This window comes from Bos indicus, chromosome 23 (assembly GCF_029378745.1).
Source record: "Bos indicus isolate NIAB-ARS_2022 breed Sahiwal x Tharparkar chromosome 23, NIAB-ARS_B.indTharparkar_mat_pri_1.0, whole genome shotgun sequence".
Classification (NCBI taxonomy): Eukaryota; Metazoa; Chordata; class Mammalia; order Artiodactyla; family Bovidae; genus Bos; species Bos indicus.
In genome coordinates, this window is record NC_091782.1 from 49172687 (window position 1) to 49244775 (window position 72089).

At 41.4% G+C, this 72089-nt stretch overlaps 1 protein-coding gene across 5 annotated transcripts; it reads left to right on the forward strand.

The window, feature by feature from the left end:
* Positions 1-5791: 5791 nt before the first annotated feature.
* SLC35B3 (solute carrier family 35 member B3) lies at positions 5792-27399 on the forward strand. 5 transcript variants are annotated; one of them, XM_070778428.1, is made up of 11 exons: positions 5792-5912; positions 11194-11487; positions 14206-14327; positions 18052-18206; positions 19445-19552; positions 20821-20918; positions 23470-23562; positions 23978-24089; positions 25075-25144; positions 25919-25995; positions 26692-27399. In XM_070778428.1, exons 1-11 carry the CDS (start codon positions 5823-5825, stop codon positions 26712-26714), a joined length of 1242 nt encoding a protein of 413 aa, XP_070634529.1. In that variant the 5' UTR covers positions 5792-5822; the 3' UTR covers positions 26715-27399. The 5 variants fall into 5 exon arrangements, with proteins under 5 accessions (XP_070634529.1, XP_019841783.2, XP_070634531.1 ...); XM_070778429.1 differs by lacking the exon at positions 25919-25995 and adding an exon at positions 8375-8503 and having other exon boundaries at positions 5817-5912; XM_019986224.2 differs by lacking the exon at positions 25919-25995.
* Positions 27400-72089: the final 44690 nt, after the last annotated feature.

Consider the following 72089-nt stretch of genomic DNA (forward strand, 5'->3'; position numbering starts at 1 on the left):
TAAATGCCAGAGCGACCAGGAAGATGAATGATTCACCTTCTACCCACGACAGGTAGGAAGCGCCTTAGTAGCCCTGATGCCAAGCACACCGGGAGATAGCCCTGTTGTCATCTGACTGGTGAGCAACAGCAATTCTAGAGACCCGAGAGGCTTCATCTGAGACTTCTTACACAAAACTTCCTACTTGGTTTCCCCCACAAAGCATCACCTAAGACTACTTGTGTGTGGCCAGGTCACTTGGGAAGGTGATCCTAGTTAGAAAGAGGATAAGGAGAAACATACAGAACATGATACAAGCGTGTATTACTGAAGTTGGTGCTGTAAGCAATCGAAGCTCCATTTCCCCAGGACCTCTTGAGAAGCTCAGAGAACGGTCTTACCAACCTATCTTGCTAAAGGGGGAGAGACAAGAACCTTTATCCACTGGCTACCGTTGCCTGGTTGAAGGCAGACCCAGGAGTGTTAACTCCCCAAAGCTTCAGAGGCGTGCAGGGCATGAGCTGAGACAGCTAGCACTGGCCTCAGGGGCTGGCAAAGTCAGAAGAGCTTCAGGCAGCCTGGCCAACGCAGAGAAGCCGTCAGGGAGAAGAGTGGAAGCTTGCGTAAGACTGTTCCCCAGCGAGCCAGATGCTAGAAGGGACGCCGAGAATACGGGTCAGGACACTGAAGGCTTTTGACACACAGGACAGTCAATTTCTTAGACGTTATAACCAACTCATAGCTGCACATCTTTAATTTTGTGGGACCACAAGGGTTCTCACAGGTTAAATGGGCGGCAGCGTTCTGCAGTCGGTATTGGTTAAGTGCCTCCTCTGTAACGACTCCAGACTGCTTCTCACACAGCTCACATTTGACCTGTAAAGATACGTCACTGACTGTCTTACTCTGCCAAGACTGCCTTAACAAAATACCACAGATCGATAGCTTAGACAACAGAATTTATTTCCTCACATTTGCGGAAGCTAGAAGTTCAAGTGCTGTGTCTTCACATGGTCTTCCCTCTGTGTCTGTATCCACATTTCCTCTTTTTACGGGGTGACCAGTCAAACTGGATTAGAGTCCACCCTCTTGACTTCATTTTAACTTATTTACATCTTTAAAGACCATATCTTCAAATACAGTCCCATTCTAGGATACTAGAGGCTAGGACTTGAACACAGGAATTTTGTGGGAGATGCGACATGGCCTGTGACATTGACTTTTATATTAAAAAAGTATTTATAATATTTAATTAAAGTACTGCTCATTTGATTTAATATAAAAGCTACCCTGGATTCCTAAAGAGTAGGAATCTCTGGTAATCTGATTCTCTAATTATCAAAAAGGCAAAGTCATGCTTATCTTCATGACTAGGATTATTAAAATTACTGATGACTAGTTGCCTGGAAAATCTCATGGACGGAGGAGCCTGGTAGGCTGCAGTCCATGGAGTCGCTAAGGGTCGGACACGACTGAGCGACTTCACTTTCTCTTTTCACTTTCATGCATTGGAGAAGGAAATGGCAACCCACTCCAGTGTTCTTGCCTGGAGAATCCCAGGGACAGGGGAGCCTGGTGGGCTGCCGTCTATGGATGGGGTCGCACACAACTGAAGCAACTTAGCAGCAGCAGCAGCACACACTTACGTATTTATATAATTTACTTCTTGTTTGATTGATAGATATAAAGTGATTTAAAACCTTATGGCAAAGAATTCAATAAACATAACTTTATAATGAAGCAGCATCATAGTTGAAATTGGGACAATTTTAGAAAATGAAACTGTTTGGTTTTCTTCTTTCTTCATATATAAGAAATACCTTTGGACTTCCAGAGAGAATTACAGGGACATTTAATCCAGCTGGTTATTTTGTGCCATATTATTTTCTTTGTCTTTCAGGTACAGAAGAAATTTTTAAATGTGTGTGCATCACTGATGCTTTATTTAAACATTTAATTCTATGTTATTTTCAGTATTTTCTTTTTCATGACTTCAATTCAACTATTCTCTAAGTATATTTCCTTGTCAGTCTGGAATTGACAGTATCTGATGGATACAATCTAGGAAGGCTAGGATTTGCCAGTAAAGAGGGAAAGATAAACCGGCCCTGATGAGGCAAGGTGAATTTTCACAGATGTGCCATTAGCAGTTCCCCATTTTGGTTATGCTTTTAGAGGCTGGCACTAACAATGACTGCAGACTCACACTGCCTTGTCCAGTGTCTTTGTTTTGGTTGACTCTGTTCTGACTACCCCTCACTCCCCTTTCCCGCTTTCTAAAAATCCCCCTTTCACCCAATGGGAATCCTCCTCATCCTTTAGATTCTGCCTTCTAAAGGAAGCTTTCACAGACCACTCCAGCCAATATTTTATTTCTCCTGAATTTCCTTATTACTATCCTCACACTCGTTTGGCACTGAGTCATTCGCTCACCACGTAATTACTGAGTGCAGCCTGTGGGCTGAGCACTCAGTTCTAGATGATGGCATCAGCGCTGTGAATAAATCAGACCAAAGTCCTGCTCTCATGGGATGTTTCAGCAGAGCCAAAGAGGTGAGATCCAACCAGTCCATCCTAAAGGAAAGCAGTCCTGAATATTCATTGGAAGGACTGATGCTGAAGCTGAAACTCCAATACTTTGGCCACCTGATGTGAAGAACTGACTCATATGAAAAGACCCTGATGCTGGGAAAGACGGAAGGTGGGAGGAGAAGGGGACGAGAGAGGATGAGACAGTTGGATGGCATCACCGACTCAATGGACATGAGTTTAAGCAAACTCTGGGAACTGGTGATGGACAGGGAGGCCTGGAGTGCTGCAGTCCATGGGATCGCAGAGTCGGACACAACTGAGCGACTGAACTGAACTGAACTGAAGTGAAAGAGGTGAGGGAGATACAAATGACACACGTGTGGGGAGTCATCTCAAGTGCTATGCAGTCCCGTGAAGCTGAGTGAGGACAGTGTGTGAGTGGGTGTGGGTGTGGGTGGATGGGGCAGGTGGCGGTTAGCTCTCCTGGATGGAGCAGTCAGGGAAGAACACTCAGACCAAGGTACATTTGAGCAGCTACGTTGGAAAGTGAGGGCACTCATTCTGTGGGTAGCTGGGAGGGCAGTGGTCCGTTAAGAAGGAACAGTGAGTCCTGAGGGCTCCTGCCCAGGGTGGCTGGACAGAGTGAGATGGGCTTTAAATAGCAGCTGTGGATGTGGTTCATCCAGATCGAATTTTCTTCTTAGGAGGAACTTTTGAACTTGGAAGGTAAAGCTTTTGAATTTGAATCTGAGTAAAATGGGTTCTGAGCACAGGAATGGTATATTCTGTCACAGGTTCTAAAAGGATCATTCCACTGCTGAAGGGAACTGGGATATAGAGAAATAAAGGGGAAGCAGAAAGACAGGCTAGAAGACTACTGCAATTGTCCAGGTACAAGTAGATAGTAACTCAGGACATCTCTTGTAAATTGTTTCATGCCAACATTTACCCTTTCCTGTGTCTCTCTAACTCTTTGAGGTCAGAGAGCTTACATTTCTAATTTAAGGATTATGTGCATGACCCATGCCGTATACATGCCTAACAGCAGACTTAAATCCACATTATCCAAGTAACAGAATGGCATCATTGCAAGCCTATCATTTACTACTTCTTGAAGACATTTAAATTGTCTAAGCCACAGTCAACATTTGTAAAATTCAACCTCAGTCAGTCGGTCAGTTCAGTCGTTCAGTCGTGTCCGAACTCTTTGCGACTCCATGAATCACAGCACGCCAGGCCTCCCTGTCCATCACCAACTCCCGGAGTTCACTCAGACTCATGTCCATCAAGTCGGTGATGCCATCCAGCCATCTCACCCTCTGTCGTCCCCTTCTCCTGCCCCCAATCCCTCCCAGCATCAGAGTCTTTTCCAATGAGTCAACTCTTCACATGAGGTGGCCAAAGTATTGGAGTTTCAGCTTCAACATCAGTCCTTCCAATGAACACCAGGACTGATCTCCTTTAGGATGGACTGGTTGGATCTCCTTGCAGTCCAAGGGACTCTCAAGAGTCTTCACCAACACCACAGTTCAAAAGCATCAATTCTTCGGTGCTCAGCTTTCTTCACAGTCCAACTCTCACATCCATACATGACCACTGGAAAAACCATAGCCTTGACTAGACGGACCTTTGTTAGCAAAGTAATGTCTCTGCTTTTGAATATGCTATCTAGGTTGGTCGTAACTTTCCTTCCAAGGAGTAAGTGTCTTTTAATTTCATGGCTGCAGTCACCATCTGCAGTGATTTTGGAGCCCAAAAAACTAAAGCCTGACACTGTTTCCACTGTTTCCCCATCTATTTCCCATGAAGTGATGGGACCAGATGCCATGATCTTAGTTTTCTGAATGTTGAGCTTTAAGCCAACTTTTTTACTCTCCTCTTTCACTTTCATCAAGAGGCTTTTGAGTTCCTCTTCACTTTCTGCCGTAAGGGTGGTGTCATCTGCATATCTGAGGTTATTGATATTTCTCCCGGCAATCTTGATTCCAGCTTGTGCTTCTTCCAGCCCAGCGTTTCTCATGATGTACTCTGCATATAAATTAAATAAGCAGGGTGACAATATACAGCCTTGACGTACTCCTTTTCCTATTTGGAACCAGTCTGTTGTTCCATGTCCAGTTCTAACTGTTGCTTCCTGACCTGCATATAGGTTTCTCAAGAGGCAGGTCAGGTGGTCTGGTATTCCCATCTCTTTCAGAATTTTCCAAACTGTGGAAAATTCAACCTAACACGTATTAAATGGAAATGCCTAGCAGACCCACCACTTACAACACGAGATGCCCTCTGTCCTTCAGTATAAACCTTCACTGCCCGCCCTATACAAAATTCAAACGCTGCTCCTTGAACAATGCCTGTGAAGTTCTGAAAGCTGCACACAACTGGATTGCAACCTATATATTAACCCAATTCATTCCTTTCCTGGGTATCTAAAGCATGCTCTCAAAAATGTTCCTTCCGTACAGTAATCTGTATCATTTTAGCGTTACCCCCAAACCAATCATCACTGCACCTGCAGCCCTGCTGCTGCTGCTAAGTCGCTTCAGTCGTGTCCGACTCTGTGCGACCTCATACAGGGCAGCCCACCAAGCTCCCCCGTCCCTGGGATTCTCCAGGCAAGAACACTGGAGCGGGTTGCCATTTCCTGTAAACGTTTAGGGGCTGGCAGAGCTGTGGGATTTCCACATTCTGAGCAGTAAGTGGCACCGTCACAACAACGCTAATTTTCGCGAAAAGGACCGGGGTTGCCGTAGCCAAAAGCTGAATTATTCCGTCAGAGGCAACCCAAACATTACTTGGGTTCACCCAGAAAGCAGGTAGAACATGGAAGTAGAGAAAGGTATTGTGACTTTACCCCATCTCATTTGGATCGAGCAGAGGTAAGAGGGAACCCCTGGGGTGTCTGTATGGGGTTCAACATTCTCCAGTCGGCTTCCTTCTCAAATTCCAGGGCAAGGCCACCTGCGTGGGCGCCCACGGGGCCCAGAGTCCCCGGCCCTGCAGCCAAAGGAGCTGCACGGGCTCAGAGGCTCGAAAACTAGAAACACTAGCAGCACAGCTCGGAGGAGGAGAGCTCTCCACCCGACCGTCACTTGCCGCAGGGACGCTACATCTAACGGGCAGAGAAGCGCACTCGCAGCATCATCTCTGGACCACACCCGCGCTGGGCCAGCGAGCGCCCGGGCAGAGGGCGCATGCGCGAGACGTAGTCGCGCCCCTGCCGGCGGAGCCTCGGGGCTGGCGAGGGGGCGGGGCCTCGCGACTGCGCACGCGCAGGCGGACACATAAGCGGAAGTGGCGCGCGGACGCTGGGGATGAGAGCACCTGGAGAGGAGGCGGCGGCAGCAGCGGCGGCTGAGGCTGAGGTGGCAAGTGCCGGAGTGGGCGAGGAGGAGACGCAGGAGGTGATGGCGACGGACCTGGGGAGGGGGAGACGCTGCGTCTGGCTTGGCGGCCCCTGGGCTGGGGTCCCCTTCCAGGTGACCCAGGGCCCCCTCCTCAACCCCCGGGCCTTTCGCCGTGTTTGGGACCCAGCCATCCCCTTCCCCGCTGAGAACCGTGACACGGCCCACCTGCGTCCTCGTGAGGGAGCGGGACGAGGTCGGGAGACAGGGCGCCGGGGCCCGGCTTAACGGAAACCTGCTGGCACGGTCTCCCCTTGTGCCCTCCGGCCGGCGAGAGCTCGCTCGGGCCGGTGTGTGGCCCCGCAGGCCCGAGACCACCTCTGGGAGGGTCTGGTCTGCTAGGCTATTCCCCCGGGCCTCTGGACCCCTGTCAGCCACTTCCTGGCCTCCTACCGCGACAGCGTATAGAGTTGACAGCTACTTCCCGGTTCTGCGTTCAACTGGGCACTGTGTGGCACTCTGCTGTCCACCTGCAGTGCGAGGTGATTGTCCTCATCGGGGTGTCAAGTTCGTGTCATGACCTTCCACTCGTGGCTCTGCACACTCCTCCAGGCTTTGCAGTTTCACTCTCTCCCACCACCTTTTTGTTTTTCTGAGAAGTTGAAAGGAGGAGAAAGGGTTCGGTGTTCTTTTTTTTTTTTTTTTCAAGTATTGAGCATATGCATTTCTTCTGCAGTAAGATATCAGACGTCTAGAACTGTTTATTGGATGGACGTTTTTCTAATTGACATAGTTTGGGATTCGGAAGAGAGATACAGCTTTTGAAAATAATTTAGATAGGTGTTATTTGTACTTAGGGCTTCCGAGGTGGGTCAGCGTTAAGAATCCAGTTGCACTGCAGGTGACAAAGGGTCGATCCCTAGGTCAGGAAAATCCCCTGGAGGAGGAAAATGGCGACCCACTCCAGTATTCTTGCTTGGCGAATCCCATGGACAGAGGAACCTCTCAGGCTGCAGTCCAAGAGGACTGAGCAACTAACACTTTTATTTGTACTTAATTTCTTAATATACCTGTTCAATCCTAATTTTAGTTTTCTCCTTTGGGGAAAAAAGAGTCAGTCAGTTCAGTTGCTCAGTCGTGTCTCTTTGCGACTCCATGGACTGGAGCACACGAGGCCTCCCTGTCCATCACCAACTCCTGCAGCTTGCTCAGACTCATGTCCATCAAGTTGGTGATGCCATCCAACCATCTCATTCTCTGTCACCCCCTTCTCTTCCTGCCTTTAATCTTTCCCAGCATCAGGGTCTTTTCCAATGAGTTAGTTCTTCACATCAGGTGGCCACAGTATTGGAGCTTCAGCTTCAGCATCAGTCCTTCCAGTGAATATTCAGGACTGATTTCCTTTAGGATTGACTGGCTGGATCTCCTTGCAGTCCAAGGGACTCTCCAACACCACACTTCAAAAGCATCAATTCTTTGGCGCTCAGCTTTCTTTATAGTCCAACTCTCATATCCATACATGACTACTGGAAAAACCATAGCTTTGACTAGACGGACCTTTGTTGGCAAAGTAATGTCAACTTTACTTTGTAAAGTTATTTTGTTGGCAAAGTAATGTCTGCTTTTTAATATGCTGTCTAGGTTGGTCATAGCTTTCTTTCCAAGAAGCAAGCATCTTTTAATTTCACGGCTGCAGTCACCATCTACAATGATTTTGGAGCCCAAGAAAATAAAGCTTCTCACTGTTTCCATTGTTTCCCCATCTATTTGCCATGAAGTGATGGGACCGGATGCCATGATCTTAGTTTTTTGTATGTTGAATTTTAAGCCAACTTTTTCACTCTCCTCTCTCACTTTCATCAAGAGGCTCTTCAGTTCCTCTTCACCTTCTGCAATAAGGATGGTGTCATCTGCGTATCTGAGGTTATTGATATTTCTCCCAGCAATCTGAAAAACACTAACCTTTAAAAATCAGCACACGGTTTCTTGAACTTTGTGCAGTGAAGTGTGTTCTAAGAAATAGCACAGAATCTTGTTTTTCTCTGTTTTATAATTATACCCCACAGGTCATGATTAATATCCAGAGTCCAGTTAATCTAGCTGTAAATGGCAAGATTCTTTTAATTGTAAAGCATAGTGTGACAAAATACAAAATCGGGGTTTTCTTTTTTAGGTTATTCACATCATAGTAGCGTATTTTCTTCATAGTCTACATTTTTGTAGTGGGAGACTTTTCTTCTAAAGGTTAAGAAAGAGTAGATTAAGAAATTAAATTTTATTTCAGTAGATCATTTCAAATCAATGTTTTCACCATTCATTTATTTTTAAATTTCAATATGTGCTGGAAATGCTACTTTTTTATTCCAAATAATGATTAATATCAGTCACTAATGCCTGAAATGGAAGGAATATGACTGTCAGGATCACAGTTACTGGTGATCAGAGCTCTGTCCTCCTCCATCAGTCACATAATCTAAACCAGCGAAGTTCTGTTTAATAAAACATTGCATTCTCAATTCCAGGAAGGGAGATGAAGTTTAAAAACCTACACAAGAACAAATTATTTGAATGGTGCTCTACACCCAGGCCAAAACGTATGGAAAATAGTTGCTAACTTTTTTGTTTCTTCTACATTCAAACACAACGTTTAGGTAAGGTCTTTTAAGGCATGCTTTATAATGAAAGTCATATCTCAAGGGGATCCTGCAAGATGACTTTAAAAGTCTAAACAGAAATGACATTGATTAAGCGTGTGGGAAATAAGAACGTGTGTAAAAGAAGAAACACGGAAAGAAAATACAGTAAAAACTTTTTTAAATTACACATTTTTTCTTAAAATTACACATTTTTCTGTCTAGAAACATGGTGGGTAGCTTGTTCAACAAACATTCTTTGATGCCTGTGTATTACTGTTAGTGACAAGTTGTATTCAGAGCCTTGACCCCAAGTTTAAATTGCAGAAAGGGGCCTACTTAATCTCTAACTCAGCAGATTAAAAGGAATCTTGAAGAAGGAATTAATTATCGCCGTTTTAAACTTCCATATCGCTGGGGGGTGGTGTGTTTTGTTTTGTTTTTTCTTTTAAGATTTTCGGATAATTCACTGTCAAAATTATTACTATCCTCTTCCTTCACATAGAGTCTGTGTTTTAGTTCCCTCTGGGATTGTAACAGTCTCTTGTAGGAAAGTAATTTTTTCTTAATAAGTTCGTTCTGTTCTTTGTCATACTTCTACACTCTCTCGTCAACTTTTACATGAATTTATTTTCCAGTTTCTATTAATCCAAGGAGAAATTGACAGTCATCTGTGGAGCTTTCATGATTTTTTTTTTTTTTTTCACAAACTAACAAAAAGTTACATTTTTTCACTTTTTACAAACCCAAGAACTTTTTTATTTTTTATTTCTTTTTTCTAAACAGCTTTATTAGGGTATAATTGATACATACAAGAAATACACATGTTTAATAGTTAGAATTGGATGAGTTTGGGCATTTGCATACACCTGCGATCCCATCTCCATATGCAAGGTAATAGACATATCTGTCCCCACCAGAAGTGCCTTGTGTCCCCTGGGTGTGAGTGTGTGTTGCTATTAAGAATGCAAAGAACTAAATAGACATTTCTTCAAAGAAGACATACAGATGGCTAACAAACACATAAAAAGATGCTCAACATCACTCATTATCAGAGAAATGCAAATCAAAACCACTATGAGGTACCATTTCACACCAGTCAGAATGGCTTCGATCCAAAAGTCTACAAGCAAGAAATGCTGGAGAGGGTGTGGAGAAAAGGGAACCCTCTTACACTGTTGGTGGGAATGCAAACTAGTACAGTCACTATGGAGAACAGTGTGGAGATTCCTTAAAAAACTGGAAATAGAACTGCCTTATGATCCAGCAATCCCACTGCTGGGCATACACACTGAGGAAACCAGAAGGGAAAGAGACACGTGTACCCCAATGTTCATCACAGCACTGTTTATAATAGCCAGGACATGGAAGCAACCTAGATGTCCATCAGCAGATGAATGGATAAGAAAGCTGTGGTACATATACACAATGGAGTATTACTCAGCCATTAAAAAGAATACATTTGAATCAGTTCTAATGAGGTGGATGAAACTGGAGCCTATTATACAGAGTGAAGTAAGCCAGAAAGAAAAACACCAATACAGTATACTAACGCATATATATGGAATTTAGAAAGATGCTAACAATAATCCTGTGTACGAGACAGCAAAAGAGACACTGATGTATAGAACAGTCTTATGGACTCTGTTGCAGAGGGAGAGGGTGGGAAGATTTGGGAGAATGGCATTGAAACATGTATAATATCATGTATGAAATGAGTTGCCAGTCCAGGTTCGATGCACCATACTGGATGCTTGGGGCTAGTGCACTGGGACGACCCAGAGGGATGGTATGGGGAGGGAGGAGGGTGGAGGGTTCAGGATGGGGAACACAGGTATACCTGTGGCAGATTCATTTTGATATTTGGCAAAACTAATACAATTTGTAAAGTTTAAAAATAAAATAAAAAATAAATAAAAAAATTTTAAAAAAAAGAATGCTTTACATAAGATCTACCCACTTAACAAATGATTGAGTGCACAGCTCCACATAGTTAACCATAGGCACTGTGTTATAGGGTCTCTGCAACAGGTGATGTCTAGGACCAGAGTTATCTGGTGTAATTGAAGCTTTATACCCACTGAACAACTATACCAAAGACTTTTTAAATAACAGTAATGTTCTCCAAAGGAAGAAAACATTTCCTTTTAACTCAAGAGATGCTGTTGCTAAAGCGTAGTATCTTTTCTATAATCTCAGATAAATCTGGATTTTTACATAACTTACATAAGTTTGACTTTATTTTACAGTGTCATTAGCAAATAAATTTTACAGTTGGCTTAGCAGCTGTAGGAGTTTGGGCTGTTCTTTACTCTTTTCTACAATTAGAAATTGACTTTAATGTTGAAGACGTTCTGCATATACTGTTGTGGGCTTTAAAAATTATATCCTCACTACAAATAGAAGCATAATAAAGGCACCCTTCTTTGAAATAAATACAAGGTTAGCTTTTGATGTGTTGCTCTGGAGATAAGAATGGTGTATATTTAGTGATGTATTGGTCTTTATCAGGTGAAGGTACATTGTTTGGAGAGTAAACCTATTTTGGTCAATTGGAAGCTTGAAGAAGAGAATTAATGTATTAAAATCCAGAGAGAATGACTCTTACCTATATAAATTTCAAAATGCGATCTGAGATAGTATTTGGAGCATAGCACTTTACTTGATGGTCTAAATGTTTTGCTTGAATTGTTTGTTTCCTTCTTTAGGACTTGGCTCAGCAGGCAGAAGGAGGCCTGAACAAAGGAGAGGAAACCAACAAAGAGAACTTTGGTAGCACTGAATGCGGCAAAACAAGAACAATGGATCTCAAGTTCAACAGCTCCAGGAAATACATTTCTATCACTGTCCCATCCAAAACCCAAGCAATGTCACCACACATCAAGTCTATAGATGACATTGTCGTGCTTGGCATAAATCTCAGCAGATTCAACAAACTGACTCAGTTTTTTATATGTGTTGCTGGAGTTTTTGTATTTTACCTAATTTATGGATATTTACAGGTAAAAAATTATTTGTTATAATATGTTAATTATTTGTAATAGTTGAGCTCATTATGGGCACTACCAACAGTTTTGTTCAAGAGACTTCCCCTCATAGGATAGCAAGTTGATTCACAAATTTGAGTTTCTTAGTATACTAGTAGAAAAGGGCTACTTAAGATAAAATTGGCTGGAAACAGGGATCCAAATTTTACAGTGAAGAGTTTTACATGGGGGAAGGGAAGCCGGAGACAATTTTTAAAAACTAAAATTATGAAAAAATATGAAGTGTTTTGGAAAATGTGTAATAAGTAATTATAACCATGTGTTTTTTTAAAGAAAATGACTCAAGTATTGATTAGTATTTTGGAACACAGTTTTCACATAAAATTGAACAACAGCACAAAACCCATATTCCCATTCATTTTTAAATTCCTAGAGGTCAGTAAGAGGTCATTTTGCAAGAGTATATCTGGATGTTTAATATTTTTCCAAGGGTGTCTTTAATCCTATACTGTTTGAATCATTCTTTAAGCATCTGTTGTGTTCTCATCCTTGTTGGTTTCCTGTTGTAAACTAACTTTGTGCTTACTGCTCAGTCGTGTCCAACTCTTGCGGTCCCATAGACTGTAGCCCGCCAGGCTCCTCTGTCCATGGGATTCTCCAGGCAAGAATACTGGAGTGGGTTGCCAGTGGCTTCTCCAGGGCATCTTCCCTACCCAGGAATCGCACCCGAGTCTCCTACATTGCAGGCAGACTCTTTACTGGCTGAGCTACAAGGGAAGCCAACTTTGCCAGAATCTTATTTTTCTGTGATTTTTGCCTCAGCAAAAAATGTCTAGCATTGCCACAATTTGTCTTATATTTGTGTTGTTTTATGGGATAGTGTATACATCTGACCAGCAAAGTCCCAACCTTCAAAGACATGAGTTGGATGGGTGACAGTCCAGACTAGTGTAAACAGCAGACATATTCTCAATTATCAGTTCAGTAGTGGGTATTTTCAGCCTTTGTCAACTTACTTTTTCTTTGCAATTCCCTAACATGAGAAATCTTTATAATTCAAGAAAAGAAAAGTGATGCGTTTTCTTAAATGTAGATAATATTTCTGATATTCTTTACAATCAGTGATCTTAAAAATTATTCTTTGCTTTTCCTTTATCTTATATAAATAAAATATAAAAGTAAGTTTAAAAATAGAAAATAGAATTGTGACTATTCCTTTGCTTCTAAAAGTGCTCTATAGGATGTCTTAGTGTAAAACAACATGAATTTTAAAATCTTAATGTTTATATTGGTAACTGATTTTTCTCCTAGAAGATGATATAAAAATTCAGGTATAACAATGAAGAACAACACAAAATAGTAACTTTTATCAGATGTTGGAATTTTTTGTTGAGAAGCATTTTTTTCTCCTTTGAAATACCATTGTTACCAAATAGCTTGGGAGCAGAGTTAGCCATTGTAATGGAAAATGAATTAGAAATTTACAAATTTCGTTAAATTTTTTTCTATTTGATAAATGATCAGGGATTTTAACTAAAAACTAATATGTTCGAAGTTTCTTTTAAAATTAGATAAATTGATTAAATTGTAACATTACTTTTGTGAGAACTGACATTGCTACTAACTCTTACATAAAACTCCGTATTAAAGTAGTTTAAAGAAAATGGGGTTTTGTATTAATTTAGCAATATAGAAAATGAAATATTTACCTAGTGTCAGGATATTAATAAAGATATTTTTTATGTTTTTATAAACCAGATAACTCCTACTAAATAACTCACAGACTTATTTAAACATGAAATCTAAATTTGGCAAATTGCACAGAATCCTAAATGGACAAAATCAGTTCAGGATCTTTTTAGAGCCTATGTTTAGTTTTTCTTTGAACATGAATTTATCCATCAATTTCATGTTTTTAAATTTTATTTTAAGTATAGCTGAAATATATATTATTTATACTATATATTATGCAATTTATATAATATTTATATATGTGGTAGATGATTTATTCAGTTAAGCCAGATAACTTTATTAGACTACTTCTTAATGAGATTAAGAATGGCTTATTAACAATTAACAAATTTTTTTCATGATAATAACATTATGTTTAGGAAGAGTAACCATTCTTCTATAAGGGAAAGTTTTTTATGTAATCCATGGCGCAGGATTTCTTAAAAAAACCATTAATCAGTGAGTTGAATGACTATGTTAATACAGGAAAACAGGCTTGAGGTAGTAGACTTCTAACGAGACTTGCTTTTTTAAAAGTACATGAGTTCTTCAGTCAGCTGCCTCCCTCATTGTTTTGGGCAACTCTCTTAATTTTGATCTTTTAAAAAAAAGAGAAAAGCAGGTGATGGGGTTACTTCCTAGTTCTTCCTCCCCCTCTCCTGTTATGCTGGATGTCTGCCATCACGTCTTTTTAAAGTCCTCTGAGTTTGGAGAAGGAAATGGCAACCCACTCCAGTGTTCTTGCCTGGGGAATCTCAGGGACAGGGAAGCCTGGTGGGCTGCCGTCTCTGGGGTTGCACAGAGTCGGACACGACTGAAGTGACTTCGCAGAGCTTCTCCAATTTTACCTCTCAGAAGCCTTACATTTGGATGTTTTTTGGTTCAGTTTGCTGTTTTGAGGGGTGAAGCTTGGTTTCTATTAAAATGCTGTGCTTACATGAATTCATTGTGAGGAGATTGGTCCGCCGCTGAACTTAACAGTGTTCATGTATCTCTTGACAGGAATTAATATTTTCAGTGGAGGGTTTTAAGCCCTATGGCTGGTATCTTACTTTAGTACAGTTTGCATTTTACTCCATATTTGGCCTCATAGAACTTCAGCTAATTCAGGACAAAAGGAGGAGGTATGTGGATTGCTTGTTTTTTTTTGGCAGTTAAGTACATGACTAGTAGTTAATTTTTTTTATTATTTTGAGCTCATGAAGTATGTTATATGTGAAATATGTTTTACGTTAATAAAACATTTAATACCCAAGAATTTTCATCAGTGTTGTTAACGTATTAAAAATAATAAATTTGATATTTCCATTATATGTTGAAAAAAGTAATATCCCCTGAAGTGTAACGTTACCAAAAAATTGTTGAAGAAATTTCCTGATGGTCCGGTGGTCAGGACTCTGCACTTAACTGCAGGGGCCCTGGTGCAATCCCTGGTCAGGGAACTGAAATCCCACAAGCCACACAGTGCAGCCGAAAACAAAATGTTGTTTAGACTCAATAATAAAATAGGTTTTCTTAAAACAGAATGTATTCAGATGTACATATATGTTCTTAAAATGGAAATAGGTGTGATTATGTGAAGTGTCAGTACCTATTTTTATACTGGTTTTTTGAAATGGATAGTTAATGCTTTGTTTTGTGGGATATGTTCCACTTATCACATTTGTAATGACCAGCAGTAGGGATTATATTCATGGACATTAGAGAAATTTCATAATATTCCTTCCCATCAAAACTTAAGAGTTTATATGATAGTATCTTTTAAATTAATGACCAGTTAGGTTTGAGTAATATCTTGAAATACTTTTCCTGGCATATTGAACAATATGCAGTGAAAACCTTGTCTCTTACATCAGAAGGGGGTGGGGAATTTGAATATAACATTTTCTGGGTAAGTTTAGGTGTGGTTATCCTGTCATGTCAGACCCTAAAATGTGATTATTTCATGCATATATTGGATAGTTTAAGTGTACCAAGGAGCTAGCAGTGTTGACATTGTTTTCATTGATATACATGTTTAATCTTTAAGTAAAAATAAAAAATCCTCATAGCTACTTTTTTTTCTTAAATAAGTGTTTTTGATGTTTGTATGAAGATAACTATAGGATTTTAAATATTTAAATGAGCAACATCAGTATCATTGGTCTAATTTTACTTCTCAACCTCTATATTGCCAATAAATTATTATGGCAGCAATTTTAAAAATGTTTGATTCCAAGATCATCTTTATTATTTTCGTGCTCTGAAACTCCACAAGACTTAGCTCAGCCATAGGAGATAGAACAGAAAGTAAGTAAATGCATCTGTCAAGACTAATATACGTGGAAGCTTGATGAGTTATTATGTATTGCAAACTGCTGGACCACTGATTGCTTTAAAGTAAAAAATCACAATGCTGTATTTATTAGATGAAAAAACACGAGATGACGCATCCTCTTAAGTGGTAAATTTTAAAAAGATACAGCTCCTTCTCAGCTACCAAAAGATGGAGAGTGAGCCATCAGTCATGTTTTTCCCAGCCTTCAAATCACATGCCCATAACATATTTAAAGATAAAGTCGTTTGTGTTTGATGTAAACACAGGTGAAGAAATTAGGTAGAAGAATTTATAGGCCTATAATAAAATGTAATTATGAATTGAAAACTTTTCATTCCAAGGCACATCAAAACCCTTTTTAGAAAAAAAAAAAAAGATCTTTAAAGATGTATTACAGTGAAAACATGCCCAATCGCATATTTTTGAATTTATTTGCAAGTATATGTATCTATCTATGAATTTATTTAAGTGGCACTGCTCTTTAGACCTCTGATTAGTTGAATTCTTGGCTTAGTTTTTCTCCCTTGCTGTATTCATATGAATACCCATGAGCTTATACGAGCACAGAGTCTGGAGTTAGAAAATGTGGGTCTGAGCCCCCCTTAGTTCTGTCAGTTCCTCGGGGAGCTTCTTACATTGCTTCATGTTGAGGATGAAACACCGCGATGTGCGGTGTCGCGAGTCACAGTCTAGCATACCCTAAGTATGCGCCTTGTTATTTCAGCCAAGATGACCTTGTAGCTTTAGTGTTAGTTACTCTGTGAGTTTTCAGTAAAGGAGATCTGTCAAATTGCTTTTCAAAAGACTTTTCAAAGTTACAGCTTTCCCATCATATCTAAAGTAGTAAGTAGTTGGGGTATTCAAGTAGAAACAGCTGAGAGTCCTAGAGGCAAGATGGTGAAATCTAGCCTCATTTCACCAGTGAGAAAGCAGACCTGGAGGAGAGCTGGGATTTCCATGAGCTCATGCCCCACGCTGGAACCTTTTGAATTTAGGTTTCCTAAGTGGCAGGCTGGTTTTCCTTCTCCTTTACTGCACTGCTTTTCTAATCTTGTGATTCTTCTGACTTGAATTTTCTGGCCACTGTTTGCAATTTATGAGTGAGGAAATTTGCCCCTTCTGACTCCTGTCATCTCCTGGAGAAGTCGTGTTGTGCCTCCTTCACTGGTAACCCCCACTGAGGGTTAAACCCCACGGACAATGTAGAAACCAGCGTCTGTGTACACTGATGCATATGGGCATGCCCAGTTATTTCCTCGTGGGTTCTGAATATTGACCACTGTGTTCATAGTTAAATATAAGCAAAGGTCTCAAAATTGAATTGGAAATGATACATTTTAATTGAACTTTTCTAGTAAATTATTTTGCCTTATGCATAGCCATGTAAAAAAAAAAATGTGGAATTTTGTTGTCTTGATTTAAACATGAGCCCAAATCCCAAAATGAAAACTAGATCTAAATCTGCAACATAAATCTAAAAATGCAACATAATAGAATTATGTGAATGTACAAACTTATTATTTTAGACCATTGAGTATCTCTTCAAAGTAAGCATATGCTCCCAAGAATAGCTCAAAATTCTGAAGGTGCCATATTAAGAATCTCCTTTAGGAAGTCCAGTTAGAATCCAAAGTAGAACATCTGGGATCATGAGAGAGTCGGATTCCTCATCTGAAAGTTGGTTGTTTTAACTATTTATAGAATTAATAGCATTAGATATAAGGCATAAGACATTATGGTAATAAAAAATCATCTACGGTTTTAAACCACCGTGGACTTCCTAGAGAAATTCTGCTCTGATTATTCGAGCAGAATGGACAGATATATTTTTCCTAATGCTAGATGGAAACATCAGGAAACAGAACAGCAGTTAGGAGTTAAAAGGAGCTGAAAGTTAACTAAGGCAGCCCTGGTGGCTGAGACGGTAAAGAATCTACCTGCAGTGCAGGCGACCCAGGTGGGATCCCAGGATCGGGAAGATCCCCTGGAGAAGGAAATGGCAATCACTCCCGTATTCTTGCCTGGAGAATCCCATGGACTGAGGATCCTGGTGGGCTACAGTCGATGGGGTTGCAAAAGACTTGGATACAACTTAGTGACTGAGCAACAGCAAGGTGCTTTTTTGTCATTTTAGAAACCAATGTTTCTTAAAAATCAATTCTTATTTTCTGCATTTAGTCAAGATGGTTTTTGTATGTAACTGTAACTACTGTTAAAAAAAACCTTAAATGTAACAAACATTTATACTTTCTGTAAGAATCTAAGTAACTGTCTAATGTACTACTTTTTCACACAGTTGAGAGTCCTCACTTACAGTCCATTAAATAAGCGTAAACTGTTATTTTTACCAGCATTCTCTTATACAAGTAAGCAGTGCTATACCTTTAAGAATAGTGATATTTTACCAATATTTCTAGAAGTATTAAACAGAAATTAGAAGAGTAATTAGGAATTTACACATTGTAAGCACATTCTCTTACAGTAGTATAATTGGGTCCCAAAATGAAGATTTTGAAAATTGTCTTTTACAGAATACCAGGAAAAACCTACATGATAATAGCTTTTCTAACTGTGGGTACTATGGGGTTATCAAACACTTCCTTGGGCTACCTGAATTATCCTACCCAAGTCATCTTCAAGTGCTGCAAATTGATTCCTGTTATGCTAGGAGGAGTTTTTATTCAAGGTATAGTAATGATATGTTTTCATACTGTTTGAAGCTAACAGGATATGCTGTAACATCTAGCATTAGGAAAAACATTAAACTCCGATTCACATCTTTAATGAACATTCTAGGTATTGTAACAATTTTGAGTGATAATCTAATATAAATAAGATATTATAAAAACACTGATACTTCGCTGATATACCTCAGGATCTAAAATCTTTGGACTTGGGGAACACCAAAATAGTATTTTGTTTTATTCTTTTTGCCTGGAGTCCACTACATTGCTGAAAGGCCATACTCACATATTGAAGGCTTAGCTCAGAAGTACCCAGAAAGCTCTGTTTTCAACTCTTTGATTTTCCTACTCTCCACGGCTCCACTTGTGCAAATGGATAATTCTCATGATGAAGTAAAGCTTAAGCTGAGCAAAAGTGTTCTTTAACCCACTCTGCTGAGCCCCAACTAAGTTACAGGCCTATGAAAGCAGGAGTAAAAGAGGAAGCAGTGATAGTGACAAGCCATGGAGCAAGTTCCTATGACTGTCACAAGGAATATTCCTGTTTGGATAACACTAGATTTCTCATACAGCCCTGACTTCATTTCATGTATTATAAGCCTTCCCAAAAGAGCCTTTTAAAATGAAAATATGTATGTCAACTGTAACGTATAATTTCAGGATAATTGTTCACATAGGAAAAAATGATGATCTCAATTCCTATTAAAAATCACATTTAACTTTGTAAATGACTTAACCTGTATAAGAATATTTCATTACAACCCTTCTAAAAAGTTACACTGTGTAATTTCCTTATTTAAATGTAGATGTACTGAAATAAGTTAAACCTCACCAATTTAGAAGTTATCTGACTGTGGTATTTGCAAACTTACATATAGCCTGAATAACTACTCTGGTTGTTTTGTAAACTTATGAACTGTAAGAGACTTCGTAGGCTTATGTTATAAAATAAAAGAGGCACTAATTCCACAAACTTTTAAATGTTCTGATTTAATCACTATCATAGCAGATGAAAGGAGGATTTCGTGTCTAATTTAAAGGACATTTTGGTGCTCACAGGATAATTTAATTTTCAGAAACCCTTCTGTGACCATCCCATGCCTTGATTAAAATGTTCTTGATCATTTCTGACATTGTATATAAAAAGCAATCCCTGCTGAGCTTGTTAGACACACAGATCCAACACTGTGCTGAATGGATGATTGCATGACGAGGTTGACTTACCCTTTGTTATACACAGGAAAGCGTTATAATGTTGCAGACGTGTCTGCTGCCTTATGCATGAGCCTCGGCCTGATATGGTTTACCCTAGCGGACAGCACGGTTGCGCCAAATTTCAACCTGACAGGTAAGGAATTATTTGTCTTCTTGGATTTTGTCAGTGTTTCAGTTCAGAGTAAGAATTTTTACAGTTTCATTAGGGTCTTACATGATGGTGTGACATCTGTGGTTCTCATATCTAGCATAAAGTTTCTGGACTCTCATATAAGATGTAGTGAAAAGGTCACAACTCTGAAACATAACCATTGTCTTCAGTCCTCTTGTATTTGGGCGTGACAGGAGGCTGTTTGCCTGGTGAGAATCTCCTGTTTTCTAGTACTTGGTAGGTCAATCTTTAAAGGACTAAGTCGGAACCATACACACAAGTTACAGAACCACAGTAGTAATGGTTATTTTCTTAAGAAAGAAAAAGGAAACATGCACACTTACTTTTCACTGTTAGCTTCATTGTGTCCGCACCCACAAAAGGAAAATTGTATTTGGAGTCTGAGGGGAAAAGTGACTTTAGAGGCGTGTGCATGCTTAGTTGCTACGTCGTGTCTGACTCTTTTGCAACCCCGTGGATTATAGCCCGCCAGGCTCTTCCATCCATGCAATATCTCAGGGAAGAATACTGAAGTGGATTGCCATTTCCTCCTCCAGGAGATCTTCCCAACCCTGGGATCAAACCTGTGTCTCCTGCATTGCAGACTATACCGTCTGAGCCACCAGGGGTAGGAGTGGTTCACATAAAAAGAGATAATAGCTCGCCTCACACGAAGGTAGTGGGAGCGTAGAAGTGAGATGCTGGAGGAATGGATGTGAAAGCACCTGCCCGTGGGGTGTGGGTGATGACAACGAGGAGGAGAGGCGGTGTCAGCAGCTCTAACTTCTCACCATGTTCGTTTAGTACAGTGTCTCTTTGAGACTTGTAACCTAATCACTAAAGTTCTTAAACAGCCTGACTTCACTTCTATGTGTTATGAGCCTTTCCAAAAGAGCCTTTTAAAACAAAAATGTGTATGTCAACTACTTCACATATAAAATCCAGGATAACTGTTCAAAATAATGATCTCAAGTCCTATTAAAAATCAGTACTTTAAACATAAAACTATTATTTGATGTGATTATTAAACACAATAAGGTGATGGCATTAATGCAATTTATTAGTATTAGTTTTGTTTTCTTAAATAATATCTACATGCCTGTTACAACTGAATGTGGATAAAAGTATTCTACTGAGCAAGTGTAATTTAAGGTCCGCTGTTTTTTTAGCCCAGTTAAATTTCTGCTAAGTCTTGATTACTGTTCATGCATTTGAATGAGGAGGTTATTTTTTCTTATGCCTTCTTGAAGGTGTGGTCCTCATTTCGCTGGCCCTGTGCGCAGATGCTGTCATTGGGAATGTCCAAGAGAAAGCTATGAAGCTGCATAATGCTTCTAATTCAGAAATGGTAAATGCTCTCGTGCTTTTTCATCACATCAGACAGACTCAAAAATGATGATGTCCTTAGTTTTATGACATAATTATAGTACTGAAGACTTGCATTTTTGCATTGCATTTTTAAACTGGTTTATCATCACTATTTTCATAAAAGTAGCACACTCGTGTTATACGAAGGTAAAAAGTAAAATACCATCACCACCACTAATACCGTATGATAAGCATTTGATCATTTTTTCCTCTCTGATTCAAGGAGTTTGGGGCATGTTAAAAAATTTTCTCTATTGCATCATTTTTATTCTCTCTTTGTATCTGGTATTATCTTCCATCTAGCAGTTTGTAATTTGCATGTAGTTTAGCTTATCTTTTGCTTCATGGCTTCTGGCTGTGCATTATTATTGAAAAGGGCTTTTCCAACTCTCAAATTTTAAGAATTTTATGCCAGTTGCCTCCTAGTTTTATAATCTCCTTATTTATGAAATCTTTGATCCAGCCATAGCTTTCTAAAAATTTTCTTCCATATGACTATCCACTTGCACTAGTATCACTTATTGAATAGTTCACTTTTCCAACTTTTATTTTAAATATCTTCTTCCATCCTCTCATGTTCTGATGCAGAATTTAGAATTTTATCCTTTCCAGTTTATTTCTGCTCTGGAACTGTATGACAGAAGCTTTATCCCCAGACGTTTACCATCTGTTAGGACTAGCCACTGTCATTCCTTTTGTTTTTCAGAATTTTACTACCAGTAGTTACTCTTGGGTGTCCATATCCCCAGATAAACTAGAAATCCCGTTGGTATTGTGATTGCTATGGCATTGAATTATAAATTAATTTAGGGAGAATGGCATCTATACACTTGATTCTTTCAGTCCAAGAATGAGGTATGACTTTCCTTTTATTCAAGTGTTTCCTTTAAATGTCCCTTAGACTTTATACAATTTTCTTTGTATAAATCCAGTTATTTTTTTAACTGAAGCTATTGTTAGGTGTTTCATCTTTTTGCCCTTATTACTGCAAATATTATCTTTTCTTCCCATGTGTCTTCTAACTGGTTGGTATTTGTATGCAGTAAATACGTCATGTGTGTGTTTGCATTAGTTTTACAGCCAACCACCTTGCTAGACAGACAGAGCTCACTGCATTAAGGATATGTAGGGCTGGTTACCTTGGGAGCAGGGTGGGGCATCTCTGCAGAGTCTCTGAGAACACAGTAACCTTAATCTTGGTCAGGAGTTTTCTTGATCATCACCGCTCTTCCTAGATAAGGGAAAGAGCCGAGAATTAAGGGACTGTGGGTAACTAGAAAGTTAGTGCAGTACGGTGGTTACAACGTGCACTGTGATCCGAGGTAGCCTCGGTTTATATCCTCCTGTACTAGCTCTCCTCTTTCGGGAAGATGACTTACCATCTCTTAAGTTTTAGTTTTCCCATCCACACACTGGTAGGAAATGATGGTCAGGAGTGCCTGACTCACCTACTGGACAGCGCAAAGAACTCTACTCAGTACTATGTGGCAGCCTGGATGAGGGGGGAGTGGACACCTGTGTACGTATGGCCACGTCCCTTCACTGCTCACCTGAAGCTATTACAGTTTGTTAATCTGCTATACCCCAATGCAAAATTAAAAGGTTAAGAAAAAATATATGTATAGCCTGAAAAAAAAAGCGTGCCTGTCTCTTCAGCTGGTTGTGAGAAATAAAAAGGATTAATCTATATAGAGCATCATTAGCACAGTACCTGACACATAGCAGGTTTTGAAGTTTGACAATAATGCTGATTCTGCTTATAAGGAGTATAATAAACCAGGATAGAAAGATTGGTAGGAAAGTTGAGAAATTAATAAATATGCCATATACTGCTTATTTTCATTATATTTTAATAGTCTTTGCAAGCTTAATGTTTGGATTTTTCATATCTAAAATGTAGTTTTCAGAGTATCGTTGTCTTGTGTATGTTTTTAGGATCCCAACACTAAAATCTGGTTTGAATTCAGTAATTAAGCTAAACAAAAAATGAATAATTAGGTAGTCATATATGAAAGGATTAGAACTGCTGAGTTCTGTTATACAAGTTGCTGCTGCTGCTGCTAAGTCGCTTCAGTCGTGTCCAACTCTGTGGGACCCCATAGACGGCAGCCCACTAGGCTCCCCTGTCCCTGGGATTCTCCAGGCAAGAACACTGGAGTGGGTTGCCAATTCCTTCTCCAGTGCATGAAAGTGAAAAGTGAAAGTGAAGTCACTCAGTCGTGTCTGACTCTTAGCGACCCCATGGACTGCAGCCTACCAGGCTCCTCCGTCCATGGGATTTTCCAGGCAAGAGTACTGGAGTGGGGTGCCATTGCCTTCTCTGTTGTACAGGTTATGTTGTACCTAAAACTTATAAACAGGATCAACCATCATTTCCAGAAAATTAGGCCATGTCCAAACAATGATGTTACTGTTAAAGTGGTTTCTTCTGCAAATTTAATTGAATAGATTAATTGAGCCGCATATTGAAAACTACTCATTTCCACCTTTGGTTCAATACCACTTTTCCACTTTATTTTTCTCTTCTCTAGGTTTTGTATTCGTATTCAATCGGTTTTGTGTACATTTTATTGGGATTGACATGCACTAGTGGATTAGGCCCTGCAGTAACATTTTGTTCAAAGGTAAACACTAATCACATTTTGTAAAATAAACATCTTCCATTAAATAGTTTCCTCTGTATTTCTGATTCTCCTTGTTCAAAAAGACTGTATTTCATTTAACTTGATGACTCCTTTAATACAATATATATAGATCAGAAATTAGAAATGAAATGATTTATATTTAAATTTATTTTATCCTTGCTCTTTTCTATAAGTTAATTTTTAAACTATTCATAATGTATAAGTTGGGGATTTTTAATTTCATTATTATTTTTCCATTAAATCAGAACTAAATAAGAATCTTTGCTTGATTGCATTGTTGAATGGCTTATTATTGCTCAAGAAGTTGATTAAAATCTGTAATTTTATTTCATTTATAATACCTCAGAGTTTGTTTTGCATTTTTCGTTAGAAAAGGCTTTTTTATATGTTACAGGATCCAATTCGGACCTATGGTTATGCTTTCCTTTTTTCCCTCACTGGGTATTTTGGAATCTCTTTTGTTCTGGCTTTGATTAAAATTTTTGGTGCACTTCTTGCTGTAACAGGTAAGAATGACGTACTTAATTAGATTATGTAATAAGCATGTGACTCCAGACGTGTCCTTTTAACCGTATGCCCAGCGCCGCCCAAGCTGGCGTGGTGGCTCCAGCTCCTTGGGAATCCAGTCCCTCTGTCTCTCTGCCCACATCCTGTCTCTTTCTGTAAACTCCCTAGTGTTTACACTAGAGACAGCACTTCTGCTGACACTTGAATTGACACTTGGTTGACTAAACCCAGTTCCATGACCACAGCAACTGTAGGAGAGGCTGGGCAGGTGTCCTGGTTAAAAAATGGGATCCTTTTACTAAGGTAGAAGGAAAAATAGATTTGGGGAGTCAGGCTCTGACATGTGTTTCCAAAATAGTTCTGGTATTCATTCATTCATGCTTTGAACGTAGAGTCTGGGAATGGAGGACCAGTAAGAGAGAGAGCTGAGCAGCACACGGTCCAGGGGAGGAAGGTGTCCTGGAGCCGCATGCGGAGTTCCTGTCCCCCCCGGGTGGGACCGGGGAGGAGGGTTTCTGGCCATAACTCCTGAAGGACAGTGAACAGAGGACAGGAAAGATGTTCATGGTTTTATCCAGCTGTGCCCACCGTTAGAGTGTTAGGATGACCTATAGATTGTCGCTTTCAAAGAATATCCCCCATTCTACCTAATCCTATCTTCCTTGGAAAAATGTTTCTTGCTAGACTAAGAATGTCTCTCTAAAAGATGGTGAAGCTCCATAGCAACATGGCCTCCATCAAGTACTTACTACAGTTGTACTGTAAAATTTAGCCTTATTATTTAATGTCTGTAACCCTGCTCAATTGTGAACTCCACGGTTGCAGGAGCAGTGACTTTCTGTTGTTGTTTTTTTAATTTGTTTCCTTGACACCTCATGTAGATCTTGGTGCACAGTAGGCTCTGTAAAGATTTGTCAAATATATGATTTCCAAAGTATTACCAATAGTAGGCACATTCTAAAACCTACCTTTTTCTCCCTACAGTGACAACAGGGAGAAAAGCAATGACCATTGTTCTTTCATTTATATTCTTTGCCAAACCATTCACATTCCAGTAAGTACTTGTCAATTCAACAAGTCTCTCTACCTTTGGGTACTTTCACATTTCTTCTTAAACAGCCTTAATTTCTTTATAAAGAAACCTTTTCATCTTGACCCACATTTATGGATGTGTCTTCTCCTGTTTCAGAAATGTATGTAATTATTTTGAAGAAATCATTTTGTACACTTAAATTGCCTAACCAGTCCCAATGCACTTGTGACCCTGTTTCTCATATAAATGAATGTGAATGATGTGGTGAGATTAAGGGATTCCCCTTGCCCTGGTACAGATATATAAATTATAAATATCTACATAGATGGTTCTTAAGGTTATTTGCTGCCTTTTCCTACAAAGGATTTGAGGTAGAGAAATATTCTGTAAATTGTGCCCTAATGGTTTTATCAATTTCTGGCTTCTGGTAGAAACACTGTTTTCTTTACTGTCTATTATGTATTTGAAATTAGCATCATTTAAACTTATACTGGTTGGTAATTGAGAAGATTCAGACTTAGACATGGTCATTGTACAGTCATCCCTCAGAATCCACAGAGTACCAGTCCAGGACACGATAGACTGAAATCCAAGGATGCTGGAGTCCCTTTCAGTCAGCCCTTTGCATCCAGATTCCACATATGCACACAGAGGACCGACTGTGTATTTATTTTTTAAAAAACCACGTATAAGTGGACCTGTGCTTTTCAAACCTCAAAGTGTCAGGTGTACAAGCGTAAAGGTAACCACACGATAAATCATCATCCCTGTACAGTCGGTCTTCTGTATCCACAGGTATCTGCATCTGCAGGCTCAACCAACGGCAGGGCAAAAATATTCAAGAAAAGAGAAAGTCCAGAACGTTGAAAAAGGTGCAGTTTGAACTTGCATGGCAGATTCATCGTGTCAGGTCTTACAATAATTTAGAGATGATTTACAGTACACACCAGGCTGTGCACATATGCAAATACTTTGCCATTTTATATAAACGACCTTAGCCTCCACAGATTTTAGTGTCCTCTGGGTAGAGGGGTGAGTCTGGAACCAGCGCCCAGCTGACGGCAGGGGCGGCTGTGGGGCTGGTTCTCTGTCAGCGCCTCTCCTTCTGCGTGGGGCAGGCGCTCACTGTGCTGCCCACGCCCGTTCCGCTTTCTCAGGATGCGCCCCTGTCTGTCTGGGTATATTCTACCCGCTCTGGGGTAACTAGTTGGGCCGCTGTGTCAAATTCCCTGACAGATGTATGTATCCAGTGCTTTAAACATACTTATGAGACTTCTGGTAGATGTTGGACTTTGAATTTACTATTATCCTCAAAATTCAAGTGCACTATATTTAAAATTCTGTAAAATACTTTTCTGACATACATACTAAACATTAAAAATACAGAATTCCATCTACTATGACCTAAATATTATTTGTAAAATAAAACAAATACTATTTTAGTGCTATTTTAGATTAGGTATCCAGTAGCAAAATATTGAAGAATTTTTGTGAAATCCATCAAACTCTATGGTTAATGATAAATTGTTACTCTGACAATCTTTTTTTTCCTTATTTTTTTCTCTTAGGTATGTGTGGTCTGGTTTCCTAGTTGTCCTTGGTATATTTCTCAATGTTTACAGCAAAAATATGGATAAAATGAGACTGCCATCAGCATATGATCTGATAAACAGAGTGATGGACCTAAGGAAGTCAAGGACGTTGGCACAAACTGTATAGGCAGTGGCTCGTTTTGTAAAATTCTATTTGTAAAATAGAATTAATTCATCAATCACTTAACTTTCCAAAGGGACTTATAAAAACCAAAGGCTCTGAAGGCATGCTGTCCATTTGTGGATGGATCACGTGTGAAGTCGGCCTTTGTTCAGAACCCTGTTTGTCTAACCTCCAGAGCAATCGAGGGCCTCGCCCGGCACGCCCGGTACGTCAGCATGAAGGACCCTGAATGCTTGCGGTCTGTTGAGAACTTCGCTGGAGATGGACCATGGGGTAGGACTGAGTGTATCGTTAAGACATATCAGAGAGATTGATATGTAAAAACAGACTGCTGTCCTCTTTCCATTCCATTGTGGTGGTCTTATTTAAACTGAATCTCTGTTGTAAGAGTGAACTGATGATTTAAAGTCCAGAGAGAATAACTTCATTATAAATAAAAATTATTCTGTGATTTTTTTTTTTTTTAAAGAATGTGTTTGATGAAGTTTTTTTATAAAGAGGGGAAATAAAGGTTGGATTTTGTTATGAAGAGGGAAAGTAAAGTATACTTAAACTTTAAATCTTAGGCTTTTCTCTGATCATTTAAAAGTATACATAAAATGTGCTTTAATTTTTCTGTGGAATATACGGGATAGAGGAAGAAGAGTTGTCATCCTGCGTCCTATAAGTATATATATCACAAGACACATTTCCTACTACTCATCAGAGGTGCTAGGAAACGTCATGATCTGAATTTTTAAGTTGAAGGGAAAATGTTGTTTAGTCTCTGAAGTCACGTCCAACTCTTTTGCAACCCTGTGGAGTGTAGCCTCCCAGCTTCACTGTCCATGAGACTCTCCAGGCAAGGGTACTGGAGTGGTTGCCATTTCCTGCTCCAGGGGATCTTCCTGACCCAGGGTTCAAACCTATGTCTCCTGCATTGGCAGGTTTCTTTACCACTGAGCCACCAGGGAATCCCGAAGGGAAAATAATTGTTTTTTTAAATAATAATAAAATTATCATAGTTTCTCTTAAAGTGAAATTTAATTTGGCAGCTTGAAGATGAAATGAGATAAATTTAAGAGCACAAGTAAATTTAGCAGATTTGCACAGTATGTTGCATGCAGTTTTGAGTCTTAAGTTCAGAAAGATTTGGGCCCTGATTTTTTAGCACTTGAGTTTTGGAATTGCTTTAACTGTATTAAATCCTATTAATCTTCATTTTCACTGTAAGTAATACTGGCTAAAACAGCTTTATATCCACGCTCTTAGTAATATCATTTACATTTTGTGAGTATAGTATACTTGGAATATTTAATTTCATTTTTAAAATTACATCATATTCTGATGGTGACCTTAACCTGTTATGTGCATACATGGGTACAACAGAACCCATGATAATTAAGGATCTAGCCCAAGAAATTCTGCCTGATTTTCATGTTCAGTTGCTCAGTCGCATTTGACTCTTTGTGACCCCGTGGACTGCAACACGCCAGGCTTCCCTCAGTTCAGTTCAGTCGCTCAATCATGTTCAACTCTGCGACCCCATGGACTGGAGCATGCCAGGCTTCCCTGTCCACCACCAACTCCTGGAGCTTGCTCAAACTCATGTCCGTCAAGTCGGTGATGCCATCCAGCCGTCTCATCCTCTGTCATCCCCTTCTCCTCCTGCCTTCAATCTTTCCCGGCATCAAGGTCTTTTCCAATGAGTTGGCTTATGTATCATATGTTAAATAAAATAATGTGGGTCTCTTTTTCCCCAAATGGTAATCATTTTGAAACTTTTCATATTTTAAAGGGAAAAGTTAATTTGTTGTTTTTTATACTACTGCCTTAAATTCTAAGACAATAAGGATTTGTGCTTTAAAAAAAAAACAAAACATTTTTCTAAATCCTTGATGAAATACTAGTTTTAACTTATCCATCCTTTTATCCCCATACTTCTCTAATTTTTTTTTACTGTCTGCCTGTTACAAACTCCCCATCCCACCCACCCTACCCCCAATTTTAAACAGTAAAGCATTTTATTTAAAAGTCAGTTTGTCAGGCTAACTCTATTCCCATCTTTTTTGACCTGCCATCAGAAGGACTTAAACTTTATCTCACTTACTTGTATCCATGGAATAGTAGTAGTGTAAAATACTAATTTCTATAGGAAAGGAAATCAACATTTGAATGTGTACTTTGTGCCAGACTTAAAACATGATCTTTCAGATATATAGCCTCACTACCAAAAATTAACAATAAGGGAATTTAAAAAATTAACTACGGGAATTCCCTGGCGGTCCAGTCGTGGTGCTTCCAGGGTGGGGGCTGGCCATGCTGGAAAGACTAACCATGTGACTACAGTTCGGGGTTTTGAGCCTCAGGACATCAGCTCAATTTTGTGGAAAGTAAGAGGTTTGGAGATTGAGTTCAATTGTATGGTCAGTGATTCAACAAATCGTGGCTATGTAATGAGACCCAGTAGAACCCCTAGACACTGAGGCTCGGGATTGCTTCCTGGTTGGAGGTACCCATGGATGTGCCAGGAGGGTGATGCTCCTGTAGACACTGAAGCTTAGTGTTTGTAATCCTGCCAGACCTCACTCCACGGGTCTCTCTTGTCTGTTCCTGATTTTGTGCCCTTTATGATTAAGTGGTGCTAGTGGTAAAGAATCCGCCTGCCTGTGCAAGAGACATAAGAGACTCAGATTCAATCCTTGGGTTGGGAAGATTGCCCTGGAAGAGTGCCTGGCTGCTCACTCCAGTATTCTTACCTGGAGTATCCCATGGACAGAGGAGCCTGGCGGGCTACAAGCCTTGGGGTCACGAAGGGTCGGACACGACTGAGCGCAGAACAGCACACACGTGATAAAATGCAGTGGAATTACGGTGCTTCCCGGAATCTGTGAGTTGTTCTAGCAAAGTGTGGAACCTGAGGGGGAAGTGGGGACACCCCACATTTATTACCGCTTGGTGGCCTGGGGTCCTCAGGGCTTGCAGCTGGTTCTGAAACAAGGGCAGTCTTGAGGGGACCGTGGCCCTAACCTGTGACACTTACCCTGCTGCAGATAGATAGGACTACCCTGCAGGTTTCAGGCTTAACAGATGTTTTAAAATAACTTCTGGCATTCGCTGGACTGTTATCTAAGTCTCTTAATTTCCTACAGTGATTTTGTGTGTGTCTTTTTTTTTTCCCACTGGAGGATAATCACTTTAAAATAATGTGTTAGTTTCTACCATACGTCAAGATGAATCAGCTTTAAGTATACATATGTCTGCTCCCTCTTGGTTGCCACAGAGAACCAGGTTTGAACTCCCTCCTGTAGTGATTTTTATCTTTAACCCATTTTATATTCTAGATTTTCCTTGGTCAAAGAACACAGAATTCTAGTAAAATTTGACTTAGATTATGAACCAACAGTATGACTTGGCATGATGAAAATATTTATGCATCCTCGCGTCACAACTGCTCTTTAAATGACATGGTTTTCAAATTATCAGGTGAAGCAGAGTGATGCTCAAAACTTGTGTGCTTCCTTCCTAACTAATTAAATAACAGTCTGCTTCCCTTATTCATTTGAGCAAAACTGTCTCATTTGTACACATTCTGCTTTTCTCGTATGCCCATGGGATGTCCTTGTATCAATACTTGTCCATTGAACCAACCGTCCTAACCTTTGTAACAAATGCTGTAACATCACTGACTTGACTGCTCTATTTTTTTTTTTTTTTTTTTGGCCACACCTCAGAGTGATCTTAGGGATCTTAGTTCCCTGACCAGGGATTGAACCTGTGCCCCCTGTAGTGGAAGCACGGAGTCATAACCACTGGAAACCACCAAGGAAATCCCTTGGCTGCTCTATTTTTATTTTAACAGCATTCGTTCATTCACTCTCACGGAACCAAATGTGAGCCAAGCATTATATTAGATGCTGAGCATGCACACACAAAAAATAGCTCAGTTGGTAAACAATTTGCCTGCAATGCAGGAGACCCCGGTTCGATTCCTGGGTCAGGAAGATCCGCTGGAGAAGGGATAGGCTAGCCACTCCAGTATTCTGGCCTGGAGAATTCTGTGGACTGTTTAGTCCATGGGGTTGCAAAGAGTCGTACATGATTGAGCAACTTTCACTTTCACTTTTTTCATGCACAAAAAGAATCAAATACAGCCCTCATTTTTTTAGGAAAACACTGTGTATTTTATTTTGGGGTGTAGCCGACTAACAATGTTGTGATAGTCTCAGGTGAACAGCAGAGGGACTCGGTCATACTTGTGAAAGTGACAAAGTGAAGGTGTTAGTCGCTTGGTGGTGTCCGACCCCGTGGACTGCAGCTCATCAGGCTCCTTTGTCTATGGAATTCTCCAGGCAAAATGCTGGAATGGGTAACCATTTCCTTCTCCAGGGTTTCTTCCCAACCCAGGGACTGAACCTGGGTCTCCTGCATTGCCGGTGGATGCTTTACCATCTGAGCCACCAGGGAAGCCCCAGCCACACATATATACATGTATCCATTCTCCGCCAGACTCCCCTCCCATCCAGACTGCCACATAACATTGAGCTGAGTTCCATGTGCTACACAGTAGATCTTGTTGGTTATCCGTTTTAAATACAGCAGAGTGAACGTGTCCATCCCAAACTCCCCTTCCCCTCATCCTTCTGCCCACTGCAACCTTAAGCTCATTCTCTAAATCTGAGTCTCTTTCTGTTTTGGAAGTTCATTTGTATCATTTCTTTTTAGATTCCACACATAAAGAACCTCTTAAGGTACACCCATTCTAGAGAAGATTTGCTGTAATGTCTACATAAAAATATATAAACTTATGTTGATTTCCTTCCAGAAAGATCTTGCTAGCCTTGAATGATAATTGATAATTCCCCACAATGGTAGTTCTTATAAAACTTGAGTATGCAGATGAATCACCTGAGCATCTTCTTTGAAAACAGGATTTTAATTCAGTAAGATTAGCTTGGGGCCTGAAATTTTACCAACGCGGCGTTGGTTATGCTGGTCCTTGGACCACACGCCAGTGTGGAGGTCGTAGCTACAGACTCGGGATGTCTTCAATATCAGGACATCTGGAATTACTTGAATACTTTTCACCCGATAGACTTCTGCTTGCTTTTCAGACTCACTGTTCTCTGTGGCCTGAGCCTGTTTAACTTGTCTGGGTCTCTTTGTTCAAACCGAATGGAAATCTTACCATGTTGCAAAGTCACTGCTGTTATAAGTGAAAAGAATTCTTTAATCATGGCAGGTGTATGAAAGATTTAATATTCATTACTTTTTCCATAAACATTGCTTTTTTTAAATCTTCACAAAAGTTAAGATAAACCCATAATTTCCTACCAGTCATGGTCTGTTGTTTTAATTTCATGGCATGTAGTTAGAATACTCTTTATGCTATTTTGCAGTGACATTATGAAGAAAACATTCACTGCAATGATTTACCACTGCTTCAGAATGAACTGTATATTACAGAGGGCTCAGGAAGTAGGGCTTAACACTATGGGATTCTTCAGAGACTTTAATCACAAAACGTGTTTTATTAAATGCCTTAATCCTATGATACCCCCCAAAATTTCTAAAACATAATTAATTAGACCGTTTTAATCAGTTTGACATGATTGATAAGATTTAAATAGATGAAATAAGTAAAACGTGGATAATTATTCACGGTAGAGAATGACAGAATGAGACCTCGCGGTCTGAAGGTCTATGGATTTCCTTCAGGTCTCACTGCCCTCTCTTTTTCTTTTCCCCTCCTAATGCCAGTTACAGTGAAAGGAATGAACGACCAAGTGTGTAGAAGATGTGTTAGTCCCTCAGTCGTGCCCAACTCTGCAACTCCATGGACTGTAGCCCGTCAGGCTCCTCTGTCCACAGAATTCTCCAGGCAAGAATGCTGGAGTGGGTAGCCATTTCTTTCTCCAGGGGATCTTCCTGACCCAGGGACTGAACCCAGGTCTCCTGCATTGCAGGCAGACTTTACCATCTGAGCCACCAAGTGTATATTGGGTTTCATCTCTGACTCAACAGAGTATGACCATTTGGGGACTGATTTTTTTGGTACCTTCTGAAAATGTCCATTACTATCAATACATATCCTAACTGTTAAGAATATATTTTGTACATATATTCAGAAAAGATTCATAAAGGTAAGTAATCATTTTTCTCTAGTTTCTAACTATATTCTAATTGATAGAATGTTTCTCTGCAATCTCTCTGCTAAGCAGCACAAAATGATAAAATCTCAGGACTGTCTTGATGTTGACACCTGTCAGTAAATAAGTCAAATGAAATGTCTTCTCTTAAGAAGACTTGATCGAGGAATTCCGTGGTAGTCCAGTGGTTAGGACCCTGTGCTCCCAAAGCAGCGGTTGTGGAGAAGATCCCGCACGCCACACAGCACAGCCGAAAGAAACACACAAGGTTGGACCTACCAGTACCTTAAGCAAGCTAAAGATGCATGCCGAAAGAGTCCTTCTTTGCTTAATGACAGTAGCAACTGATTAAATGGATGTGACTTAAACACACATGCCTACCTACATACATCTATTTCTTAAATCCTTCTTCAAAGACACTATATTTGACTGTAGGGATGAATTCACTCATTAGATACGTTTTCATCACATTCTTCATTAAGCGTTTTCCATTTAGAAGACAGATCTAAAACACTAGCCTTATCATTCTTCAGTTTGCAGTTTAAGTACCAAATCCTGCCAGGGTTGCATTCATTAAAATAAAACAGTCTTGGAAATTAAGCGCTAATTTCCCCCTCAAATGGCCTTGTCTGTTTTTTCCCTTCCTTCCTTCTTTCTTTCTAATTACCACTCTAATGAAGTGGCCAGTGTTATGGTAAGAAGTGATTTCAAGGCAGCAGCTTCTTATCATGAATCATGCATTTTACCCACCACCCTCGTCCCATGGGAGTCGGCCCTGGTTATTTAAAATGCACGCACAAACTCCATCTCGCTGAGTCTATAATAGTTTTAAAATAGCAAATCATCCTTTCAGCACAAAGAGTAGGCTTTCAAGCATTTCACTAAAGCAAAGAAGAAGAAAGCCATTATATATTCACCATAAGATCTTTTCTGATCACTCTATTACCCTCAGAAATATACTTTCAAAATCTTAAAACACTCTTAAAACAGTTATAGTACCGACACATCTGATAAGAATGAGTAGGCTCAAGATTGAGGTGATATATATATAATTATGGCTGATTTGTATTGCTGTATGGCAGAAAGCATCACAACATTGTAAAGCAGTTTTCCTCCAATTAAAAAATACATTTTAAAAAAGGAGCTATGATGACAGGAAGCAAAAAACTGGAAAGCACTCTCAAAGCATTTATTTTCTTAAGGTTTCAGCTGGCTAAACTCTTCCAAACCATGGGTCACACAATTCACTCTGCTTCTAACGTCAACTCCTCTTTTTGTTTACCATTAAAAGAAAAAAGTCGGCCAAAACATCTTGCTTTCATCCATTAAACAGAAATTTCTCTTTTAACTTTGGTCTTATCCCATGTGGACTCCTTATCTTTCTGTGATGGAACATTATTTTTCATCAAATGTTGAGAATGTGGTCAAGGGACACTACAGCTGGTCGCAACTTGGTTCTAGACAACCAAGTGACCCTCTTTGGCCTTTCTGGGTGTGTCTAGACCCTCATTTATTCTCAAGGACCTTTTTCCCACCTATGGCTTGGGTTGACCCACGATGTATTCACGGTACATTATGGGAGTAGGAATTCAACCTGGTTCTTGCAAAAAAATTCTACAGCTGACAAAAAATTCAAAACTAGAGACACAGACATAAAGAACAAACATATGAACCCAAGGTGGGAAAGGGAAGGTGGGATAAGTTAGGGGACTGGGATCAACGTATATACACTAATTTGTAACAAAAGAGATAAGCAAAGAGAATAAAAAGAATTGCAGGAGATAAAGGAGACAGTGGTTCAGTCCCTGGGTGGAGAAGATCCCCTGGAGGAGGGCATGGCAACCCACTCCAGTGTTCTTGCCTGGAGAATCGAACACAACTGAATCAACTTAGCACACATGCACATCTGAAACTTACAGTTGCTGCTAGGATTCAATTGGTGTTCGGTAGGAACAACAGATCCATTTAGAAGAATTGACATCTTAGCCATATTAAATTTTCCAGCCTATAAATATTGTATTTATTTTCATATATTTAGATCTTTGATTTCTTTTGTGAGTATTTGATAACTTTCAGAATATATATATCTTGCACTTGTCAGTAGATTTATACCCAAGTATTTAATGTTTTGGGTGCTCTTATGAACTACACTTTTTAAAATTTCAGTTTCCAATTGTTCCATGCTGATATCTAGAAATATAATTGATTTTTTTCTGTATTGATTGGTGTTTTATTTTCAATGGCAAGCTTCTCCCTAGACATTATATGTATTCTAGAACAATGATCCTAAAAGCTGGCTGAGCCTTAGAATCACCTACAGAGCTATAAATACACAGATTTCCAGATCACATGTCCCTTACGTTCTTACTCTATAGTTTTGGGACAGACCTAGGAATTAATGTTTGCAAAGTGTTCCCAGGTAATTCTAACCTTGGAGAGGTTTAGGAATCAATCATAAAGCATTTATGGATGTAAATGATTTCATAGATAAGACAGACGTGGTAAGAACATCATTCATTTCCCATACTGACACTAACTTACACTCATTGGGCATCTTCTGTTGGATTTCCAACTGATAGATTTGCAATGATATGTCTTTTCTGAAACCTAACCGCTTCTTTTTAACCGATGGTATATGTTTGTTGGAAATTGTACCAAATTTACTACCTGCGTTTGTGTGTGTGTTTGTGCTCAGTCGTTCTGACTCTGCGACCTCATGGACTGTAGCCCACCATGCTTCTCTGTCCGTGGGATTTTACAGGCAAGAATACTGGAGTGGGTTCTCCAGGGGATCTTCCCCAGGGGTGGAACCCACGTCTTCTGCATCTCCTGCAATGGCAGGCTGATTCTTTACCACCTGAGCCACCTGGAAAGCACTAATTGGGCTTAGAAGCTCCTTAAAATCCAGTGTATGGCCATGCTTGGCCAGATTAGCACAGTATTTAAACAACTTATATACAATTGCTTAGGGGAGGAGCAAACAAGGGGACACTGGCTGAAAAAATAATAAAAATGTGGTTAGTTCTAGATTGGTTCGCCAAGATAAAGTTTGATGATAGAGGGATTGGTGAGTACAAGTGCTAAAAAGTCATCTTTAAATAGTCTGTCGAGAGTGTGGGGGTGGATTTATTACCAGGGCATTGGGATATCTCTTAGAAGAACCCGAGAGCAGGAAATGCAAACTGGCCTCCCACTGGACGGGAGAAGGATAAAGGAAGTCACCAGGATCCCAGGCAGTTCCTCCGTCCCTTCTGCCCACATGGCTGTTTCCGGCTTCTCTGTGTGTGTGTGTGGTTTTCTTCCTGCGGAGCAGCTTTCTCAGGCCCTCCCAAGAAATCCCTCAAGGAGATCAGGCACTACATCCGCACGACACCAGAGCTCAAATCAATGCCAGACTAAGCAGTTCTCAGGTCAGATTAGGAGACGGGCTCTAATCAGTCGATGTGACCATCTCTTAATATTGACTGATGGTGCCTATGGGACATGATCCTTTGAGAAAAAATTGAGTAAGGCATGCAATTTGATTGACATCTGCCATATTTGGATGTCATGCATGTCCTAAAAAGTACAAATTTTAGCCATATACTGTGTCATTCTGTGATGACACATGTCCCATAGAAGTGTACCTATTTTGAATTCTCTAATAAATGAAGAACTGCATTTGCTAAATAAAACTGATGCTTTTAAAGAAAACATTCTGTTCTCAACACAGTTGAAATTTAGTCTGTCCTTTTTAACGTGAGCATTGCAGAAACAGTACTGGGGTAATTAAAATTCAATTACTTTTAAATAAATGAACTGACTACATAACAGGGCCATGGAAATAAGGCCATTGACTTGAATCCTGACCTATGGGGGGGGGGGGTTTCTTCTTTTTCATGGCTTCTCAGTTTACAGCAGTTCCCAGATTACATCTCAGAGTTCCTTCAAATTGGCCTCTATGTTTTATAAAACCCTATATTTTCATTACACCAAACTTTCAGCAGTTTAATTTCCTTTTAACCTTGATCCTTTAATATTCCTTGAAAATGCTCTTTTCTGTCTGTTGCATAAGCCTGTTGGACTATAGAGCTATACTACCTCTCTCATCTCATATCAAGACCCCACTTCTAAATTACAGGCGGATACATACTGACAACAGTCACTTACTCCAGAAGAGTCTGAATCACAGTACATTCCTTTTTCAGCGATAAATCCTGAAGTCATACAGAAATTTGCCATTAGTTGCATCATCCATCCCCAGGGCATTTGTATAGGAAAGCTGTTAAGGACATTTTACTGGCTGGTAAACTGAATAGCAAGATTGTGTGAATTTATTTTCAGAATCCTACTAAAGGATCATGGTGAAACACTCCATTATTAGTCTCTCTTGTACTTTTCAATTTTCCATTATCTGAATGTTAAAAGACAATTCAAATGTACTTGATTGACTGAGATCAAGGAAAGAAGACTATGTCTGCCCTCAGTCAGTAAAGAATCTGGCTGGAATGCAGGAGACCAGGTTCCATCTCTGGGTCGGGAAGATCCCCCGGAGAGGAAATGACAACCCACTCTCCTATTCTTGCCTGGGAAATCCCATGGACAGAGGAACCTGGCGGACTCTGTGGGGTTTCAAGAGTCAGACATAACTTAGCAACTAAACCACCACCAGGTAAACCTGCTCCCAAAGATTTTTGAATCTACAAATAGGAATTAAGAATAAAGAAAGAAATACATACCATCCGTGATGTTCAGAGCCACTGTAGCACATGTCCTTTCCTACGAGGAGTTTCAACACATCAGAAACTGGGACAAAACATGATTCGAGAAAGACTGGCACTCACTGAGATTATGGAGGGCACAACACTAATCTTCCACCTGTTGTCATTAGATGACGTTAGCTAAATCAGACCGCACAACGTTGATGGCCCCTGTTCACACAACCTGGTCTGATTATTTTGACTGTGTGTTATCACATGCATGAAAGTCACAGCAAATGGGTCTCAGAAATAAACGCCAGAGCAAGAACATGAACCTGCAGTGACCACGCAACCTCCTGGCTCTAATCCTGATCTCTTGAAAGACAGTGAAGTCTTCCTTCTCATTCCCTTTCCACGCTCTTTCTTCCTTCTTTTTTTTTTTTAACCTCTGCAGAATTCTGTGTGCTAATCAGACCTTCTTTGTTCCAGCTGTTCTACCAATATGGCATTTGTTCTGACTGCTCTCAGGGTAAAGTCAGGATTCTTTACTATAATCTCCCTGGTCCCCCAGCCTATTTATTCTCCTGGCACACATGCCCCCTCCAGCCAAACTAAGACACATGATGAGCTCTCTCTTCTCTCTTTCCTCCTGCTCTCACCAAACGATTCCGTCTGCCTGGAATATCCTTCCTCTGGCTAATTCCTTCATGCCTTAAGTTTCTTCTTGGCCATTGCCAACTCTGAGAAAGGTTTCTATGTCCTCTCTTTTCTCCCCCAGCTGTGTGGTGCAGCCTCCTCTGAGGTCAGGGAGCATCCCTGGCTCAGACCCAACATGGTACTTCCCACTCTGCCTCCAACACCTCCGAGGGTCTTCTCTACTCATAAGCCTAGAACCAGGACCCCATCTTTCATGGTCCTGGGGCCGCCTCACCTAGTAAACGTTTATTCAGTGATTCCAACTTTGTGTTTATCTTTAAATTCTCATCCCTTGCCCCAAATCCCCTTCTCCCTTTGCTCAGTCATCTTGCTCTTTCTCCTCTCCCCAAAATCACACTTAAACCTCATCCCCTGGGAAACACTTTCCCTTCTCTATTTTCGTAGAGCATGTGGTTTGTACATTTAACTATTTATTTTGTGAAAGTCCCATAGGCACAAACCAGACTAGAAGACTTTCTACTTCTAGTAGAGGGGTGTGTGTGTGTGTGTGTGTGTGTGTGCATGCTCAGTCGTGTACCCCTCTAAGCTCCTCTGTCCATGGAATTTTGCAGGCAAGAATACTGAAGTGGGTTTCCATTTCCTTCTCCAAGGAATCTTTCTGACCCAGGGATCAAATCCATGTCTCTTGCATCTCCTGCATTGGCAGGCAGATTCTTTACCACTGTAGCACCTGAGAAGCCTCTCTATATAGCCATAGGAGGTTCCTAATACTCATTGCTTGATTCCCACTCTGAAAATATGATGGAAGGTCAATCCCTTCAAAAGAATAATGATCTATACAAGGCCATAGCACTCTTACAAAATAAAATGATTCCTTTTGTTTAATATAAGCATGATTATCATCATTATTGTTTTCATTATTATTATTTTGATTTGCCAAATAAAACACATCTATCCTGAAGCCAAGAAAAGCAATAAGAACTGGTGACATGCTTTGAGTGCTTTTATTAGTCAGAGCCCTGGTCTATTACATGCCCAAGTCTTTAATATGCATGAAACAATATTCTCGGATGCAACAGATGATTAAAGAAATATATTAAAGCATTCATTCTGAATGAAAATACATGGACAAGGTAATTCCCAAGACTCAGAGTGACTACAAGGAAGAGCATAGGAAATGAAGTAGGTCATTTCTCCCCAGAGAAATTCTACGGAGATTACATTCAAGTTTTGGTTTTAAAGCTAAGAAGTTGTGGCATAGAGAGCTGAAAAAGTTTCTGGCTTGTTCACACGCATGTTGCAGTGGGGACTTTTGTTAAGGGGTGAAGAGAAATGTAAGAGAAAAAAGTGTTCCTCCTATGAAAACTACTCAGGGGTGATTTCATCACAGGACCTGTGTGTGCATGAGTGCTCAGTCGTGGCTGACTATTTGCAACGCCATGGACTGTAGGCTACCAGGTTCCTCTGTCCATGGAATTTTCCAGACAAGCATATTGGAGTGGGTTGCCAATTTAGTGGTCAGTGTCCCAGGAGCTTCCTATGTGCTTTTCTAGCTGTTTAAGGGCTTTTCTGAACCTCATTTTTTAATCTTTCAAATAGGAAAAACAGAATCTTTGCTTACCCCACTGGGATGGAAGGGGGCTGAGAGATCAAATAAAATAAGCAGTTCAACATTTTCAAAGCAAATCTAAAGGCAAGACTTTAAGGTTCACTTGTTGCCACAGTTTGGGATCCCCAAAATGGAATTTACAAACATCCGTATTAAACCATGAGCCTTAGCACCACTATATGCCTAATGCAGGCTTACAGTGAAACCTGCTTTGCTTATCTAAGGAGAAAAATTATTGTTGGGCTACCTAACATAACCAACAACCGGGTGGTGATGGTGGTAAAAAAAAATATGCCTCCCAATGCAGGAGACACAAAAGACACAGCTTCAGTCTCTGAATCAGGAAGATCCCCTGGAGGAAGGTATGGCAACCCACCCCAGTATTCCTGCCTGGAGGATCCCATGGACAGAGGAGCCTGGCGGGTTATAGTGCATAGGGTTGCAAAGAGTCAGACGTGACTGAAGGGACTTAGCATGCACGCACATCTAACACACTTGGCAGAGAATATGAAGTCCTGAAATGCATTCTTCCTACAACCAATCAATCAATAAGTATATATTGATTAGGTGACAAGAAAATAAGATGGGCACTGTCTGGAGTTTGCCCAGTCTCCAGAATCAGAGCGCATGCTTGAAGACATATGTCATGTATATTAGCATATGAACAATTAATAAAAATCCACCAAGGTAGTTGTGCAGGGGTGGGGCCAGGGGCCAATCTCCTCCTCAGCACACTGGAGGAGAAACTGCTTGAGATAAAACCAGGAAAGACCGTGAATTAGTTTCCCTAACCGAGACCACACTGGACAGCTTCAACTACAGATATTTACTCCTTCACAGTCTGAAGACAACACATTGGAAAAGACCCTGATGTTGGGAAATATTGAAGACAAAAGGAGAAGATGAGATGGTTGAATGGCATCACCAACTCAGTGGACATGAGTCTGAGCAAACTCCAGAAAATGGTGAAGGACAAGGAAGCCTGGCATGCCGCAGTCCATGGGGTCACAAAGAGTCAGACACAACTTAGAGACTGAACCCAACAACAGCATTCACTCCAGGATGTAAGCCTGGTTCTCGACCAAGCGGGCAACATTTGTGTAATAACCTCCTCACTGCGGGGAGGACAAGGGATGGGAAGCAACAAGTGATTATTGATTGCATATCTCAAACTCATCAAAATGAAGCCTGTAGGCTGAGAGATCTTCATCAGTCCATCAGCAGCAGACACGAGGCTGAGCTCTGAAGTCACAAATAAGGAAATACACAGTCTATCCTCAGGAAGCCTACGATCTAGCCAAAGTCTGAATCCAGCATGTGCTTGAGTCTTCAGTGGTTGACTCAAGAAATTGGAACACTCTAGACAAGAGCCTGCAGTCCATGGAGTTGCTAAGAGTTGGACACGACTGAGCGACTTCACTTTCACTTTTCACTGTCATGCATTGGAGAAGGAAATGGTAATCCACTCCAGTGTTCTTGCCTGGAGAATCCCAGGGACAGGGGAGCCTGGTGGGCTGCTGTCTATGGGGTCGCATAGAGTCGGACATGACTGAAGCGACTTAGCAGCAGCAGCAGACAAGAGCCATCAGTAAAACAAAGTGTGCAGCAATGGCATCTGTCAGTCACTGGATGGCAAAGCTTGACATTGGAGTATATGGGCCACCTGGGCAGTATTTTTTGAACCATATTTTTATTAGATATTAAATAACGGCAAATTAAATTTATTATTTGCATTACAACTCATCACAGCTATTTTTTAAACATAGCATTTGCATAAACCATGATATCTTTGCTATGTCAACTTTCTCCACTGTAAATTATCTCTCCATGTGCTTCCTCATTGTAGAGCAGAAAAATTAAACTGAAAACATCCCTAGAATGAATCATGAGTTAAGACTGGCTATAAAATGCCTTCTGATTTAAAAAGAAAATGTATCAGGGTCAGTTAATCACATGTCTAAGATAAATGGAAATCTGTCCAAACATATTCTTTTCCTAAAAACATCAGGCAAATGATAATTACAAACACAAAATTTTAAATATGAATAAAAGAGGGAGTGAAAAGCATTACGATATTAGTCTATAATGATGAGTAATTTCCAGTTAATCAAAGACCTGCTCTCTTTTTTTTCTCAATGAGAAAACAAATGTTAGCTACGTTTTTAAAGACAGCAGTTTCAGACGCCTTGTAACTTGGAGGGTAAGACTATGATTGTTTTCAGTTCCCCCATTGTGTATAATCATGTAAACCCTGACATGTTCAAGTAGCAATCCTTCTGATTCTGCTCAGATGAAAATAAAACATTATAAGGTAAATGCTGCTGAGATAGCAAAATGGTTTTTTATATTCATAGGTTGAGTCCTCTTGGGGTACTATTGCCAGTGACTTTAGAATTACATTTTCTGAGTTGGAGAGGTCTAATTTGTGTGTATACCTGGGTTTCTACCAGGGTTAAAAATGATAATTGGGATGATGATGGTGGTGATGGTGGTGACGCTGAGGCTGGTGATGATGAGAGTGATGGTGGTGATGCTGAGGCTGGTGATGCTGCTGATGCTGAGGCTGGTGATGCTGGTGATGCTGAGGCTGGTGATGCTGCTGATGCTGAGGCTGGTGATGCTGGTGATGCTGAGGCTGGTGATGCTGCTGATGCTGAGGCTGACAACAGTAATGTTGAGGATGCTACTGATGATGGCAGCAGCTTCAGGAAAGGCAAGTGCTCCAGCGTCCCCTGCTCTGTTCTGCATTGTTTAAAAAGCAGCCCCTCTGTTTGTGTTTTCGCCGTGAAGATCGACCACCCAGTTTGGCCAGTTTCCTTGTTGGTTACACATGTGCACACACGCACACACAAGCAAATGAGCTCCCCACACTTCATTCATGTCAGAACTCAACAGCTTGAGTAGCACAAATATTCTGCAGTCACTCATGAAAAGAAATTTTTAATAATAAATATCTAACAATTAATGGGCTGGTGGCTGCAATTGTCTTCAGGGCACACTATCTAATTTCCTTGCAATGTTTCATATCCTTACTTTTCACGCTGCAACAGTCTATCATTAAAACCAAATGCAGGTTTCTATCACTTTTATTTATTTTTCAAATCAACTTATAAATCAGTGCCAGGCCTTGTTACAGATGAGTTCCAATAAATTATCGGTGGTGGACAAATTCTGAATGTTAAACACTTCCTTTCTCTTCCTCCTGCCCCTGGTCTCTGTCTGTCTCTCTCCCTATTGTTTTTTCCTCTCTCTCCGCTCAAAGAGACGATGCCTCTCCCCAGGCCTCTAGGCCTCCATACCTCGCTGGCTGTGCTTTGGTTACAAGGAATGGAGAGCCCTCAGTACTTAATTATGTGCTATTTAAATAATGCAAAAAGACATTTATTTCGCAGAGAAAAATATCAATATAGGAGACGTGAGTCATTTTACAGTCCCTTGGGAAATTTACCTTTCTGAATTTCAAAAGTGAAGCATTCTCATTAGAAGCTTTCTACATCCTCTCAGCAGCCTGAGACCTGAAGATCTGAGGTCTAGTTTTCACAGGCCTCAATCCATTAAGCAGATCACCTACCTTTTCCCAACTGTCCCGTCACCACCTCCAAGAAGCCCTTTGGCACATTTGACAGGCTCCTGCTAACTCTCCAGGGGAGAACTGGGGGTACTATATCTGTGTCTCTGCTCCCACTGACATGCGGTCTGCAGAACAAACAGAAAACGTGAGACACCCTTCCAGTGACTAAGAAACGAAAATTCTAAAGAGATGCACCCTGGGACGATAACCCGGGACTGTCACATGTTCCATCGTGCTCATCTTCACAAAGTGTGTCCTAAACACATCTTAGCTGGAAGCTAAGAAATGTGCTTTCAGATTCTTCCAACAGCAAGACCCTTTCCTGAGTGCTCCCTTGTTCCACCATAAGAAGCTAGAACGAAAGTGAAAATCACTCAGTCTTGTCTGACTCTTTCTCCAGGCCAGAATACTGGCGTGGGTAGCCTTTCCCTTCTCCAGGGGATCTTACCAACCCAGGGATCGAACCCAGGTCTCCCACATGGCAGGCGGATTCTTTACCAGCTGAGCCACAAGGGAAGCCCAAGAATACCTGAGTGGTGTCAGCAAACCAGAGGAGAAATGTTTTGAGAAAGTTGAAGTGGTCAAATGTGCCAAGGCTTCTTGAAAATCGAGTAAAATGAAGACCAGGTTTTAATTTAGATTTTGCAATAGGATCAACTCAGTACTGAAGGTGGCTCAGATGGTCAAGAATCTGCCTGCAATTCAGGAGACCTGGGTTTGATCCCTGGGTCAGGAAGATCCCCTGGAGGAGGAAATGGCAACCTACCAATACATCTCTAAGTATTCTTCCTCAGAGAATTTCATGGACAGGGGAGCCTGGTGGGCTACAGTCCATGGGGTCGAAAAGAGTTGGACACGACTGAGTGACTAACACTTTCTTAAGGAGGGCTATTTTTGTAGGAAACAGAAATTGCACACAATTTAAAATATTTTATCAAGAAAAATTTCAAACCTACAAAAGTGGAGAATAGTATAATGAACTCCATCACACCCAGAACCCAGATTCAGTAAAGATCGAGATTTTGCCAGACATGCTTCATCTATCCTCTTGTAGCTGTTTGTGCCTCTTATTTCCAAAGTATTTTAAAAAGTCCCAGACTCGGGTCTTTTAACCTGTATTGCACATCTTTGTAGGTTCTCTGGAAGCATTATGTCATTACCACACCAGCCAAAGGAGTATTAACACTTCAATACCACTCAGTATAAGGTCACATACAAATTTCTGTCGTTGTAGGCAAGTGTGGTCCATAGAACAGCAGCACAGGCATTGCCTGGGAGCTTGTTGGAAATGCAGCATCTCAGGCCACATTCCAGACTGACTGAATCAGAACCTGAATTTCACAGCATCCCCAAGTGGTTCATATGCCATGAAACTCCTCGTGTATGCCTACAGTGAAGAGGCGCTCTCTCTACGCCTGTTCTTTTTGCAAGTCACACTCCTCAGTTCAGTTCAGTGCAGTCACTCAGTCGTCTCTGACTCTTTGCGACCCCATGAATCGCAGCACGCCAGGCCTCCCTGTCCATCACCAACTCCCGGAGTTCACTCAGACTCACGTCCATCGAGTCAGTGATGCCATCCAGCCATCTCATCCTCTGTCATCCCCTTCTCCTCCTGCCCCCAATCCCTCCCAGCATCAGAGTCTTTTCCAATGAGTTAACTCTTCGCATGAGGTGGCCAAAGTACTGGAGTTTCAGCTTTAGCATCATTCCTTCCAAAGAAATCCCAGGGCTGATCTCCTTTATGATGGACTGGTTGGATCTCTTTGCAGTCCAAGGGACTCTCAAGAGTCTTCTCCAACACCACAATTCAAAAGCATCAATTCTTCGGCGCTCAGCCTTCTTCACAGTCCAACTCTCACATCCATACATGACCACAGGAAAAACCATAGCCTTGACTATACGGACCTTTGTTGGCAAAGTAATGTCTCTGCTTTTCAATATGTTGTCAGGTTGGACATAACTTTCCTTCCAAGGAGTAAGCGTCTTTTAATTTCCTGGCTGCAGTCACCATCTGCAGTCACACTCCTACACAAGTACTATACACACACAGGCATGCACAAACACACACACACACACAAATAACTACTGTTACTAGTTTTGTTTTCCCTTTTTGTTTTCTTTCTCTTTTTTTGACCACACTGTGCAGCTTGTAGGATCTTAGTTCCCCAACTAGGGACTGAGCCCGCGCCCCTGCATCTGAAGCAAGGCGCCTTAACCAATGGACCACCAGGAAGTCCCGCTAGTTTTGCTTTTCTTTCCAACATTTCTTTTTGTAAATGTAAGCAAACACAAAGATATGCGTATTTCTCACGTTTCCCCACAAATGTTAGCTTGTTGTTAATTGCTGTTACAAATCTTGTATTTTTTACTTACTTAAACTGTTTTTAAAGAATTCAGTGCTCCTCTTTTCATGTTTAAAGGTGATTGGCTATAAATCCTGCGCTTCCCGGGGTTCTATCGCTCTTTCTCACCTCCCTACACAGATTTGTCAGTGTCGTATCGTCTTTCTCTCCTCCCTGCACAGATTTGTCAGTGTCGTGGACTAGAAGCTGGGAAGCATTTACACTCTTTCACTTTAATGACCCGCATCCTGCCATTGCCAGACACTGGTTAAGCTGATGTCATCATCCAAGACTTTTTTTTAAATGAAATCAGGAAAGCCAATACAAAAACTGAGCCTATTCCCACAAAGGTGTTTAGTCGCTCAATCGTGTCTTACTCTTTGTGACACCATGGACCATGGGATTTTTCAGGCAAAAATACTGGAGCAGGTTGCCATTTCCTCCTCCAGGGGATGTTCCTCACCCAGGGATTGAACCAAGCAAACCCACATCTCCTGTGTCTTCTCATTTCAGGCAGATTCTTTACCTGCTGAGCCATCGGAAAGTCCCCAATTCCTACTAGAACCTCGCTTAATCTCAAAAGACTTTAAAGAACAATTACATTCAAAGGAACATTCTCGGAATATGTTCATATATCTACTCTTTTTCAGATTTATTTCCCATAAAGGTCATTGCAGAATGTTTAGTAGAGTTCCTTTGCTACACAGTAGGTCTTTACAGTTATCTATTTTATACATGTGTTAGTTGCTCAGGAGTGTCTGACTCTTTGTGAACCCCATGGATTATAGCCCTCCAGGCTCCTCTATCCATGGAATTCTCCAGGAAAGAATGCTGGCGTGAAAGTGAGTAGCCATTCCCTTCTCCAGGGGATCTTCCTGACCCAGAAGTCAAGGCCCAGTCTCCCGCATTACCATCAGAGCCACCAGGGAGACCCACAGTGAGTATTCGTCAATCCCAGTCTCCCAGGTTATCTCTCCTTCCCATCCCACTTTCCCCCGATAACAGTAAAAAAGCATGCTGCTGCTGCTGCTAAGTCGCTTCAGTCGTGTCTGACTCTGCGACCCTATAGACAGCAGCCCACTAGGCTCCTCTGTCCCTGGGATTCTCCAGGCAAGAATACTGGAGTGGGTTGCCATTTCCTTCTCCAAGGTGTGAAAGTGAAAAGTGAAAGTGAAGTCGCTCAGTCGTACCCAACTCTTAGTGACCCCATGGACTGCAGCCTACGAGGTTCCTCCGTCCATGGGATTTTCCAGGCAAGAGTACTGGAATGGGGTGCCATTGCCTTCTCCAGAAGGCATGGATAAATACATATAAAATAAAGGTCAGCAAAAAGTGCTTCAACAACAACTTTATTGTCTTTTAGCATAGGATATGTATTGTATATTCCTAGAAATACCTTCAAATGGGGAGTGGAGATTATAGACATTGTACAATTAAAATAGAGATGGTCATACTAAGTGAGTCAAGCCAAATAAGGAAAGACAAATATCATATGATATCACATATGTAGAATCCTAACAAAATACAAATGAACTTATTTACAAAACATAAACAGACTCATGGACATAGAAAACCAGCTTTATAGTTACCAAAGAGGAGCAAGGGGAGGGGAAAATTAGGACTTTGGGATTAAAATACACACACTAGTATATGTAAAATACATAATCAACAAGGACCTACTGTAAAGCACAGGGCCCCACGCTCAGCGTCCTGTAATACCCTATGATGTGTACATACGTATGTGTCAGTGTGTGTACGTGTAACCAAATCACATTGCTGTACACCCAAAACTCACATAACATTGTAAATCAACTGTATTTCAATAAAAACTTTTAAAAATAGCTCTACAGTTTTAGAATCCTCTAGGTATCTTGGGGCCATTCTAGACGTATTTCTTACAATCTCAAGATTTCAGTGTTCTGTCTATAGAGGGAAAACAAATAAACATTCATGGATGCCATCACACACCTCAGCAGGAACAATGAACTTCCCAGCTATCTCCCTCCTCCCCCTAAAAAGCAATTTAATGCACCACTGGAGGTTGCCTATTAATTGGACTAGAAATAAAGTAGCCTGTGAGGGTTGGCCGGGGAAAACACAGTTTTGTGTATGTGTGTGTGTACACATATATAAGTGTTTATGTATATAATATTTCACCCACAAAGTAAACAAGCCACACTCGTCATTTTCTAATTACAGGGCTGTTTCATAACCTGTAAATGCTAACATGGGAGAGGTAAATCATAGCAATTTAATTAATAAAACAGCTTAGACACTTAAACCCGCATGTGCATCCCTGGGGGGCACCGCATCAATAACAGAAGCTTGCAGGCATATTTCAGAAATTTTATGCAATCATTGCAGATCTTGTAGTCAATAATTGTTACAAACTGCATTAACTCTTTTCTCGCTGTAGCCTAGGAGAGATTTCTCAGTCATTCAACGTTCTTTGCTCTGCAGATGGTCTCTTAAGGTTGCTAGGAGTGGAGGAGCCCAGGGTTTCTTTCCCTAAACCTACAGCACTGAATGGGCTCAGAAAACTGTTTTTCCAGCCAAACAGCAAAATGTGGGAAGTGAGACTCCAGAGAAGGCAAGGCACACTCAATCCATCAATTTTCCTTCCATTAAACAGGGAGACTGAAGATTATACATGCCAGGAAATGGAATTTCAACCTTGAAATTTATATATTGGTAGATCTTTCTCTTTTAACCTTTTAAAATTAAGTCTACAAGACTCCCATATATTATTGGTAGGAATGTAAAATGGTGAAATCACTTTGGAAAGCAGTTTAGCAACTTCTTTAAAAGTTAATATAAATTCATCATCAATCAGCAATTTCACCCCTAGGAATTTCTTATTTCCTAAGAGAAATGGAAACATGTCCACCGAAATGCTTGATCATGAGTGTTCTCTGGGTTATTAGCATCTCACATGTTTTTATTTTCTCACATACACTGAATCTTCCCTTTCTCCCTCAGTCATCTCCAGACCCTTAGTCCTGTTGAATTCCACATCCATCAATCCATCCTTCCATCCATCATCCAATGTACTATCCATCCATCAGTCCATCTTTTCTGTCCATTCTATCCTAACCCCACTTGGTTCCCATCATACTGTGGACCACAGAATTAACCATTTTAGCGTGTCTTGGCCAGTACCCTAAGACACCCCATCCCATCCCGTCATCTTTCTGCTGTGCCCTGCACAACCGAGGCACTCAATAAATATTTGTTGACTGACTTCCCATCGTGCCACTATCTGCTGCTGAAGAAAATAAGACAGCTGTCTTGACTGAATCCATTAAAACCTGCTGAAATTTAGCATCAGCTAAGCTTGCTTCAAAATCTTCCAATTCAACTCCAGATGAGTTATACTGACACTGCAACAGGAGTATGACACTTTCATGTTCAATCCTTCCTGCCTTTTAAAAATACTAGGCTCCATTCCAGGCCAATTATTAGACCAGAATATCTTGAGGTCAGGACCAAAGAATCTGCATGTGTTAAATCTCTCTAGGGGATTTTCATGTGCAGTCAGAGTCCAGAAGCTCCCCCCGCTTCCCATCTTCCTCACCTGAGTTATGAGAGGACCAGGATAAGTTCCTCCCGTGTTGCTGAGATGATGGAAGACATCTGGTACATGTTCCTTCAATTTCCCCTTTCAATCTCCTAGAATATCTTTTCAAAGCAGGAGTAAGCAAATTTTTTCTGTCAAGGGCCAGATAGCAAACATTTTAGGCTTTCAGCGCAAGAGACAATGTCCTCAACTCATCAAGCAGCCATAGTGAAAGTGAAAGTCACTCAGTCGTGTCTGAATCTTTGCGACCCCATGGACTACACAGTCCATGGAATTCTCCAGGCCAGAATACTGGGTGGGTAGCCTTTCCCTTTGCCAGGGGATCTTCCCAACCCAGGGATCGAACCCAGGTCTCCCACATTGCAGGCAGATTCTTTACCAGCTGAGCCACCAGGGAAGCCCAAGCAGCCATGATCACAGTTAAATATTTTATATCTAGGATTTCCCTGCTGGTCCAGTGGTTAACAGGAGACATGGGTTCAATCCCTGGTCCAAGAAGATTCCACATGCTTTGCAACAGGTAAGCCCATGCGTTACAACTACTGCAGCCCACACTCCCTAGAGGCCGTGCGGCAAGAGAAGCCACCACAATGAGAAGCCCGAGCATCACAATTGGAGAAGAGCCCTCGCTTGTTGCAATTAGAGAAAGCTCACATGCACAGCAACAAAGACCCGTTACAGCCAAAATAAATGAAATCTGTAAAGTATATTTTATATCTAAAAATGAAAAAAACACAGCTGGCTTGTGGGTCACACAAAGACAAACAGTGGCCATAGCTGGCCAGCCCCTGTTTTAGAGTCCCTGATGATCTCATCGACAAATACAAGGGGCGTTTTTGAACTGTTTTCATGAATTGATCTTCGTGTGGCCCTTGACACCATCACCACCTCCCTCTTCAAGGCTTGGCTTTCATGTTGTCCTTCGTTGTTGCTGTTGTTTACTTGCTTAGTTGCGGACGACTCTTTGCGACCCCGTTGCACGCAGCCCACAAGGTTCCTCTGTCCGTGGGCCCAGGCAAGAATACTGGGGAGGGTCGCCATGCCCTTCTCAAGGGGATCCTCCCAGCCCGGGGACCGGACCCTGGTCGCCTGTGTCTCCTGCAGTGGCAGGTGGATTCTTTACCACTGAGCCACCAGGGAAGTCCCTTATTTATCCGACTTCCATCCTGGTTTTCTCTGACCCTTGCGCCAGCTCCTGTGTTATCCATGTGTACCTGTGTGTGTGTCCCAAGCTGCTTTTGTGGTCGTGTTGTGAGTCACCTGGAAAGGTACTTTTTTAATCAAGTTGTGCCCTAACCACTGGAGCCTGACCCAGGCAGGCCAACTGCTCCTCGTGTAGACAGCGCCCCTCAAACTGTGTTACTGCAGAGTAGGAAGAATTCCCCCACTGCAGCAGGCACTTGCCTGACCCAGGGTTCACCCTCCACCTAATTGAAACCCAGGGCCGTGGCTATACAACCACAATTGGTGAGCACAGCAATGGCATTTCATGTTTCCATAGCACCCCATGCTGCCAGGGTTCGTATTTTATCAAGGTCAGTCGAATGAACAGAACTTATTTCCTAAGGAGGGAAAACCGACGTCTAACATGTCCTGAGAGCATCTGTCAGTCGTCCAATATATTCAAATCTATATTCACATTCCATCTTGCCTGAAACAGTTAGAAGCATGGCCAGCTGTGCCAGGGAAGGTACCCTTCCAGCTGGAACTGAGCCTAGGAAAGAACTCTGGCCTCATTTTGTAAGTACTAAGCATTCTAATGAATCTGACTTGATTTCCATTTTAACAATATCACACAAATGTAGTACATGGCACTTTTCCAATAACCACTTTCACATCATTCATTTTGACACCTCCCATTGTTAGGAAAGCAGAATGAATAAAGCAGCATTCCATGGTAGGGTACCTGGGGAGGGGAACTGAACTTCATTTCATTTTCAAATTGGATAGCCCAGGCACGCCCTTTTGTGGGACGGAGGTTTCTCCAGACTGAAACTCCATGACGCACCTTCCCCATCCTCATAAACCTGGGTACTAGCTCTTCCTGCCCATCTGTCGTCCAGGACAGCCGTACAATAATTAACACTCGGTATCTGACTTACCCTGGGAAATCCCACGGACAGAGGAGCCTGGCAGGCTGCCGTCTATGGAGTCGTAAAGAGTAGGACACAGCTTGGCAACCAAACAGCAACAACAGGCTGATCTCGCCATTCTGGAAGCCAAGTGGACATGCTTCTCCGGCTAGCCCAGCAGCAGGCAGTCTCAGTAAAAGGGATGATTTCAGGATATTTAGCTTTCGTCTCCTAAACTAACCTGGTCAAGACACTTACTTCTTGGTTCCACATCCTGATCAGAAGACGAAAAATTGATTCTGCTTCCCTATTGGCAACACTCACAGCATTTAAATATGGGCCCTAGAAGTTCTGATTTTTTTTTTTGGCTGTGCAGAGGCTTTTAAGTTTTATGTTGTATCATTGTTCATTTTTTATTTTATTGTTTGTGCTTTAGGTGTCATGTCCGAAAAATTATTGCCAAGGACCATGTCAGGGAAATTTTTCTCATGTTTTCTTCTAAGAGTTTTATGGTTTCAGGTGTTACATTTAAATCCCTAATCCATTTTATGCTACTTTTTGTGAGTGGTGTAACAGAGGGGCCTAGTGTCATTTTTTTAATCTGTGAATATCTCATTTTCTCAGCAGCATTCTCTGAAGAGACTATCTTTTCCCTAAGGCAGATTCTTGGCTCCCTAGGCAAACATTAGTTGACCATATATGCTTTGGTTGATTTTGGAGATCCTGACTGTTCCATTGGTCTGTGTGTCTGTTTTTATGCCAGTCCCACGGCTTTAATTACTATAGCTTTGTAGTATAGCTTAAAATCAAGAACTGTGATGCTTCCAGCTTTGTCCTTTCTCAAGTTGCACTGGTTATCCAGGGCCTTTTGGGATTACATATAGATTTTTAGGATTAGTTTTTGTACTTTTGTAAAAAATGTCATTGGAATCTTCATAGGGATCGCCTCAAAGGTACAGATAGCTTTTGGTGGTGTTGGCATCTTAGCGATAGAGGGCTGCCTTCTGATTCTCCCTTAGACGCATCTTCTCCTTCACAGAGCTGGATGATTAACGTCCATGCAATGACCCCTTGCTGGTGGCTGGAACTTTATCCCAGCATTAAAGGGACCAAGAGTAGGTCACCTGGTCAGTCCTCATGTAGTACATGAGTCTTCTCTATGTTATCATTAGTTAGTGGTTGTTCAACTTTTGCTTTTGGTACCTCCCACAATGAGAAAGTCATTGCCATGCTGAACATGCAGAAACATGTCTCGGGGTACTCCGAGGAGCTCCGTGCAGAAAAAAATTCAGAGAGAGGCAAAGTGATAGATAAGAAGTGATTTCCTAGGACTTCCCTGATGGCCCAGTGGTTAAAACTCTGCCCTTCCACTGCAGGGGTGTCGGGTTTGACACCTGGTTGGAGAACTAAGATCCTGCATGCCACGTGGAACAGCAAAAAGTAAAAAGTGGTTTACTAGACTAGGACGCTTGTGAGGCTTACAAGTGGGTGGGCAAGGGAGTATCATGCTGAGAACTGAGTGGGCTACAGCTTTATAATCGAAGGAAAAGTAGGAAAGGAGAGACGACCACCTTCTTCCTCCTTCTTGAGCAGACGTCATGCTTCCATGATCCGCTCCTCCTCCACGTTGGGAGGGGGAGTTTTCTGGTTCCCACATGGTCAAACTGAAACTGTCATGAGCAAAAAGCGGGTAACACATACTAAAATAGGTCAATCATGTCAGGCTTCTGTATAATATCACCTTTTCCTTGTATTTTCTTTTGAGGGTGCGTAGAGGAGCCTGTCCTAGGAATCACTAACTTACTGAGCTCACTGGGCAGGATGTGGGCGTCAGTCCCTCATAGTTCTATTGTTTGGGGGCAGCTCTCGTGCTTCAGTTAAATGGTTTTGTTGCTAACCAAGCCTGCCTGGTTCTGTGGTTAAGAAAACCTACTTTCTTAAGTAATCATTAACTTACAGGGGCCTCTCACATTTTCACCTTAACAACATCGTTAACCAACTGTACTCCAATATAAAACAAAAATTATTTTTGAAGTGTCCAGAATTATTCATTCCTTTCTAACTCAATATTATAAGGTAGGAACACGCATGACCATGTGTAACTTTTTGATTTAGTTTTATAATTTCACTTTAAAAATATATCTGAAATATGCACTAAGCTGTTCAATAAAGCTCATTTTTCATAATATTCAAGAGATTTTCCTTTGGTTCCCTAGTCGGTGTCAGTGCTCCTCAATGAGGAAGGAAAAATCAATTCAATTATCAAAGCGTGGTTAATTGCTTTCAAGATTAGGGTGATTTAAAGAGCAGCAAAGAATTTTATCTGTACTCAGCAGTTTTAGTAAAGGATATTCTCCCAAGCAACCTAGGAAAAGAAGTTTAAAATTCTGTCCGTTCACATATTACATACTTCTCAACTTTCCCCCATATTTGCCGTTAACAGAGCTAATGGCAGGAGTCCCGGTACTTCAGAACTACAGCGCAGGGTAGTATCGTCAACCAGTATAGCCTCTTCATCTCTCAAGAGACTGATGTTTTTAGGCCTTGGTGCTTGCCGCTCCAGTTCTTTGAATAACTGAAACAGTTTCTTGAACACACAGAGAATAGAGAAGAACATCCTTTATTCTAAGGATTCTCCCAGCTCAGTTCAGTTCAGTTCAGTCGCTCAGTCTTGTCCGACTCTTTGCAACCCCATGAATCCCAGCACGCCAGGCCTCCCTGTCCATCACCCACTCCCGGAGTTCACTCAGACTCACGGCCGTCGAGTCAGTGATGCCATCCAGCCATCTCATCCTCTGTCATCCCCTTCTCCTCTTGCACCCAATCACTCCCAGCATCATAGTCTTTTCCAATGAGTCAACTCTTTGCATGAGGTGGCCAAAGTACTCAAGTTTCAGCTTTAGCATCATTCCTTCCAAAGAAATCCCAGGGCTGATCTCCTTCAGAATGGACTGGTTGGACCTCCTTGCAGTCCAAGGGACTCTCAAGAGTCTTCTCCAACACCACAGTTCAAAAGCATCAATTCTTCAACACTCAGCTTTCTTCACAGTCCAACTCTCACATCCATACATGACCACTGGAAAAACCATAGCCTTTACTAGATGGACCTTTGTTGGCAAGGTAATGTCTCTGCTTTTCAATAAGCTATCTAGGTTGGTCATGACTTTTCTTCCAAGGAGTAAGCATCTTTTAATTTCATGGCTGCAGTCACCATCCGCAGTGATTTTGGAGCCCAGAAAAATAAAGTCTGACACTGTTTCCACTGTTTCCCCGTCTATTTGCCATGAAGTGATGGGACCAGATGCCATGATCTTCGTTTTCTGAATGTTGAGTTTTAAGCCTACTTTTTCACTCTCCTCTTTCACCTTCATCAAGAGGCTTTTTAGTTCTTCTTCACTTTCTGCCATAAGGGTGGTGTCATCTGCATATCTGAGGTTATTGATATTTCTCCCGGCAATCTTGATTCCAGCTTGTGCTTCTTCCAGCCCAGCATTTCTCATGATGTATTCTGCATAGAAGTTAAATAAGCAGGGTGACAATATACAGCCTTGATGTACTCCTTTTCCTATTTGGAACCAGTCTGTTGTTCCATGCCCAGTTCTAACTGTTGCTTCCTGACCTGCATACAAATTTCTCAAGAGGCAGGTCAGGTGGTCTGGTGTTCCCATCTCTTTCAGAATTGTCCACAGTTTATTGTGATCCACACAGTCAAAGGCTTTGGCATAGTCAATAAAGCAGAAATAGATGTTTTCCTGGAACTCTCTTGCTTTTTCAATCATCCAGCAGATGTTGGCAATTTGATCTCTGGTTCCTCTGCCTTTTCTAAAACCAGCTTGAACAACTGAAGTTCACGATTCACGTATTGCTGAAGCCTGGCTTGGAGAATTTTGAGCATTACTTTACTAGTATGTGAGATGAGTGCAATTGTGCGGTAGTTTGAGCATTCTTTGGCATTGCCTTTCTTTGGGATTGGAATGAAAACTGACCTTTTCCAGTCCTGTGGCCACTGCTGAGTTTTCCAAATTTGTTGGCATATTGAGTGCAACACTTTCACAGCATCATCTTTCAGGATGTGAAATAGCTCAACTGGAATTCCATCACCTCCACTAGCTTTTTTCGTAGTGATGCTTTCTAAGGCCCACTTGACTTCCCATTCCAGGATGTCTGGCTATAGGTGAGTGATCACACCATCATGATTATCTGGGTAGTGAAGATCTTTTTTGTACAGTTCTTCTGTGTATTCTTGCCACCTCTTCTTAATATCTACTGCTTCTGTTAGGTCCATACAATTTCTGTCCTTTATCCTCTATTCACAGATGGCTAAAACTCTTTCAGAATCATCTCTGTTCGTTTCTAAGGCAAACCATTCAATATCACAGTAATCCAAGTCTATGCCCCGACCAATAATGCTAAAGAAGCTGAAGTAAAACGGTTCTGTAAAGACCTAGAAGACCTTTAGGAACTAACACCCAAAAAAGATGTCCCAATTCCCTGGTGGCTCAGATGATAAGGCATCTGCCCACAATGCGCAAGACCCGGGTTCAATTCCTGGGTCGGGAAGATCCCCTGGAGAAGGAAATGGCAACCCACTCCAGTACTCTTGCCTGGAAAATCCTATGGATGAAGGAGCCTGGTGGGCTACAGTCCATGGGGTCACAAAGAGTTGGACACGACTGAGCCACTTCACTTCACTTCATTATAGGGTACTAGAATGCAAAAGTAGGAAGTCAAGAAACACCTGGAGTAACAGGCAAATTTGGCCTTGGACTATAGAATGAAGCAGGGCAGAGGCTAATAGAGTTTTGCCAAGAGAACGCACTGGTCATAGCAAATACCCTCTTCCAACAATACAAGAAAAGACTCTACCATGGACATCGCCAGATGGCCAATACCAAAATCAGAGCGATCATATTCTTTGCAGCCAAAGATGGAGAAGCTCTATACAGTCAGCAAAAACAAGACCAGGAGCTGACTGTGGCTCAGATCATGAACTCCTTATTGCCAAATTCAGACTTAAAATGAATAAAGTAGGGAAAACCACTAGACCATTCAGGTATGACCTAAATTAAATCCCTTATGATTATACAGTGGAAGTGAGAAATAGATTTAAGGGACTAGATCTGATAGACAGAGTGCCTGATGAACTATGGACGGAGGTTCATGACATTGTACAGGAGACAGGGATCAAGACCATCCCCATGGACAAGAAATGCAAAAAAGCAAAGTGGCTGTCAGAGGAGGCCTTACAAATAGCTGTGAAAAGAAGGGGAGAGAAAAGCAAAGGAGAAAAGGAAAGATATACCTATTTGAATGCAGAGTTCCAAAGAATAGCAAGGAGAGAGAAGAAAGCCTTCCTTAGTGATCAATGCAAAGAAATACAGGAAAACGATAGAATGGGAAAGACTAGAGATCTCTTCAAGAAAATTATAGATACCAAGGGAAAATTTCATGCAAAGATGGGCTCAATAAAAGACAGAAATGGTATGGACCTGACAGAAGTAGAAGATATTAAGAAGAGGTGGCAAGAATACACAGAAGAACTGTACAAAAAAGATCTTCACTACCCAGATAATCACGATGGTGTGATCACTCACCTAGAGCCAGACATCCTGGAATGTGAAGTCAAGAGGGCCTTAGGAAGCATCACTAGGAGCAAAGCTAGTGGAGGTGATGGAATTCCAGTTGCGCTATTTCAAAAGATGATGCTATGAAAGTGCTGCACTCAATATGTCAGCAAATTTGGAAAACTCAGCAGTGGCCACAGGACTGGAAAAAGTCAGTTTTCATTCCAATCCCAAAGAAAGGCAATGCCAAAGAATGCTCAAACTACCGCACAATTGCACTCATCTCACATACTAGTAAAGTAATGCTCAAAATTCTCCAAGCCAGGCTTCAGCAATACATGAACCATGAACTTCCTGATGTTCAAGCTGGTTTTAGAAAAGGCAGAGGAACCAGAGATCAAATTGCCAACATCTGCTGGATGATTGAAAAAGCAAGAGAGTTCCAGGAAAACATCTATTTCTGCTTTATTGACTATGCCAAAGCCTTTGACTGTGTGGATCACAATAAACTGTGGACAATTCTGAAAGAGATGGGAACACCAGACCACCTGACCTGCCTCTTGAGAAATTTGTATGCAGGTCAGGAAGCAACAGTTAGAACTGGGCATGGAACAACAGACTGGTTCCAAATAGGAAAAGGAGTACGTCAAGGCTGTATATTGTCACCCTGCTTATTTAACTTCTATGCAGAGTACATCATGAGAAACGCTGGGCTGGAAGAAGCACAAGCTGGAATCAAGATTGCCGGGAGAAATATCAATAACCTCAGATATGCAGATGACACCACCCTTATGGCAGAAAGTGAAGAAGAACTAAAGATGAAAGTGATGAAAGTGAAAGAAGAGAGTGAAAAAGTAGGCTTAAAACTCAACATTCAGAAAACGAAGATCATGGCATCTGGTCCCATCACTTCATGGCAAATAGATGGGGAAACAGTGTCAGACTTTATTTTTCTGGGCTCCAAAATCACTGCAGATGGTGATTGTGGCCATGAAATTAAAACACCCCGACTCCTTGGCAAGAAAGTCATGACCAACCTAGATAGCATCTTAAAAAACAGAAACATTACTTTGTCAAAAAAGGTCCATCTAGTCAAGGCTATGGTTTTTCCAGTAGTCATGGATGGATATGAGAGTTGGACCATAAAGAAAGCTGAGTGCCGAAGAATTGATGCTTTTAAACTATGGTGCTGGAGAAGACTCTTGAGAGTCCCTCAGACTGCAAGGAGATCCAACCAGTCCATCCTAAAGGAGATCAGTCCTGGATGTTCATTGGAAGGACTGATGTTGAAGCTGAAACTCCAATACTTTGGCCACCTGATGCGAAGAGCTGACTCATTGGAAAAGACCCTGATGCTGGGAAAGATTGCGGGGAGAAGGAGAAGGGGACAACAGAGGATGAGATGGCTGGATGGCATCACTGACTCAATGGACATGAGTTTGGGTGAACTCCGGGAGTGGGTGATGGACAGGGAGGCCTGGTGTGCTGCGGTTCATGGGGCTGCAAAGAGTCAGACACAACTGAACTACTCAACTAAACTGAAAACTCTTTTACCAGGGTCACTGGAGTTTAGTTTCATTTGCAGCTTCAATCATGTTTGAAGAGCATTCTGGAAGCTATTAATATGAAGATGAATAAGATATGCAGCTGATCTTGGGGACCTTACAGACTAGAGGAGGATCAAGACTGTCGTACCAATTGCTTTACTTCCCGGGGGTAAAATGCAGCTGGGCCCAGGGAAGCTGCCCCAGTGAAGCTCCCAAGAGCTGCTGCCTGATCAGATGGGTGGAAGAAGGCGGAAATAGCTAGGAGAAGGGAACCGAAATCCTGGGTGGAAGTCATGTGAGCAGAGAGACATGGACACGCCTGGTGGGACATGATTAAGACATGAATTACAAGTCAGAGAGGGATAGGGATAAAGCAAGGGAGGGTTCTCATACAAAGCATCAAGACTTGATTCTACAGGCACTGAAGTTCCAAATGGGGATATGACACAGGAAATGTATGTAGAACTTGTTCTCAATTTTAATATCATTTTATGATGAAAAACATTATATATGCATCGTAGAAAATTTGGAAATTGCAAGAAATTATAGAAAATAAAATAATGTGTAATCTTACCAGCCAGAGACAACAAGTTCTAATATTGTTCTGTTTTTCCTAACACTCTTCCATGTATACACATAGACATTCTGTGTGTGCTTGTGTGCACACTAAGTCCTCAGTCATGTCTGACTCTTTGCAACCCTATGGACGGTCCCCCACGAGGCTCCTCTGTCCATGACATTCTCCAGGCAAGCATACTGGAGTGGGTTGCCATGCCCTCCTCCAGGGGATCTTCCCGACCTAGAGATGGAACCGGAGTCTCTTATGTCTCCTGCATTGGCAGGCGGGTTCTTTACCACTAGCGCCAGCTGGGAAGCCCATATTCTATGTGTATGTATATGTATATCAGTGATGTGAGACGTATCTTAACAGGTGACCTATGGAAGAGAGCAGCCTTAAGGAGAAGATGTTTTGGCAAATCCACTGAATGGTCTAAGGTGCATCTTGAGCGTTCCCCACTGTGGACGAAGGAAGGGGAGATTTACTGAAATATATATTGACTTACTGGAAAGGAGAAACAGGAAGAAACTGCCAGGATATTTAACCAGTATTTATTGTTTGCTATGTGATGTAATTCTACTCCCCTTCTCATTTACATTACTTGAATAAATTCTTTATTGTTCATTCATTCATGCTTTTGTGCCAGTAAAGTTTTGGGAACATTGTTTAAAGAAAAAAAACCCAGGTACAATTAGACATCCAAGAAATATATCTGTATATAAGAAGAAATACATATTTATTTATCCCATTTGTAGAAGGAATACACTTTGAGTAGGGAAAGAATGTATCTCTCATTTATGGATGGAGAATATTTTTCTAAAATTAATGGATCCATTAATTTCTAATTATTGTCAAATATGTAAGATGAGAAATTTAAAGTCATTTTGGTTCTCCTATACCACCACTTCAGGAACCTCCAATTTTTGTTGATGTAATCTGGAATTTAGATCTACATAACTGTTTTTCTTAAATTTTAATTTTTTTCCTTTTCTCTATAAAAAAAAATCAAGGCAAAAATATTTGATGTCCTTTGATTTATAACACAACTAAGACCTACATAATTTTTAATAGAAAATATTATATATTTGTATTTTAAGAATTATTTTTATATTGAGATTAAATTTCTAAGCTTAAAAACATTATACCTAATTATGTTTTCTTAGTTTTGTCATTTATAACTGGTTTTCGTGTATAAAATAGAAAAGATATGTACACATACATATATTTAGCTTCCCAACTACAATTCCTTATTTTGATTGTATCTCAATTGAATAGATGATCATACGTGTCTTCAAGTAAACTTTTTTCAGAAAGAGTAAATGAATAATAACTAATATTTATTTAGCACATACTATGTGCCAGATACAGAGGCTTTCCAGGTGGCGAAGGAATTCTCCTGCAGAGCAGGAGATGAAAATTTGATCCCTGAGTCAGGAAGGTCACCTGGAGAAGGAAATAGAACCCCACTCCAGTATTCTTGCCTGGGAAACCCCACGGACAGAGGAGCCAGGCGGGCTACAGTCCACGCAGTCACAAAGAGACAGACGCGACTGAGCACACACACAGAAACAAACACAGCGTTGTAAGCAACTATACTCCAATAAAAATTAGCTTACGATAAACAGTAAACAAAAAAGATTCAGGAGACCGAGACAGAGGGTGTTGTTTTTCAGTCGCTCAGTCGTATCCAACTCTTTGCGACCCCATGGACCACAGCACGTCAGGCTGCCCTGTCCTTCACTATCTCCCAGAGCTTGCTCAAACTCATATCCATTGAGTCAGTGATGCCATCCAACCATCTCATCCTCTGTCGCCCCCTTCTCCTCCTGCCCTCAATAGGGAGTTTAAAATAAACATATCCATGTGCACAGCTATTAACAGGTAAAAAAGTGAATCATGGACTTATTATTCCCCATGTACCTGAAGGAGGCCAAAAATCAAAACTCCTGAATTCTGCATAAATTACAGCCTCCTGGATCTATCAGAGGAAACTGTGTCAGGAAACATCAGCTGAAAACAAGGTAACGTGATGTACCAAAATAGAGAGCCTCCCAAGTCCTTTCTAACAAGAGCTTCAGGCTGAAATTACATCTATGTGATTAAGTCCAACATGATAACAGGTTTTTATGGACTTGTTTACACAGTACCACATAGGCATGTGTTCCGAGACCCTATCTGACCTGTCCTCAGTGGACATTTCTAGCCTCAGTAGATTCTAGCAATCTGTTCACTGCTGTGTTTTAGCCAAAGCGCTGGGGAGTATCACCAGCTAAGGGTCCGAGTTAAGAGGACAAATCAATGTCATACTGAGAACTGATTTTTGCTCTCTCATTTGGGTTATTTGGCTAGTTAAATATTATTTAACTAAGGAAAGAATGGCTTCCCTGATGGCTCAGATGGTAAAGAAACTGCCTGCAATGTGGGAGAACTCATCAATTCCTGGATTGGGAAGATCCCCTGGAGAAGGGAAAACAACCCACTCCGGTATTCTTGCCTGGAGAATCCCATGGACAGAGGAGCTTGGCAGGCTATAGTCCATCGAGAGGCAAAAGAGTTGAACACAACTGAGCAACTAACACACACACACACAAGGAAAGATACCCTAAAGCTCAAAACCATTCCATACACATTATTAAGTAGAAGTGATCATGTGCAATTAACCTTATGAATACACTACTGTTTTCTCCTGCATTTGACAATTAGATTTTTATGGATTATTATCTGTGGCAAAAGGTTTTGAGGCAAAGCTTATTCAGCGATGGGCTTCCCAGGTGGCTCAGTGGTAAAGAATCCGCCTGCCAAGCAGGAGATGTAGGTTTGATCCCTGGCTCAGGAATATCCCCTGGGGAAGGAAATGGCAACCCACTCCAGTATTCTTGCCTGGAAAAGTCCATGGACAGAAGAGCCTGGTGGGCTACGGTCCACGGGGTTGCAAAGAGTTGAACGTGACTGAGTGACCAAACAACAACAATGAGTCAGTGATAGGCAAATACTAATAGGAAGAACTTCCTGTATGGCTCATTCATTAATTCACTCATTCAACAAATGCTTGTTGTGGGCACTGGGCTGGAGCTGAGGATGCAATTGTGCGCACAGCAGGCATAACTCCTATGCTTGCAGAGTTTACGGACCAACAATGAAAAGAAAACACTCAATCACACAGGTTATGGCTACAGATAAGGGTAAATTCTACGAAGAAAAAGTGAAGTTCCTATTAGGAATATGCATGGAAAGTCTACTTTCCATTGAGTAATCAAAGAAAGTGTTTCTCAGTAAATGGGAGATGATGATTGTGATGGTAGGGATGAAGATAAGGACTTAAGATACATTATAGGAGATAGAATCCACAGGACTTCAAACAAACTGGGGGAGAAAGGATGATGGTCAGAATCTGGCACAAGAAACTGGGTAAATGGTGGGGTCATTAGCTGAGCTGCGATCACTGGTATAGCAATAAATCCTGAAGGAATTATCCAACATTATAGCTGTGAAATTTGAGATGCCATATGATATTCAAGTGAAGATGAATATCAAGTTAAGGATGGCTTGTGTCACACAAGCCATGAGATATATAGGTCTGAGCATAAAAGACTCTGGAATGAAGAGATAAATTTGAGTGTTGTCATTTATCAGCATTAATGGAAGTTAGGGACAAGGGTAACATTGCTGAAAAGGACATGCAGAATGCAATGAGGCAGGGACTCAGGACTGAGCCCAGGGGGTTCCAACCGGAGCACTGAAGAGAGAAGGAAAAATTCAAGAAGGGATTTAGAGCGCCAAAGACATGTGTGAGCAGAAAAATGTGGAATACACAAGATAAGGAAATGAGGGACACCGTAAAAGCTGCATAAACAAAGTGAACTTTAGAGGAGAGGGATGACATCCATCTTGAAACTAGCTGGATCCTACCCAGGAAAGGCTGGTGAGAGGTGCATTCTAAGACAATTATTTCTTTCCAGCCTTCCTGGATAGAAAACAACTCCACTAAACTATAAACACAATAACCCGATTTTCAGAACTGTCCATGGCATTATAAATCGTGGAAAACCAGAGGATGAGGTGATGCCTCTGGATGAGAAAGGACCAGAACTCTCTCCTAATTCTTTTAATTACACGGTTATGGAAAACTTGGGAGGCAACTGGCAAAATTACACGATTTTTCTAAAAAGCTCTCCCTACATTGGGCTTGAACAATGCCCCTTTCTCACCTTTCTGGGGTGAAGAAAATAACATGCCATTATGTTTGTCTTAGTGGCTCCACTGCTCTCAAAAGGCCATAGCTCCTAGAAAAAGGGGTGATGGCTTCCATTATTCATGGCGTGGGCATCACAGCAGAAATGGAGCTGGAGATGGAGCAGAGGGATGGCTGATTAGTTCTAGGGGATGAAAGAAGAGCAAGTAAGATGACCAACCTGGGTTTACCAGGAGCTTTCGCATTTTCAGCACAAACAGTCCTGCTCTTGTGTGATCTCTCGCTCCTGGGCAAGCCAGGATGGCCGGTCACCCGCAGGAGGCAGAGATGGCCCTACAACTTCAATTCTGGGTAGCTCGTAGAATTACTGTGTCCTTAACAAAAATAGGATGCCTTAGGAAGAATGAGGGCTGGAGAAGACAGAGGACCATTTAGGGTTCAGTGGGTGATGAATGTGAGTCTCCTGTGAGGTAGCAGCCTTGGGACTCAGGCTCATAATACAATCCATCAAAGCTAGAGATGCAGGTGGGGAGTCAGTCACCTGGACACGAGCCGAAGTTCTGTATCAGGTAAAATTGCCCAGGGAGAGAGTTTAGGGAGAATGGTAACATGGAAAACAGCAGGTTCTTAAATGGCCCTGTTTAGGAGATGAGCGGAGGAAGGGATAGGAACCGGAGAGGGAGACCCAGGAGAGGACAGTGGAGCAGGGCATAGGGCAGGGGGAAGAAGAGAAGAAAGACGGAGCGTGCAGTGGCTATGGTGCAGTGTCCCAAGGGTTAAACATAGAATTCAGTCAGCGCTAATGAGGTGGTGAAACTGGAGCCTCTTACACAGAGTGAAGTAAGCCAGAAAGAAAAACACCAATACAGTATATTAATGCGTATATATGGAAATTAGAAAGATGGTAACGATGACCCTATATGTGAGACAGCAAAAGAGACAATGATGTATAGAACAGTCTTTTGGACTCTGTGGGAGAGGGAGAGGGTGGGATGATTTGAGAGAATAGCCTTGAAACATGTATATTCTCACATGTGAAACAGATCGCCAGACCAGGCTCGATGCATGAGACAGGGCGCTCAGGGCCGGTGCACTGGGCTGACCCTGAGGGATGGGGTGGGGAGGGAGGTGGGAGGGGGGTTCAGGATGGGGGACACATGTACACCCGTGGCTGATTCATGTCTACGTATGGCAAAACCACCACAATATTGTAAAGTAATTAGCCTCCAATTAAAATAAATTAATTAATTTTAAAAAATAGAATTCAAGGAGCAGACTACAAAATAATAAACAGCCTCTGTATTTAGTGACTGCGGTGGTATTGTCTTCCTTTTTATTTTCGTTTTTATTTCTGGCTGTGCTGTCTTCCCTGCTGCGAGGCTCTCCTCTAGTTGCGGTGAGGGGAGGCTCCGGTCCAGTTGCCGTGCGGGCTTCTCCTTGCGGCGGCTTCCCTTGGGGAGCACAGGCTCTGGGGCACAGGCTCTATAGTTGTGGCGCACGGGCTTAAGATGCTCCAAGGCACGTGGGATCTCCCCAGATCAGGGATGGAAACTGTGTCTCCTGCATTGGCAGGCAAATTCTTTACCACTGAGCCACCAGGGAAGTCCCAACTAAGGTGTTAGCAATGGCTCTGGCAGAGAAATCTTACTGACTTACTGTAACAGGGAAGAACAAATCTGACTCCATATTGGATCTGTTTCCTTTACTTTAACTTTCTTTTCCTATTGCTTCCATTACAAGTGCATCACTGGAGGATGTAGCTTCAAGTATACATAATGGCCTGTCACAGGGGACCCTGCCTCCCCTGCCTAAAATACCTTTGTTCAGGTGACAGGAAGCATTGTGACTCAGCTCACCTGTGAATGGTTGTAAGAAAGAAGAAATTAGCATATCCCCTCCAAAGTCTGACTGAAACCAGGAATATTTGTAACAACTTCTGGCCTTTTGAGGGTTTTCCTGGTGGCTCAGGTGGTAAAGAATCTGTCTATAATGCAGGAGACACTGATTCATTCTCTGGGTCCAGAAGATGCCCTGGATAAGGGAATGGTCACCCACTCCAGTATTCTTGCCCTGTGAATTCCATGGACAGAAGAGCCTGGCAGGCTATAGTCCATGGGGTCACAAAGAGTCTGACAGGACTGAGTGAAAAATATGACCTTTTTAGTTTACCGCCTCACCTCCCCACTCTGTTTTATAAAAGAAACTGGCATCCAGACCCCAAGAAGATGGTTCTTGGGGAGACTGGTTCACCATCTTCTCAGCCAGCTGGCTTTCCATATAAAGTTGTTGATCCTTGCCCCTAAAATTTAACTTTCGATTTATTGATCTGTCGGGCAGTAAGCAGTAGGAACTTGAACTTGGTAACATTACTCTGTTGTTTAGTTGCTAAGTCATATCTGACTCTTTGCAACCCCATGGACTTGTAGCCCACCAGGCTTCTCTGTCCATGAGATTTTCCAGGCAAGAATACTGGAGTGGGTTGCCATTTCCTCCTCCAGGGGATCTTCCTGATCCAGGGATCGAACCCATGTCTCCTGCATTTCAGGCAAATTCTTTACCACTGAGCCACCAGGGAAGCCCTAACATTACTCTGGGCTGAAGATCTATGTCAGGAGATGCCAGCGTACAGGAGCGGAAGAAAGAAGGAAGCTTGAATACAGATTCTCAAGGAGCTTGGTGATGGAGGAAAAACAGGACGATAAGCTAGGAATTTACTGTGTTAACATTGTGTTAACTTCAAACACCAGCGCACAACTTATTACGAGCCACACTGTGAGGAAAAGCACATTTTAAAAATGCACACTCTGAGAGCTGGGAGCTGAGTTCTATTTGGGGCAAATGAGGATCATAGTCCAGGAGGCAGCATCTGAAATAGTTCTGAGGAGCTGCTCCAAAGAGGCAGCGGGGAAGGTCAGGATATATGTGATTTTGATTTGAAGGGGGGAATACATGCAAACATGCACATATTTTTCTGCAAAAGGTTTCTGCTGGTCACAAGGAACAGTCGTCAGCATGAAGGATGTTAGTTCTTTTCTAGATATGAGGAGATGCAAGAATCGGGCTCATAAAATCGGCTCCGAAGGCAATGGCACCCCACTCTAGTACTCTTGCCTGGAAAATCCCAAGGAACGGAGGAGCCTGGTAGGCTGCAGTCCATGAGGTCGCGAAGAGTCGGACACGATAGAGCGACTCCACTTTCACTTTCATGCACTGGAGAAGGAAATGGCAACCCACTCCAGTGTTCTTGCCTGGAGAATCCCATGGACTGAGGAGCCTGGTGGGCTGCCGTCTAGGGGGTCGCACAGAGTCAGACACGACTGAAGCGACTTAGCAGCAGCAGCAAAGATACCTAACTATCTGAAGGCCTGTTCTGCTGATGTTCCGCCGAGCTCAGAAAGCCTCGTTGCTGAGCTCCTTTCAGGGCATGTTGAAAATCGTTGCAGCAGCACGAGAGTTAATCCTTGCAAGTGCCCGTGGCAAGCGCCCGTTTGTAGTTGACAGAAACAGTCAGGAGGCTTCCATGAGTCACCAGTCCCACCCGAAGCCCTTCAGTCTGTAAAACCACGTGGCCCACCTCGGACGACTTCTGCAGTTTCTTCCAGCCCCCTGGACTTCTTCTCTAGAGTTCAAGCCTATGGATCACATAACCACTCTTTTTTTTTTTTTTTTAGAACTCCAGCTGGCTTTTTCCAGTTACCTAAAGCAGCATTGTCCAACAGAACTTACTATGGTGACGGGAATGTTCAATCTCAGTGCTGTCCAAAACAGTAACCACTACCCACACGTGGTTACTGAGCATTTGAAATGTGTCTGTTATGACTGATGAAATGAGTTTTAAATTAACATAAGGAGTCACCTATGACTAGAGGCCACTGTACGGAATGGTGCAGCTCTCAAGGCTTGTAATAAAATTCTCAAAGCTCTCAAGCTCTAAATACTTTAAAACCATATCCAGGTGCTGTATTCTGTTGGTAGTTTGTTGCTATTGTTTTTTAGTTGCTGAGTCGTGTCCAACTCTTTGCAACCCCATGGGATGCAGCACAGCAGGCTTCCCTATCCTTCACTGTCTCCCAGAGTTTGCTCAAATTCATGTCATTGAGTCAGTGCTGCCATCCAACCGTCTCACTCTCTGCGGTCCTCCTCTCCTTTTCCCATCAATCTTTCCCAGCATCAGGGTCTTTTCCAGTGAATCAACTCTTGGCATCAGATGGCCGAAGTATTGGAGCTTCAGCTTCAGCATCAGTCTTTCCAATGAATACTCAGGGTTGATTTCCTTTAGGAAGGACTGGTTTGATCTCCTTGCAGTCCAAGGGACTCTCGAGAGTCTTCTCCAGCACCACAGTTCAGAAGCATCAGTTCTTTGGCCCTCAACCTTCTTCATGGTCCAACTCTCGCATTTGTACATGACTCCTGGAAAAACCATAGCTTTGACTATGCGGACCTTTGTTGGGAATACGACCCGAAATAGACAAGCCCTGGAGTGCATTCATACCAAAAGGTTTTACAATGAATATAGGATGAAAGAAAGCAGTGTTGGCTGCTGCTGCACTTGTCCTGGAAGAGAATGAAAAGGTGAGTCTCATTTTTCTAGTCCTACCAAGAGTAGCTCTAAATGTGTTAGAAGACACTGATAGGGTGGGAGAGGGGCTTAGAAAGATGCCATTAAGAGACCAGTACATACAATATCTGATAAGAGGACTCCACGAGGAAAATAACAGAGCAGATGACAAAAGATAACAGAGCAGATGAGAAAAGAAAGATAACAGAGCAGATGAGACCAAGTCCCCACGAGCAGCACACAGACAATGGAAGAAGTAAACGAGGGAGGCAGGGGAAGAGTGTAAGGCACCGAGAGGATTCAATGTTTGCCTCAATACAATCTATCTCAAGAAAGTTTTCAGCATGAGGATGACTAGTTTTCCAATGTGTGGAATTTCTCCCCTGACTACAGCTTGAGCTAAACACTTTACCATGAACACAGATACAGCACATGTACTTGGAATGTCTTCTGTCTTTTGAATAGTAAACTAAAGGCTCTCCCTAAATTAAGCCAACATATTCATCCTTACATATGGATCAATTTGTACAATTTTCAAGTAGACATTAAAATTCAGAAATACATTTAATCCCTGTTCTAACTGCACAACTGTTAGATTCATACATCCCCTGCAGTTACTTCATTTTATTTTGAATTGGAGTGTCTGTGAGTAACAATGGTGTGTTGGTTACAGGTGTACAGCAAAGTGCAGTTCAGTCGCTCAGTCGTGTCTGACTCTTTGCGACCCCATGAACCACAGCACACCAGGCCTCCCTGTCCATCACCAACTTGATGGACTCCCCATGTCCATCGAGTCAGTGATGCCATCCAACCATCTCATCCTCTGTCGTCCCCTTCTCCTCCTGCCCTCAATCTTTCCCAGCATCAGGGTCTTTTCAAACGAGTTAGCTCTTTGCATCAGGTGGCCAAAGTATTAGAATTTCATCTTTAGCATCAGTCCTTCCAATGAACACCCAGGACTGATCTCCTTTAGGATGGACATCCTTGCAGTCCAAGGGACTCTCAAGAGTCTTCTCCAACACCACAGTTCAAATGCATCAATTCTTCGGTGCTCAGCTTTCTTCACAGTCCAACTCTCACATCCATACATGACCATTGGAAAAACCATAGCCTTGACTAGACAGACCTTTGTTGACAAAGTGATTCACTTATACCCATATAAGTATTCATTCTTTTTCAAATCCTTCTCCCATTTAGGTTATTGCAGAATGTTGAGCAGACTTCCCTGTGATACACAGTAGGACCTTGCTGGTTATCTATTTTATATACAGTAGTGTGTACATGTCCACCCCAAACTCCCAATATATCCCTCCCACCCCCACCCCTTCCCCTGGTAACCATAAGTTTATTCTCTAAGTCTGCGAGTATTTCTGTCTTGTAAATAAATTCATTTGTATCATTTTTTTTAGCTTCCACATATAAGCAATATCAAATGATACTCGTCTATCTCTAACTTGGCCTGAAATTAGTTTAGGCACTTTGAGAAAGTTGTTTCACATCCTGAGCCCCATGTACTTGTTGTCTAGTCACTCAGTCGTGTCCGGCTCTTTCATGACCCTTGGGACTGTAGCCCACCAGGTTCCTCTGTCCATGAGATTTCCCAGGCAAGAGTAGGTTGCCATTTCCTTCTCAAGGAGATCTTTCCGATCCAGGGATCATACCTGTTTCTCCTGCATGGCAGGTGGATTCTTTACCTCTGAGCCACCAGAAGCCCATGTAGACCTTTAGTGAAACTAAAAGTACCTGAGAGAGATGTGAATCCATTGTGTAATCTCATAGTTAAAATGCCTCTGTGCAGCATTTGCAGTTGAAGGATACGCCACACATGACAAGCATTTAAAACACAGATTGGGTGGGAGATACGTTAGATTGAAAACCTTAATTCCAAGCGTCTGCCTGGAATGCAGGAGACCCAGGTTAGATCCCTGGGTCGGGAAGATCCCCTGGAGAAGAAAATGGCAACCCACTCCAGTACTCTTGCCTGGAAAATCCCATGGAGGGAGGAGCCTGGTGGGCTACAGTCCATGGGGTCGCAAAGAGTCGGACACGACTGAGCGACTTCACTTTCACTTTCATGCAGCATTTGCAGTTGAAGGATACGCCATACATGATAAGCATTTAAAATACAGATTGGGTGGGAGAGACGTTAGATTGAAAACCTTAATTTCAATATTCATACAAAAACCAGATTTGGTGAAAACCTTAGCAGTCCTGGAGATAAACCATCAGTCAGGGAAGAGAGACATCTACTGGTGGATAAAATTTTTAAATTAAAATATTATGTATAGATAGGTATGTCTGTAAATACATATGGTACGTCTATAAATACAGATGTAAAATGCTGTAAATATATGCAAATACTACCTATGAAATATTAGCATACATACTGATGGTATATTTATGCGTGTATATGTACTCACACCCATATACACACACCCTAGTCACATAAAACAAGTACTCGACCAAAAGCATTTTGTAGATATTAAAAAAAGATACACTTCCAATCTGCTTTCTGCACGCAGAGAGCATGACCTGAAATATTAGAGCACAAAGGAAAGATACAGGCAAGCACAGTGACTAATGTGACAGAAAAAAATACACCTCAGACACGCCTGTGGGTTGATAAGGTAATTGTACAGCTTGTTTCTCCCTAGAATTGTCAATATCCTTTCAATTTGGTAGATTTTGCTTTTTAATATGCTTTCTTTTATTCCAAAAGAGTAACTACACCTGATTATTATTTTTTTGTTTACTTCCGACTATTTTTTGGTCATTGATAAATTTCATTTTGGTCTCAATCTATTTAAAGATTATCCCGAATTTTGATGTATTTAATTTGAAATTAACAATGCTCAGCATATTGCTTTTCTGGGGCTGTGTCCAGGGACATCACAGGGCCCTTGTAGACCAGCATCATTATCCCCTGCCAGACGATCAGAGAAGCAGAAGATGGAATCTCCTCTCGATATACCAGCCCCATACCTTAATGCTCTTTCTCTTTTCTAAAATGAGAAGAAAAAAAATCCTTTCCCCAATCAGCGGTAATCTCTCCAAAGGTCTTTTAATTTCAAAAGTCATAAGTGTTAATTAGCTATTATTAAGTGCCCTCTGTATAAATTAACATGATTGATGAAAAAATTAAGGCTAATGAAAAATGTAGCAATGCATGTATTTTTAAGTGACTATATTAAAAGATGGTGGTCCCTCTGGATGGAAACTAAGGCCCTTCATTCTGTATGCTGACTTGATTATTATCTCTTGCTGTCTTTCCTCCCACTACCTTTTTTTGGGCATTAGGGGAAAAATTGCTGAATCGTTAACTTTAATTCAGTCATTTCACAGTTTTATTGTTTAAACTTAAGACACCAAATGGCATACCTTATTTAATGAAGTCCCAGGAGGTAAAAAATGTCCTGAGTTTTCACCCTTCCACGTGGGAGTGGGATGTCCTCTCTGCTTAAACAGAGTTAATCCATCTCTCCGGCCTGATTAAGAGGTGCCAGGTGAGCAGTCCTGCTGGGCGCCCGCGTGGAGCGGCTGGAGTTACGCTTCCGGGCCCCTGTGTCAGCCGTCTCCCTCCATTCATTTCCTTAGCTCACTCTTTGGAGTATTTGGGACATAGTTCAAAATTAACAAAAGCTTTCCACAAAAATTAAAAAGGAACCTACAAACCTATATCTTCAATTGAGAGTTAAATAATGTAAATTTACACTGAAGATTACTAGAGCTTTTTTTTAAAGCTAAAAATATGTAGAATTGTCACAATAAAAGCTGTTCAGTAATTGAATATTTGGAGACTCTGAAGCCCACACTGGGGTTTGATTCAAAGCCAATATGGGGAAGAATATTCAAGATAAAAGTGCTCAAGTCATAAAATTACTGAAAAACACAGGGATACACAATTGGTCATTTAAAACCATAAACAGATTTTTTCCAGTTAGGCAAGAAATGAATTTTCATTTTCTTCTATGGATAACTGGAAAGCTAGTCATGGTATGTACTCATGATTTAAAAAAATACACTTTCATCCAGAATAAATCCTACCCTAAGAAAATAGAAATTCCCGTATTTTTGTCCTTAATAAAAATAGAAAGAGGACTGCTTTATCTTCCTTTCATAAAAGATCACAGCCTTTTGCACATTCGCCAGTCTTTGTAAAGGCATGAAAATAAATCTTAGATTTGGACTTCTAAAT

Bases quoted from the DNA above. Each gene is read 5' to 3' on its own strand.
- SLC35B3 (XM_019986224.2), top strand. From the start codon at position 5,823: ATGAGAGCACCTGGAGAGGAGGCGGCGGCAGCAGCGGCGGCTGAGGCT. The intron at 5,913-11,193 runs GTGATGGCGACG...TTCCTTCTTTAG, and splicing joins GCGAGGAGGAGACGCAGGAG to GACTTGGCTCAGCAGGCAGA. The intron at 18,207-19,444 runs GTATAGTAATGA...TGTTATACACAG, and splicing joins AGGAGGAGTTTTTATTCAAG to GAAAGCGTTATAATGTTGCA.